Genomic DNA, 56308 nt, shown 5'->3' with positions numbered 1-56308 from the left:
TTTTTTTATTTGTTTAGGTCCGAGAGGTTTGAACTATAACGAACATGGCTCAAGCAGTACAATATCTTTGTTTGCTGTTTTGTACAAGCATTCAATTTCAACAAACGGTCCCTATCAACAATGCTGATAAAAACCTACCCATAATGAAGCGACCAACAAGACCAGAGACATGACCCACAGCCAACATCAAATCAACCCTAGTGGTCCATCCTTGATCTAACAGCAATGAACGGTTATATCAACCCTTTGGTCTAAAGGGGATGGGCCTATCGTTTCATCATGTTTAACACCTGTGGAGCTGGTTTCCATGCACAGGACCTGACAACTATTCCAAAGTCGGCCTCACGGCATACACAAACCAAGTAACTCTCCCCGCCAAACAATTGTTCGAACATGTTTTCCCTCACATATACACACCCACATGTACGCATGCATGTACACACACACACGCGCATGCATATACACAGCCTCATACACACATTCACACCCATGCGCATACACACACCCAAGCTGTGACATCACTTCCTTTTAAGTGAAAACCAGAACACTAACTCCAGTATAAAAGTCAACAAAACCTGTCAACTTCCCTTTTTCGTCCAGACCAGCGTTCGACCTGTTGAGTCGACGAACCAACCGTGCGCCCGAACGTGACTTTCCCTGCTACTGTAATGTGAAATAAGCGCACGTACACTTTATACACTTTCTCTCTCCATGAACTGGATTGACTTTCTCATTCTATCTCCCCTTCGGCTTTGGTCCATCAACACAGACATGTGTGCGACTCTCTACTGAGCTTAACCCTCTCTTTCTACAGGCCGGCTTGCCACTTCGCGTTTCTCTATTGCATTCCTCTTTCCTTCCACGCGCGTGGTCGTCAACGGCTGAATGAACACGTGTACACCCAAGACTTTCATTTCTCAACAGAAAATAAACGACATGTTTATTTTATTCCAGCATTTGAATTCTTTGTTTCCTTCATTCAATTTGTTTCATTATTTTTTCTTGTAGCGAGTTAGGGTATTTTATATCCTGGTCCGCAACACAATAGTAGCATAATAGTACAACCCCAAATTTTAAGGAAGAACATAATTAAAAGCATGTATAACAATATTTATTGTCGAGTTGCTGTGATGCAAAGAACATTGAGACTACAAGATTGGTGCCGTGGGTATTGTAAAGATGTTGAGGAACACATAAAAAGATACCCTGAAACATTTAAACAAACCAAATTAGATACGTGCCCCTACCCCTCAAAAATAAGAATATAAAGTTACTTTATTGTTAGTAAACATTCATGATGTAACAAGTTTTTGGGTAAAGAAGTTGAGTGAATAGTAGTTACAAATCAAACAGTTCATTGTATGAATATGTGTGCATTTGAGTATTTGGCAGTGTGGCATTGTGTGTGTGTGTGTATGTGTGTGTGTGTGTGTGTGCATGACCTTTCTTCATGCAATGCATGTGTAGATGTACGCGAGTGATAAAAGGCTGGATACATGAGCCATTGAGTTCTTTTGCCTAACCATCCCGGGCCAAACATTGGGGGTGGGGATATTGAGTAGGCCTTCTTGATTTACTTTCATTCAGCCAGCTGTTTAAGGATGTCTCTAGTTTTGGCTGTTTGTCTTTTTGTGTTATAAAGGATTTTAACTTCACACTGGCTTATTATATTCACATATATGTGTTACTTTTTGAGGTTTAGAAAGATTTTCAATGATTAAAAATTCTTTGACATGTCAAAAGTTTTTCTAGCTTTAGGAAGTGATGTGTGTATCGAAATGAACCGGAGAAAGAAAACGGGTAAATAATTGTAAGCATTTGTGTTTTAGAATTCGTTCGAATCACATCTCAATGTCTAATCTGTTACAAATACTATAGCAGTCATGAATGAAATAAAGATTTATTTTCTTGCGTGAATCAATATCCATACTAAGCGATTTGGCCATGCACTGACCAATCAGCTTGCAGGGTGCATTGATTCCATACGCCCCGAAAGAACTCCATCAACCACTTGGAAATCATAGTCAGTCATCAAAAAGAACCTAAGAAGCATCAATCAAAGAAAGACATCCTTTCTCTCTCTCCCTCTCTCTCTCTCTCTCTCTCTCTCTCTCTTTCTCCTGTCCAGTCCACTGGATGCTCCGGCACAGACAATCTCGCTGAAGATAACTGCTGGTCGATTTTGGACCGCCCAAAGAACTTTCAGCTCTTCTTTTCCTTCACTCGGACACCGTCCAACTTTTTGCTACTGAAATAAACCTTTGTGTTGTATTTTTAAAAGAGGTTTTGTTTTTCTTTCTGTGCTGCGAGAGTTGTTCCAAAAGTAATGTCTCATTTTTTAACTCAAAAAGTAAAAAAAAAAAAAAAAACTACGAAGACGGGAATGGTACAATTAAAACGAGCAACCTTTTGTGTTCCAGAATTTATATTTGAACATAGTCACCCTCATTCTATGTTAACTTTTGCTAGCGATGAACGATGGTTGTGCATACTTTGTCATACGAGGGCCGTCCTAAAAAGTAAAGCCTCATATTTTATTTTCAACTCAAAAAATTGAAAAACTACAAAGACTTGTGTGGTACTATTATTATTTATTTATAGTTTTTTTTACATAGGCATCACCACTTATCAAGGCCAAGAGACCACTCAAGGATAAGGGTTAAAGAGTGTACAGTAGTCAAAAGGACAATATAGTAATCGATAGTAATGGAAGTTTAGTAAATTTGTTAACTTAAGTGTAACGGCTCATCAGAAACTTGTTCACGTTGGACTTTTTTTTTTTTTTTTTACAAGGGGGTCACCACTTATCAAGACCCGGAAGCCACTCGGGGATAACAGTTATTGCATGTACAGTACGTTGTACGTTAGTGTTAAGATTTCATAAAGTGTTTACTTAAGGGGGCGGTTCATCAGGAATTTGTTTACGTTGTATTTGAAGACATCCAAGTTATAGTCAGGTGGGAAACAGGCAGACGGAACAGAGTTCCACTGGCGTGCTGTTCTAAGAAAGAAGTTGTGTTCATGGAATCTACGTTTTGATTTAGGCACAGATAGAGAGTGGGGAAAATCTTTGACAGTGGCTTCAGGTAGACGAGTGTTTTTCGTAAAAGATTGGCAAGGGGGGACCAGAGATTGGAGCTCAGACGAGCACTTGCCATGACTTGAAGACAACCATATTATAGACAGGTGGAAAGTAGGAAAACGGAAGACAATTATATTTTTACATAGTCACCACCAGTCTCAATGCACTTTTGCCAGGAATTCAATGATGCATCATTGCTTCTGACAGAGGTTGCTTTCTCACACCATCAATATATGCAACAGAGAGATGGATCTTTCAGATCATGAATACGTAACAATGCAGTTTGCAATCCTCTTTGATCCATCTGAGCCGAATAAAAATAGGAGACATTACTTTTGGAATGGCCCGTCTACTTGTGTGACTGTAGCTTACATAAAATGTATTTAGGTCATCTTATCATAAAGGTCATTGTTGTCATTTAAATGAGATAAAGAATCTGTGTATAGATGCAAATAATAGGGAAAATACTGAATATTTATTTGATAAAGTTATATCTAAAGTAGGTTAGAGTGATAAAGGCAGAAGGGTTTTTTAAAATCCTTCATTGCTTCCATCTGTTTATAGATAAAAAGAAAACACTGAAAAGAAAGTATGAGTTAAAGCAGAGGTCTCTCATATAGGGTAAAATTAAGCTTGTAGCATGGTTCCTGGCTTTTGTAGAGGTCATTTTGTAGTGTCTTTGGATATAGCCAAGAACCACATCAACATTTAATATGAATTGAAGTATAAAAGTTATTGTTTTAATGAAGGAAAAAAATGAATGGATATATATATATATATATATATATATATATATATATATATATATATATATATATATATATATCCATTCATTTATATATATATATATATATATATGCATATATATATGTATATAAACATATATAACTACTTAATTTGCACACATAAAATTAATATACGAAAATATAGATTTATGCGTAAACTAAGTATTTACTTCAAAAGTGCTCAATACGTAGGTAGAGCTAGTTAGTAATTTATAAAATATATATGGCGATTAAGCTACACTGTATATTCCACGTTTTATCCACTCTAGGACTCTTCAGGCTTATGCATATATATATGTATATATACACATATATATATACATATATATATGTATATACATATACATATATATATATGTATATATATCTTCTGATGAATTAAGGGTATAATAGATTCACTGATTGATATAATAATTAAGTGATTGATTTTGTGCTACGAAACAGATACTGTCAAGAATTGTAAATGTCAACTAAATTAAAGGAATAAATTATAAGATGATCAACATCATGAACTTTGGAATATAGTCTTTTGTCATTTATTCACTATATTGCTCTGTAATTACATTGAGCTTCTTAAATAAGGATTGGTATATATTATAAGAAAATATATTTCCACAGAAATATATATATATATATATATATATATATATATATATATATATATATATATATATATATATATATATATATATATGTTGCCCGTTCATAAAATATGCATAAATATAATATTTTAATTCATACAGAAATGGCGACATGTGCATGCAAGTATTATGTTTTTTTTCTAAACAGTTCACTTCTTGTAAGTAAAAAGAAAAATACTTGAGCTGAGATCGAAACCAAAACTTAAAAGCCAGTGAATCAAGTACGATAACCATTAGGCCAGCTTGACACAATCTTTAAAATGTTTTCAAACCTACTTATTTTTAATATAATGAATCTGTCATGTGAACCATTCATGCATGTGTATTCATGGAAGTTAGCAAACAGATAAAAATCCAACACCCCACGTACCAAATTTTCAATTTTGACCCCCCTTAGCAGCATTTTTTTTCTAGATGAAAACTGATAAAAATAGTTTTCTACATATCTGAATACTCTATATACCAAATTTCGAATCTGTAGATCAAAAGTTTTTTGAGTATATAGGTTGAGAATTGTCCTCACACACACACATACACACATACACACATTCTCATTTTTATAGATATATAGATAGATAAACAGGTATGTAGATACAAATGAAATTAAAAGTTCTATGGATGTATTCTGCATCAGAGTCAGTCTCTGGATGAATACGTTTTTTCAGGGCTAGTCCTTTATCTGTCAAGGATTCAGGTGTTGGCCCATCCGAAGTGTCTGACAGAGCCCCAACGGAGACAGCGTCATTAGACGACATATCAGGAGCAATTTCAGTGCCATGATCTTCTGGAGGGGTTTCAGTGTCAGGGGGTGGGGGAGTTAGTCTGTCTTCATGGTCCTTGTACATCTGCAGTTGCTAGGTCTCTGAGAGACACATTAGGCTCTCTACCATCTGCATACTAGAGCATACTGTGGTTTTGCCTCTATGAGCTCTACCCCGTCCACCAAGGGATCATTCTTGGTGTAACGTGCCTGTTGTCTCAGAAACACAGTACCAGGTCAAGAGAGCCAAGATGGAAGCATCGCTGAAAAGGTAAAAACCTTTCATGTGGAGTGACATTTGTGGCGGTACACAATAGAGATCAAATGGTGTATAATGTGACCGGAAGAAGATTTTCCCAATTATCAATCGAACATCCGTTATTTGATGCAGCCAATTGAACAGTCTTCCAAATAATGCCGTTATATCTTTCACATTGGCCATTACCCTTAGGGTTGTAGGGAGTTGTTTGGCTTATAGCTGCTCTTCGTTCCTGTAGAAATTGCCAAAGCTGCTCTGACATGAAAGAAGCCCCTCGGTCGGAATATATATAGGCAGGAACTCCAAAAACAGCGAATAGTGCAGTAGCCGATATGTTTGAGCAAGGGAAGGCGAAAGGAAACTGTAAATATTTGTCGATAACAGTTGATATATTTGCTTGGTAGCGGTCCTTTAAAATCAAGATTAAGTCTTTCAAATAGTTGTGATACTTTTATTAAAACGCCAGTTTTGGGTTTATAAAACAAAGGCTTTATTTCAGCACATGTTCGGCAGGACTTAGTAATTCTTTTTACCTCCTCCATTGAGAAAGGCCAATTTCTACACCTCACAGCATGAACCATTCAAGCAATGCCAGAGTGACAGAAATTGTTATGTAGCATTCAGAATTTATCCCTGCTTGATGTTGTACAACATATTCCTGACAATGTATCAGCTGCTAAGTTCTCCTTGCTGGGTCGGTAGTTGACGTCAACGGAGAAACAAGATAGTTCAATTCTCCACCTCATTATTTTCTCATTCATTATTTTGCTTGTAGTCTTAGAGTTGAACATAAAAACAACTGATTTTTGTGCAGTAATAAGTTTAAATTGGCATCCAATCAGGTAGTGCTGCTATTTTCTTAATGCCTCGACTATGGTGTAGGCTTCCTTTTCAATTGCGGGTGTCGTCATTCAGCCCGTGAGAGGTTACAAGATGATCAGTTTGTCTCAAAGAAGCAGCAATAACCAGAGGAATATTTTGGTTTATTGTTGTAATTGCTGATTTCGCAATATCCTTTTTCAGTCTCTTGAATGCCTGAACGGTTTGACGGGATAGAGGAAACGTCTCTATTTTTGTTAATGGATGTATCTTTTCTGAGAACGATGCAATCCATTGGAAGTAGTGAGCAAACATGCCCATATCACATTGAAGGGAAAGCCGATTGTGAGAGACAGGCATCTGGAGTAAAGGTTTCAATTGATCTGCAACCAGTGCTTATGGTATACCCCAGTAGGTTTATTTTGTCCAGTCCAAATGAGCATTTGTCATTGTATTTAGGGTAACGTTGTATTTGTCAACAGCAGACATGAACCATGTGACATTTTCCTCGTGTTCCTTTTTATTATGTCCACATACAGTGACATTATCAATGTATGCACATGTGCCTTCCAGTTTCTAATCCGTTATTATTTGGTTGAGTATCCTTTGGAAGCTGGCTACCTCATTTGTAACACCAAAAGGATTCCTGTAAAATTGATATGGTTGACCATTCACTTCGAAAGCTGTGTATAGATTGTCTCTAGGTCTAATGGCGATCTGATGGTACATGCTTTTCAAGTCCAGAGTGCTAAACATACGATATTTGGCTATTTCACCTATCATTTCATCTATCCTGGGTAGTAGGAAGGCGTCCAAAAGAGTACATCTATTTATGGTTTGAGAGTAATCTATAACCATTCTCTTTTTATGGTTTTCAGAAATCGTTATAACTACCTGAGCCCTCCAAGGTGATTTGTTAGGCTCAACTATACCCTCTTTGAGTAGTCTATTTATCTTAGAGTCACTGAATTTTTTATTATTATAAAAAAAAACGCCTGTTTCTCACTGCTATGGGTTTGCAGTTTTTAGTTAGGTTTTCGAAAAGTGATGGGTACTGGATTTTTGCTGGTGCCAATCTATAAATTTCCAATGTGAGTATTGAACAGCCAAATGGAATTTCAATCTGTGAGTGTTGCAAAAAATCGTGTCTCAGTATTATTTCGTAATAAAGGCTTTTCATTATGAATAATTTAGTGGGTTTATAGGAGAGGTCATTAAATAGTGTGTCAACCAAACAATAACCATTTACTTGTGCAGACAATGACACGTTTGCCATTGTTACTCTGCTGGAGGAGGGGACAAAATACAATTTGTTGGTTTTTACCAAGCTTTCTTTGATACAATTTTCTGAGCTCCCGGTATCAAGCAGAGCATTCGTAGATCTGTTAATTTTCATTTTTTTTCAATAGTTTTTGAAAGGCAGTTAGGAGAGGCAGCTAAAGTTGCAAATGTATTTTGCCGAGTGGCGTTGTATAGGGTTTTAGAAGACTTGCATGCCTTTGAAAAATGACCAAGTTTTCCACATTTATGACAACAAGTATCTCTGACAGGGCATGAAACTCGTAGGTGTTTAAATAAGCCACAAAAATAGCAGGTGTCCCTTTTTAAAGCACCAGTGACCGATTGTTCTTGAAGCTTCGTCGGACTATCATCAGGAGGGGGGAGTAGTAGGAACAGGTGGGTTTAGTGCGGCACCCACGATGTCTGGCTGTAAATAAGAACTAGATTGCTGTGTAGCACATTCGAAGGTATAGGCTTGCTTGCAAGCTATTTTAAGTGTAAGGCTTTTATTCTCAAGATGACGTCTTAACTGAGCATTACGTAAGTAGTTAATGAAGGCGTTCAAAATGTGTTGCTCTTGGGCCTCTAATGCCGTCATTGGGCAGAAGCTGCAATTTCTGCCCAGTGTCCGAAGGCTCTTAAGGAAATGGTCCAATGTTTCACCTGATTCTTGTCGGCGAGTCACAAGTAGGTGTCTAGAAAATATCTCAATTTTGGGCTTCATGTTTGTAGTGTTCAGTACATCGATTGCTTTTTCATAAGTAACACAATCCGAGATAATTTTGTTGACTGTTTGAGACAGATAGTTGGTTAGGAGTGCACGCTTATTGATGGGATGTCCCAGTCTTTCTGAATGTAGAACCTTGATGAAATTTGTAAATGTCTCCCACCAATGTTTCCAGCACTTGTCACCTGAATCGTTTTCTGAATCTTTGGTAAATCGCTTCGGTCGCATAAAATGTTCCATTCTTAATTGAATAAATTGTAATGAAAACAGGACAAGAGAATCCGTCTAGTAATCTTTTCTTCAATTAAGAATATTACTACTCGTCTACTTGACAAGCAGAAATGTACAGCTTTTTTTTATAGCTTGGATTATTAAAGAGGAGATAACCCGTATTCACAACAATATCATCAAAAAATGAATTTATTTAAGTTCAAAACCCTTCAGTGACTTTCTGGACACCCTGTATAAAAGTGAGAATGTGTGTGTGTGTGTGTGTGTGTGTGTGTGTGTGTGTGAGGAATTTTTAATCAACATGCTTTGCTCGGGCCCTATCTACTGTTCATAACTTTATGTGCATATGTATATATTAAAAAGTTTGACTCATGTTCAGGTAACCTACATCTAAAAATTTCAAGTGTTTAGACCTGAAATTGGCGGAGGAGTTTGGTAGAGTCTGAAAGGTCAACTCTTTCAACTTTGACCTCTTGGTGGCCAAATTTTCGCCCAAAAACTGATTAAAAAGCTTGCTGCATGTCTGAATACCATTTATGTAAAATTTTAAATGTTTGACTCAAAATTGGCTGAATAGTTTGCTAGAGATCGCAAAGGTCAAATCTTATGAACTTTGACCCTTTGGCTGCTAAATTTTCGGCCCAAAACCGATTAAAAAGCTTGCCCTATGTCTGAATACACTTTATGTAAAATTTCAAATGTTTAGACCAAAAAATGTGCTGAGTAATTTGGTAGAGACTGCAGGGGTCAAATTTTGTTTTTAACTTTGACCCCAGTTTTGACCCCTTAACATTCATTGTTTTGGGCTCAAATCAAACTAAAATGTTTGATCCATGTCCAAGTAATCTACATCTAAAATTTCAAGTGTTAAGAGCCAAAATTTTTTAACTTTGACCCCTATTATGATCCGTTAACATTTATTGTTTTTGGCTCAAATCAAGTTATGAAGTTAGATTTATGTCCAAGGAACCTATATCAAATATTTCAAGTGTTTATACCCAAAATTGGTGGAGGAGTTTGGTAGAGTTCTCGAAGGTCAAAGCGTTGAGCTTCAACTTCTTAACAGTCAAATTTCTGGCCGAAAACGGATTACAAAGATTTTCCCAAATCTCAATACCCTGTATATCAAATTTCAAGTATGTAGACTGAAAATTGACAGAGTTATTGCGTAGGGAAATGTACACAGACAGACAGACAGACACTTTCACACACACACACACACACACACACACACGCACATAGATAGATAGATAGATAGATAGATAGATAGATATTAGTAGGAATTTATACTGGACTATTTGGGTCCTCAGATGTCACAACTGGTTTAGTATAAAGATTAAAAAAAGTAATTGTGAGAGTTAAATGAAACTTTACGTGTAGTTGGTCAAATATCCAAGGGAGATAATTAAGCAATCACGAGTTATCTCCCATGATTATCCACAGCAACGCTTGACAACCAAAACAACATGGATGCCTTAGACATAGGTGAAACTAAAGCTAGAGTAAGTTTTATTGTTTCTTTTGAAGACTTTTCTTGACTGAAAGAAGTTATAGATACATTTTATTTATTTACGCATATAAAATTGAATATTTATGCTAAATTTTTTACAGTTTTCAAACATTCCTCTTGGGCTTGCATTACTATACGCATAGATTCTAAAAAGTTGCCAAAAAACAAATATATAATAAATAAATTTTATCAAAGGCAAGATAAGTTCTTTTCGACCTAACTAGATAATTTGTTAGTGTTTTTATTTAATGTAGCATGTTATTCAGCTCGAAAAACATAGTGTTTACCGATGCATTTGAAAATTTGTACTTATTGATCCATCCGTGATGAAATAATAACGTTATTATGTAAAAAAGCCATTCTTAACATGGGGAGGGTGTTTTGTACCTATTCTATACTTTAACCTTACAATTGAATAAAAAACATAATAAAACTTTAATTAAACTTGGAAATACGATTTAAAAAATAGCGCGAATCGGGATCAGTAAGTGCACTTGGCACTAGCACCGAAAATTTTAAATTTAAAATGGCGCCGAACTCTCTGCTGAACACGGTAAGTTTGGGAAAGTGAGTTAAAAATAAAAAATATACACAATACTTTTAAAAACCCACCGAATATATGTCAACCTATATCACGGTAACATATATTGAGCGAGTTTCTAACAGTATTTTGTATATCTTTTATTTTTAACTTTTTTCCCAAACTTACTGTGTTTAGCAGAGAGTTCGGCGCCATTTTAAATTTTCAAATACATCGGTAAACACTACGTTTGTCGAGTTGAATAAACATGGTACATCAAATGAAAACACTAAAAAATTACCCCGTTAGGTAGAAAAGTAACTTATCTTGCCTTTGATAACATTTATTAGTTATATATTTGTTTTTGGTACTCACGTAGAGAGTGATCCGTGCTGAAATAATAAGGTTGTTATTATTTAAAAAGCCATTCTTATGGGGAGGGGAGGGTGTTTTGTACCTATTCTGTACTTTAACCTTACAATTGAATAAAAAAAAACATATCATAAAACTATGATCAAACTTGGAAATACAATTTATTAACACCTTGTTTTTCGACAACTTTTTCAAATCTATGTGTATAGTAATACAAACCCTATTTTTTTGTTTTTAAAATTCGTTTACAAGTTTTGTGTGTAAAAAGAATAAGCATTTGTGCATGTGCATGTTAGGTTTCGTAGATGTTTCTTTGCGTTTTTTTTTTTTTTTTTTTTGGTTAGATCGAGCTTTTGAAATATGTCACTTTAAACCAAAAACAACAGCACATCCTTAATTGACATGCCTAAAATAATAACATATCCAAAAATTACGAAAATTTATCGAGTAGAACATTATTTATAGTTTAAAAGTAAGGTAAATTTTTACGACGTGCCCCAGCGTATTATAAACACCCCAACCTCTCCATGTTAAGAACGGCCTTCGGAATAAACATCCCAAACATCGAAAGCCGTTCTTAACATGGGGCAGTTGGAGGGGTTTTTATTCTGAAAGCCGTTCTTAACATGGGGTGGTTGGGGGTATTTATTGTACTACGCTGGGGCAGGTCGTAAAAAAATACCAAAAGTAATTTTGGTAAATTTTTAGCTGGTTTCCACCTTAACCTTTTTGGTACTTATACGGTTTAATCAAGACATTAAAAAATGAAAATATCGAAAAAAAGTTATATTGTACGTATCTGTTATGGAACGAAGTCCCCCGCGAAAAAAAATTTCACTTAATTTCATCAAGTAGTTTCTTAGTTTTTTTGCTGTAAAAAAAAAAAAATTTGTTATGATACCGAGCAACAGGTTCGATTTTTAGGAAGAAAAGCTAGTATTTAGGATGGGGAGGGAGTGTCGGCGCTTTAACTGGAGTTATTTCCCTTTAACGTGTTCAAAAAATTCCAAGATGGCTGACTTCAACGCGCTCTCATAAAAATTTGTTTTTTCGCTAAAAAAAAAAAACAACTCGATCAAATTAAGTGAAATCTTTTTCCGGAGATCTTCAGTCCAAAACGGATACGTACAATATAACCTTTTTTTTCGATATTTTAATTTTTTAATATCTTGATTAAACTGTACAAGTACCACATTTTCCTTTAAAAAGACGACTTGAATAGGTTTTCGTTTATGCTGAAAACGAATATCACATTTAAATTTTCCGCAAGTAAGTAGTTTTCCAGATAATAAGCAATGTCATTTCTTATATTATTGCTGGTGGCCATTTTGGTACACGTGCGCATGCTCTTCCTTGTAAACGCAACCCCGAGAAACTACACCTATGCTTGTGCGGTACTAAAATGGCCACGAGCATTAATATAAGAATGGCATTGCTTAACATGTGGAAAACAGCTTATTTGTGGAAAATTTAAATGCGATATTCGTTTTCAGCATATCTGGCAACCTACAAAAGTCGTGTTTTTAAAAGGAAATGAGTAATGTTGCTAAATTGGGTTTACAGATGATATGAGAAAAAAAGCATTACAAAATTTCTGATCTAAAACATTGTTACATGAGAAGTCATTTCATATAAAAAGTTCATTCATTTTACCCATCAAAACTCGAGAAATGCAAAATTAAAAGTGTAAACATTTAATAAGCAAAAAATCAACATGGCTGTCACTTGCAATTTTCATAGACCAAAAAGCAGCCTTGACCTTGCGACCATGAAACAGTGGATAAAGACGTTGAATCTATACTGTTCCAGGTGAGAATTGTCTGAGAATAACAGTTTTAATCCTACCCAAAGTCGGCCAGAAGCTTACTTGACCAAAACGTAGTGAGACGACAACAACTATGGATGGCAGTAATTGCTGAGAATGCAGTTAGGAGATTTGGAGTTCCTCTCCCGTCACGGTTACCACCTGACAAAGGCCAGAGAAATAGTTGGCCGAAACGTTGTGAAACAACATCTAAGAAAGATGAGGATAATAGTCCGCAATAAATAAACTTTTAAACAATTTTTATTTAAAATTTTTTTTTCTATACATTAGAATGACAAATAATTTAAGCAATTTTCAAACAACTTTTAAATAAAATTTAGTTTTAATTCAAAATAAAAAAATAATTTATAGAGAATAAATGTATGGGAAGCAGCAAAAAATTTTGCTGAATTTATTTGTGCCATGCGTGGTCTCCACATAAATTCATAAGCATAGAAGCTAAACAGATTCACCGAAGCTCCATTGATTCGTTCCAATTTTGACTCTGTATTAGTTTTTCATTGCAAGGTCAAGCCTGCCTTTTTGGTCCAGGAAATTGCAACTGACAGCCATGTTGATTTTTTTACTCGTTCAATGTTTACACATTTTAATTGTGCATTTCTTGAGTTTCGATGGGTAAAATAAATTAACCTTTTACACAAAATGACTCCTCGTGTAATGATTTTTTAAGATAAGAAACATTTTTATGCCTACACAGATTAGTTTTTGATTGCAAGGTCAAGCCTGCCTTTTTGGTCCCGGAAATGGCAGTTGACAGCCATGTTGTTTTTTTTTTACTCGTTCAATGTTTACATATTTTAATCGTGCATTTATTGAGTTTCGATGGATCAAATAAATTAACCTTTTACACAAAATGACTCCTCGTGTAATAATGTTAAAGATAAGAAACATTTTTAATGCCTTATTTTTCTCATCTCACCAACAAACCCTATTTAGCGACATTACCAGGAAATGTTAAGGTGGAAACCAGGTAAAAATTTGCCGTCATTTTTATGGAAAATTGATGAGAAATTTCATTTTTTCCCAGATGTAAACACCTTGAAGATTGCGGACACAAGGGGCATACTTATCTCTCTTTTTGACACTATAATGGCAGACTTTTTTTAAAACCATAGCAATGGACTTTTTTTTTATTATTAAAAACACAATAGCAGTTGTTCTATTCAATCAATTTTCGTAATTTTTGGATATATTACTATTTTCGACATGACAATGAAGTAAGTACTTGTCTTTTGCTTAAAACGGCATATTTAAAAAATCGATCTGTCAACTCTATCTTAATAAACACCTTTTTTTAAATTTTTTTTTCAATTTTGAAGAACTCAAAGAGGAAAACAATTAAAGAGTTGTTAAAGTTTCGCATAACTTATTGGTAAAAGTAAAACTAACACATTAAATTAACAAACACACACACACACACACACACATTACTGAGGTGCCACAGGACTTATGAAGAAGAACCTGAAGTCCTACCTAACTAATATTCCTGGTGAACCAAGTGCAAAAGAGATTCAGACAATTGCACTTAAGGGAACAGCGAGGATACTAAAAAGAGCTCTCGGTTGGTTTCAATAAAAAAGCGGGGCAATGTTGGCAGCTGGTTTGGCTGCCCCATACCCAGCATTACAATCTTCAAAGGAAGAAAAAGAAACAAAAAAAACAAAAAAACCATTTAATGAAGAATCCAACGCCAATACTCGCCAATCTTTCACGAGAAACACCCGTCTGGCTGAAACTACTATCAATAATTTTCCCCACTCTTTGTCTGTGCCTTAATCCAAACGTAGATTCCATGAGCAAAGCTTCTTTCTTAGAACTGCACGCCAGTAGAACTCTCTGCCGCTTGCCTGTTTCCCACCTGACTACAACTTGGACGTCTTCAAGTCCAACATAAACAAACTCCTGACAAACTGCCCCCTTAAGTAAGACACTCTATCAAAACCCCCAATACTAATGATTACTACAATACTATCTCATTGATTACTGTACACGCAATAACCCTTATCCCTGAGTGGCCTTCGGGCCTTGATAAGTGGTGACCCCCATGTGAAAAAAAAAAAGAATTAAAATAAAATTTTGGCAATTGTGCTAAGGGAAGTAATTCTATTTTACTAAAGTACTTGATAAATCATTTTTTCTTACAATTATTTGAATGTTTTGTTTCAGAAAATTTTTTTTTTTTTTATACATAGACGTCACCACTTATCAAGGCCGATAGGCCACTCAAGGATAAGGGTTAAAGAGTGTAGAGTAGTCAAAAGGAAAATATAGTAATCGAAGTACAGTAAATTTGTTAACTTAAGTGGAACGGCTCATCAGAAACTTGTTCACGTTGGACTTGAAGACAACCATGTTATAGAAAGCTGGAAAGCAGGCAAACGGAAGACAATTCCACAGGCGTGCAGTTCTAAGAAAGAAGCTTTGATCATGGAATCTATGTTTAGGTACAGATAAAGAGTGGGGAAAACTATTGATAATGTTTTCAGCTAGTCTAGTGTTTCTTGTGAAAGTTTGGCGAGGGGGGACCATAGATTGAAGCTCAGTTGAACACTTTCCATGAAAATAATGATAAAGCAGAGACAAACTTGCAACATCTCTTCTGTGAGACAGAGGTTGCAGCGAAGAGAAAAGGACATCTCCCACCAGGCCACAAAGTCTATTTTGAACCCTATCAAGGCAGGACAAGTCTTTTCTAGCAGCTCCTGCCCATATGTGGCAACAGTACTCCATCCTTGGACGTATCTGGCTCTTATATAGATAGAGAATTGCATCAGCAGTGAGATATCTACTGGATCGATAGAAGGATCCGACCATTTTTCCAGCGGCCTTGGCAACAGATTTGATGTACGTATTCCATTTAAGATCAGGAGTAAAGGTCAAGCCCAGAAGCCTGTCAAAACTATAAAATTATAATATCGTCGCGTTTTACATTAAGTAGTTGAGAAAAATTAATTTGTTTTCTTACAATTCTTAATAAAATAGAGTTACTTCCTTTAGAACAATCAGGTAAGATCCCGAATTGCCACATTAATTATCCAAACGTTAATAAAATAAATGGAAATTGTCATTATATGAAATTCGGGATGCTTGTTCAAAGAGGCAACAAATCTATATTTTAATATGTCGTTTTAAGCAAAAACAATATTACTTACTGAATTGTCATGTCGAAAATAGTAATATATCCAAAAATAAGAAAATTCATTGACTAGAAAGTTGAAAGTAATTTTTTTGGAAAATTGAGGAAAATTGCATTTTTCGTAGATGTTTTGAAGTAGACTGAAGATTGCAGAAACAAAGGGCATAATTCAGAAAGCATATTGTAGAGTACATGATAATGGCATCCAAGATGTGTAACCGATATCAACTTTTTTTTTTTTACTAAAAACACAATAGCAGTTATTCTACTTGCTGAATTTTCATAATTTTTGGATATATTAATATTTTCAACACCACAATTAAGTAAATAATATTGTTTTTCGTACTTATATACTTATGTTACTGTGCTGACATAATAATATTATTTTTTTAGAGAGCCATTACCATGGGGAGGGTAGGGTGTTTTGTAATTACTCTCTACTTTCACCTAACAATTTAATAAAATAAAAAAGATATTGTAAAACTTGAATTTAACTTAAATACTATTAAAAATATAGCACGGTAACATAAGTGCATAAATACCTTGTTTTTGCTTAAAAGGACATATAAAAAAAAATTGATCTGCTGCCTCTCTTTGAATAAGCGCAAAATTATTTTTTGTTTTGTTTTGTAAAACAAAAAATTCCATTTCTAAATTTTGACTTTATAACAAAAATTTATGTTTTGTAAAAAAAATTTTTTCTCAAAAAAAAGAAAACTGAATTCCATATGAAAACTTTCATTCATTTTGTTTTAATGTTCAGATAATTGTTTGTTTTTGTATTGTTCCTATGTACTTGTCTTCCTACGAGGACAAAGTTAGACACAAAGTCGGTTTTTAATGTGGGGAGAATCCAGCTCCCCCAAAAGAGGTACTCTTGATAGAAACAAAAATAAAAATTGTCTCAGTCAGGAAGGATTTCTCCTCGACTGATTGAAGACAGAAAAGGTGAAGCGTACTATCAGAACTGATAGTACACTTTGTTTCTAGACAAATTTACAAATTTACATTGTTGTTGACATTTTCTGTTTGAAAATTGAATTGTTTCCCCTTGTTTGGAAATTTTCAAAAGGTTCAAAATGAAGACCAAAAAATTGTCCCCCAGAATTGCAATGCACAAATGCCAAAAAAAGTTATTTTAAACCTTTTTTTTTAATTATCTCTTATTGGAACTTTTTATTGTTCGGTTGTAACAAAATGGTGTTGCGAAAGAGGAGCAAGGCGGCTGTAAAATTTTCAGTACTTCTATATTATAATAGCGAAAAAATATCGAATTTCAAGTAAAACAAATGGTACCTACATAATTGTTATGTCGCAAATGTTAACATATCCAAAATTTACAAAAAAATGATGAAGTAGAAAAATAATTAATAATGAATAACTGTTTTCGACAAAGTTTATATAGGGAATAACTTTTATCCGACATTTTGAATTATGTTTGTCATGTGACATAAGCCACAAAACTTAATTATCTCCCCTGTCAACTTATCTCTTCTTTTTTTTTTTTTTTTAGTAAACATAATATAGTGATTTTGCTTCCTTTCACAAATTTCTTTTTTCATTAATAATTATTTTTCTACCTTATCGTTTTTCGTAATTTTTGGATATGTTACTACTTGAGACCTGACAATTACGTTTCACTTGAAATTAGATATTTTTTTCATTATGATATAGAAGCGCCGAATCTTCTGATTTCGCCTTTGGAGAGAGGTACAACTCCATCAATAAAACCACCTGCTGGCAATGGGTTTTGACATGTGATGCTAAAGGACTGGATCATGTTGGCCTAGGAATCAATGTTCCTGCTTGTGTAAATGCTCATGAAACTTTCAACATTCAAATTTAGCCTTTATTTGTGCATTTATTAGATAGGAGACCGTAGATGCACAATCTGATCAATTAAATATTCTTATCAAGCACTAATACCAGCACATTCCACAAACAACAGCACAAAACAAAGAAAATAGAAAACTGGCAGGAAGCCATGACGCTACCCGGGATTGAATGATGATCAACATATGTTTCACACGTCCAAATTTTTATTGTTATCGAACTTAGTGAAATCAACTATTTTTCAATCAAATCGATTGATTGCCTACTCTAGTTGGAGACACATCGTGGTGCATCGGGAGGAAGCTTCACATGCTTCCCTGCAATGACTTAGTCCACAATACATTGCATTCTACATTACACTGTAGAGAATCTACTATTGATTTTATAAAATTATTTTTATGTATAATGGCTTGAATTAAAGTTTAAAATACAAAAGTCAAGTATCATACTTCAATTGTGCTGTAAACAGAAATATTTATTCTGAACACACCCCTGTCATATCAAAGAAACTACTGTTGATTTTATATGCCTGACTTTACTGCTTGTGCAGTGATAATGGCTTGAATTTAAGTTTAAAATGAAAAGATCATGTGTCATGGTGAGATTGTGCTTTAAACAGAAACATTAATTTTGAATGCACCCCTGTCATATCAAAAAATCTGTTGATTCCATATGCCGGGCCTTTCAGCTTATGTGATGATAAAACTTCTCAAATGCACTTGTGATGTTAGGCTGTGTAAAATGTTAACTTTGATCAAAATCGCATGTTCCTTCTTTTACTGAATTATTTTGATAATTGATACTTCTCTTAGACATTCCAATATAAAATTTATCTAAGTACACTGGCAGGCACATAAAGTACCTTTATGTGAAATTTCATAAAAATTGGCGCAGCCATTTTTGAATTCATAGGGAACGAATTCACAGACACACACAAAAAGTTCGTTTTATATAATAGTAGATAGATAGATAGATTATCTCCCTTTGGTTGAGATTTTAATTATAACTTAAGAGGAGTGTAGTAGTAATTCTTCTCACACTCACCTCTAAAAGACAGAAGGTCTGCTCTGGATACATGGAGACTGGGAGAGGAAGAAGAAGTGGTAGGCGTGGTTGATTTTATTGGTAAAAAGGTGAGACTAACCGTGAGAATTCCTGAGACTTCAGAGGGATAAAAGACCAAACTCGGATGGATAGGCAGCTGTGCTTTTGCTCAAAACAGAAAACCGGTGATAGAAGAGAAAAGTTTCTTTCAAAAGAAAGCTCTGAGGTGTGAGGCTGAAGGATCCAGCAGTTTTCAGGGAGATAAAGGCACGAATTTTAAAAAGAAGTACTAGAGGGAGATCCACATTGAACACACAGAGAAACAGATAATACTTGCAATTACAGTGTCTCGCTATCTCCATGGAAAGGCTGCCCTGTACAAATTAAATTGCAGGGATTTTTACAATATCTATGTATAAAAATGTAATTGCATATTTTTATTGTAGAGAGAGGAATAGAGGGCATAGAAACTGATAAAAATATATATGGATCTCTTGAATTTGCTAGCCAGCCGACTCTGTTCAATATAACTGGACTAACAATTTTGATCATTCATACGTCCACAACTGTAACGCTCATCTCGGGATTTCGTCTATGCACTTAATGTAGCCACACTGTATGGGATGTAGCTTCCATCCATTTTATTGTTTATTTAGTGATGTCTATTTTCCAAATTTTTCGGTCGCTGTAATCTCTGACCTTCTTCTGCCGTATCTTGTCGAACTCTGGAATATTTCTGTCAAACTGAGGAATCTGCATGGAATTTCGAACAGAACCTTTTATTTAATCCACAAGGATAGCATGCTCTCAGACTGTTTAGTGATCACTGAATAGAAGTCTTGAGTAATTTGCAATTTTATTTTGAGTTTCACTCGCACTGAGGATTGAACCTTCAACCTTTAGAAGAGTGTAACTTACAGGTGAATTTTATCAAGTGCTTACCAAAAAATTTCAGAAATATGAAACGTAATCATTAGTGGTGGGACGATTAATCGGAATCGTTAATCGCAAGAATCGTGTATTTTGGGAGGTATCGGAATCGGAATCGCATCGTTAAAAAATACCTTAATTTTCCGATTCCTTCATTACGATTCTTTTAGTCTGATGCTGAAAAAAAGAAAAAAAATTCCTGATATTTCTAACCGCCAGAGAGAAATAAAAAGAAACCAAAGAAATTCATTATTAACAGGGCAATGCTTAGTGCCCCTCCCTTACAAGGTTCATTCATTCAGATCTATTGTAATCAAAACTACAAAAGAGTTAACTTGAAAAGAAGTATGCAGGGCTCTATATTGCGAGTAAAAATAAAAAAAACGCTTATCTTTTTGGCGATTGTTTTTTTTTACTGACAAATCTAATACTGAATGAAAATGCTTTTTCAACTTATATTTTCTTAAAATAAAACGAGCAAAGTCAAATTATTTAAACAGTAAAAGGTTTAATAGAACAATATACTTTTTTTTTTCTTTTTTTAAAAGAAGGCTTTTGAAAGAAATATCTCTAAAATGAAATTGATCACGTTGTATTATTTCGCAAAGTTTTGACAGTAGTCGGTTTCTTTTGAAGTTTCAAAAAAATCGACCCCATACCTATCTCTACCAAACCTAAAGTTATTAAATAACCCCTTCGTTAATTTAAGGGTAATTAATTCAATTCAGTCAAGTTTTTTTTTTTAATTTCATTGAAATAAAATCCATTATTTTTTTTTTTTCTCCAGAAAGATAAAACCCTGAATTTGATTATATTAAAAGCAGAATAATATAATCTTTTTTCTAGAATGTTAAATTGAAAATTAAAAGTGTTTTGCGCAGTTCTTTGCCGAACGAAAAAGAAATTAATATATATATTTTTAAAAGGTTTTGTAATCAGTTAATTTTTATGTCTAAATAATATTTACGATTAATTAAATAATTACATTTTAAAAAGTATTTATAAATAGAATTTTACTAAGGACTTATAGTTGGCTTTGTATTACTGTACACATAGATTCGAAAAAGTTGTCAAAAAACAAATATATAACAAATAAATGTTATCAAAGGCAAGATAAGTTATTTTTCTACCTAACTGGATATATTTTTCGGGTTTTTATTCAATGTAACATGTTTATTCAGCTCGAAAAGCATACAGTGTTTACCGATGTATTAGAAAATTCAAAATGGCGCCCGACACTCTCTTTAACACGGTAAGTTTGGGAAAAGATGTTATAAATAATAAACTATACAAAATACTGCTAGAAACTCGCTCAATATATGTTACCGTGACATATTATGATATATATTCGGTGTTTTTTAAAATAGTATTTTGTCTAGTTTATTATTTATAACACCTTTTCCCGAACTTACCATGTTAAAGAGAGTGTCGGGCGCCATTTTGAATTTTCCATTACATCGGTAAACACAGCATGTTTTTGAGCTGAATAAACATGTTACATTGAATAAAAACAAAAAAAATGTATCCAGTTTGGTAGAAAAGTAACTTATCTTGCCTTTGATAATATTTGTTTGTTATATATTTGTTTTTTGACAACTTTTTCGAATCTATGTGTACAGTAATACAAACCCGGTTATTTTGTATCTACGGCGCCATGTCACGTGGTATATTGTTTTTTTTTTCATTACGCACATTCATTTATAAATTATTAAATTAAATATTTATCTTTTTTATATTTAATTAGTATATATTTTCTTTCTCTTCCGCTATATTTTTTTTATTTAATTCATTAAATCTGTTAATTATGAGGACCAAAATAATGAATCGTGTGTATTTATTCTCTAATTTTCTTGTTTTTGTGCTGTTATAGAAATTCTATTTTATTTGTTTTTTCTCTGAAGGATAAATTCTATTTTCTTTGAGTTTTTTTTTTTCTGTATTCCAATTAAGTAAAATAAATTTTCTCTAGAATAAATTTTGCTAATTTTTCCGTTTAGTTTCCTATATAATAATTTTATTTAATCCAAAACACGACGGTGTAGACATAAAATATCTCTTCCAAAGTTAGGGAACATATTTGGGAACTACCGACCATAAGTATAAAACTACCTGGTATATTTCAAAACAATAAATTCCCTAGGAATCGGAATCGTACTTGGTATCGGAATCGTTAATCAATATTTTCCTGGAATCGGAATCGGAATCGTATAAAAATTAGGAATCGTCTCAACACTAGTAATCATACAGCTACTACTAAAACATTTACTATGTAAAATCCATGTTTCACAGATGTATAGAAATCCCATTTATATATGAGTACCATTGTCCCTAGCTACCTATATTGACTATGTCTAATATATACAAGGGCCATTTGAAAAGTAAAGCCTCCTATTTTTTAACGTAAAAAGTTGAAGAGCTATGAAGACGGGAGTAGACAAGTGATCTTTTGTGTTCCATAAATTATTTTTTCTTACATAGTCACCACTATTGTCAATGCACTTTTGCCAGTGATAAACAATGACTGTGCATCGGCTCAGGAATGGGCTGTGTCGTATGAGGATCGTTCCAAAAGTAAAGCCTCCTATTTTTTTCTTTTACTCAAAAAGTTGAAGAGCTATGAAAATGAGAATGGTGCCATTAAAACGAGTGATCTTTTGTGTCCCAGAATTTATTTTCTTACATAGTTACCACCAGTCTCAGTGCAATTTTGCCAGGAATTCAATGACTCATCTCCACTTCCGATGCTCATCCATGGCAGAGGTTGCTTTTTCGTACGATCAATATCTGTAACAGAGAGATTAAACTTTTAGGTTATGAATGCATAAGTTCAGTCAGCAATTTACAATCTTCTCTGATCCATTCAGATGGAATAAAAAAGAGAAGGCATTATTTTTGGCACACTCCTCGTATATATATATATATATATATATATATATATATATATATATATATATATTGTTTTAACCTATTTTTAACGGCTTTTGAAAACTCTCTGTGCCTGTTATTTTATATATAATTTTAAAATATTTTCTATTTCAGATTGCAAAGAAAGGTAGAAGAGCAGCCAAAGCTGGTCTTCCGATATCAGAAACGGATCTCCCTCAGGAAAATTTGGAGCCTACCATAAAGGTAATATAAGAATTCAAGGTTTGAACAATAAAATAAATTATTTTTGGTTTTTGAAAATATTCTTTGAAAATTGCTAATTTCAGTGATTGTTTCGAGAGAATTAACTGGATTTATTCTTCATTGAGCAGTCAAGTTAAAAGTATTTGTGGGACTCAATCCATCTAAGGTTCTTTCCCTTTTTTTTTTATTACAACAATACTACAAAGAAAAAAAATTCTATTCCTCTTTACAGACGTAAAATCCATGACAAAGTCTGTCTGTACGAAAAGTGCTTTGGGTTTTTGCTTCTTTTTGCATTTTCGTGATTTTTTTTTTTCTCTCTTCTCTTAATCGACTTTTTTATTTTATTAAATTCCGAACTCAGTTCAGTTTTTTTTTTCCTCTGGTTATATTACATTTCATGATTTTTTAATCAACTGATGTATTATTTGTTTATATTTTTTTTCACATTCGATTATGGTTCATTTATTTCTCATTATTTTAAAATTTTGCCATTCGAATATATATATATATATATATATATATATATATATATATATATATTAAGTAATGTGATTTACAATTTAAAAATTAAAAAAAAAATTTTTAAATTTAAAAATCAAATTTTAATTAAATTAAAAATCAGTTTCATAAGAAGGAACAACAACAAAGTCAATTATCTGTACGATCGTTTCGGAAATCCATGCTTTTTATTTGTGGTATACATGAAGTTATGTAGAACAATTATATATAGTTTTTTTGGTAAGCACGGTCTCCTCATCAGCAAATTTAGGAGGATTTTTATTGAATTTAAAAGACACCATAAATAAACCTAGCATTAAAAGTAAGGCAGATGAATCTTTTAGTTTTTCTTTTTTTGAAATCAGGAACTGTGTTTAAAGTAGTCATTTAGATGTTTGCTATAGCTTTTTATTTTATTATATATATATATAGACTTATATGTAATTATACTGCTAGACATAATGCTTGAAATTGTCGAACCGAACATGGAAACAATTGTAATGTAAATTGAAATACACTTTTTGTTACCACCAACACCTTGTTTTGAAGTCTTGTTTTTGCTTACACAGTATATATATATATATATATATATATATATATATATATATTTTGTAAAACTGGTAATTAGTAAAAACCTGAAGAGAGTGCTCAATACTATTGCAGAGAAAATATATGTTTTATTTTTTTATTACCGTTTTATCTGTTTGGTTACATATGTTTTGGATGTTGGACTGGGTTTACAATCTAACAGCCTTATCAGACCTTACAGAAATGGTTGGTTAGTATTAGGAAGAATTCTTTTTAGGAGGAATACGGGGGAAAAAATATATATATATGTATATGAACCTAATAATTTTTAAACCTTTATACCCCATTTACCCCCCCCCCCCCTCCCTTTTTTTTTTCTAGAAACTATAAAATAATCCCCATCCAATAAGCAAAGCAAATCAATACAGACCCCTAAAAATGAAATCAACAACATGCATTTCGAACATAACTTCAACATGTCCACCTAACCTTGCATTATCTACACCCGCTTATTTATCCTTTATCTATTCATTCATTTATCTACCCTAACTTTACTTACTCAGCATAAATATACACATCTCTGTGTATATATGTATATATATGTCTGTATGTGTATGTATGTTTATATTTTTATGAATATGTATACTTGTATATGCTTATATATATTATATAACCCCCGCAGTATTAACTAAAATAACTTAACTAAATTAAACCATGTCCTCGGTTATTTATTTATTTATTATTATTATTTATCCTAACTTTACTTTATTTACTTGGCATAGATGTATGCATGCTGATATGCGTATGTATATATGTGTATGTATGGATATGCATATATTTGTGCCTACATAGGTCTGTATATTTATATTTTATAAATATATATTTTTATGTAATTGTGTATACGTGTGCATGAGCTTGCGCGCGTGTGTGTGTGTGTGTGTGTGTACTTGTATGTATGTGTATGTATGCATCTACTTCTTACTGGAGATCTGTATATCCACGTATATGTACTTGGATGGGTGTGTGTGTATGTGTATGTATGTGTGAGCATGTTTTTATATCTGTATATATATGTGTACGAGAGTTGCGTGTATGTGTGTATATATGTCTGCATGTAGATCCATGTATGTCTGCATGGGCATTGTTTTTATATGTGTGTGCCTATGTCTACATATTGGTCTGTAATATGTATGTATATGTATTATACGCTTTTATGCGTGCATCAACGTCTGTATTAACTCTTAACTGTTTAAAAACAACCCACTATGAAATGAACAACGACCACGAAACCTGTAAATATAATTCTCTAACTGCCAAAAATGACAGACACACTAACCCCCCCTTCCCTCCCATCTAGCTCTCTCCCTCTCATCTAATTAATATACCTTATCGAACAAGGGGAGAAAAAGTAGTAAAACTTTTAAAACCCCAAAATTGAAACTCCTATTTCCCCCTCCTCTCATTACCCCCTCTCTTTACCATCCTCTCTCCACTCCCCCTATCCAAATATCTCCATCCAAGCCTACCTGAATCTGCTACCCCCACACACACAATACAACCTAATATATTTTAACCTTCAAAACTGAAATATTGTCATCACCTGCCTTCCCCCTCTATTATCTCCTACAAAAAAAAAACCTCCTGTCTTCTCCCCCCCCCCTGTATTCCTCCTAAAAACAATTCTTCCTAATACTAACCAACCATTTCTGTAAGGTCTGACGAGGCTGTTATGTAACCAAACAGATAAAACGGTAATAAAAAAATAAAACAACATATATATATATACACACATACATATGTTACATATTAGCCTCCCGGAAAATGCTTTGCTAATAGTTGATTGCAAGATCGACTATTATTATTAAGAGTTAAATGTTTATTTGATAAATAATTATTATGAAAAAACATTATTATTATTATTGATATGAAAATTAAATTGTTTTACAAGGACAAATGATATAAGTTTTGGAATGCAGTGGAGATCTCAGAAACAAATATCAAATATCAAATACATAAACAATAAATGTGGCCAGAAAAAGCATGGCTGGGAGGTCACCTGTTAGCTTTTATGTAGTTGAATGATGTCAGCACAAAAAATTGATTTTAATATATACAGGCAAGTTAGAGTTTAAAAGAGGGAGTTGACGAGGAGATATCAGATAGTCCAAACGGGACTTAGAAGTCTGGAGAAGAATCTCTTTTAATGCTAGGAACCAGCATATTCCACAGGAAGATGTGGAAAAAGGCTGGAAGGTGGCGGGGAATTAAAGAAAGAGCATTCTGATCTATTAAAAATTGTCTGGGCAACCTCATCAGCATTCTGCAGTCGAGGTGCCTCAGGCAGTTAGCAATAAACTAACTTCTCCTCAACGAGAAGAGGCAAGCTCTGGGAGAATGGACCTCCTATGACTACCCATAACTAATACCTCAGCCTGACAGATAAAAGGCCACCGAAATGGCCCAGTTTCTGCCAGACAGCTTGCTGTGAACAGATCCTCAACAAGTATCTTCTAGTCAAACATCTTTGAGCCACAGATGCTGCTCCATGCCTGCTGACTGAATGACTTTTTTCTGTCTCAAAAGACAATGGATACCCTCTGAAACGATGCCTGCATGATGAGAAGTTTAAAGTGAAGCAAGGGTTGAACAATCTCTAACTACGCTTATTTTGATCCAACATTATTCAAGTCTAGTAGCAAGAAGAAATCTAAAATGGCTGAAAGTATACCATTGTATAGGGTTCCGTTCTCCATGGTTATCGGAATAATGAAATGATAAGCAAAATTCAAGGAACTTATGAAACAACACACAGTAAGTAATGCTGATTGTTGAGTTTATAGCTATTCTATATTGCCCATACATAATAATTGAAAACTTAAATCTGAGGATGATGATCCAGATTGGTTTTTGTCACAACAAAAGACAAAAAATGAACATCTACCAGCTTCAAAGTGTATTAGATGTTTAGATGTTTTGCATGTAGGACGGCTATTTTCCAGGGTAAATAGAACTTGTGCTTATACAGGATGGCCCGATAAAATTGTTGCCCTAGAAAAGACGCCATGATTCCATTTCCATTTTATGAAAACTGGTTTTCTTTTTTTGTTGCAGACCATCTACTAGTTATCCAATTGTGTACAAATCCCAAGAGCGATATGGGCCTTCTATCATGTCCGAAAGTTACACAATATTCAATGAGCTTGATCGGAGATGCACCACTGTACAACTCATGCTCCTACCGATCCAAGTTATGACAACAGGACCATTGCCAGCACCCTCAAAATGTAAATCTGGACAGTTTAACGCTTGAGGGCACAACTCAATAAAGTTTCAAGCCACGGTTATGGTCTTTGGTGTGGTTTCAAGTGAGGGCCACATCATGCCACCTCACATCTTTGAAGTCAGATTGAAAGTCAACACCAAAGTGTACCTGAATGTGCTGAAGAGTGTGGTGATTCCTAGGGTGTAATCAGGTGTCTGCTGGCAGACCCTGGGTGTGGCAGCAGGACTCGTTGCCGGCCCACAAATCCAAAGACACCCAGGCTTGGCTTGGCTTCAGAAGGAGTACTACGACTTTGTACCCTTCTCTTACTGGCTTCCCCCTCCTCCTCCGACTTGAGCCCACTGGACTACTTCGTTTGATCATGTGTCGAGAACATCACCAATATGATCTCCTACAACACGAAAGTCAGCCTGATCGCCGCCATTCCCTAAGTATTTGCCAAGCTCCTGCCGATGTTTGTGGAAAAGACATACTCCCAGTTTCAGACCTATATTGAGGCAGTGATTGAGGCTGAAGGCGGTTACATTGAACAGATGTCAGCTCTACTACATAATCAAGTTACCTGAATTGATTTTTTTCAATAAAAGTTTTAAAATAAAGCTATAGTGTTTTTTTTTTTTTTTTTTAATATGGCAACAACTTTATCGTTCCACCCTGTAATTTATATGTGTACAAGACCGATTGATTTAAAAAAAGACTGATTAAAAACAGACAAGAACGGAATTGTGGACAGCTGAGAGAAAACGTTGGAAAATTGTGAATCTTTGTTTTTTGAAGAGGATTTTCTTAAGTTTGAACCATTTAGTGTATCCTCATTATGTCAATGGTATGTTTACATCTTTTTTTTTTTTTTTTGTACAGGTTCAAATAAAGCCAGAGACATTCATAAACAAATATCCAACGTTGTTTAGCAAAAACATGTATTTAATATATTTGTTATGTTTGTTTTTTGTTTAAAGGACAGCAATTTCAAGTCGAGAAATTCTATTTCTGGATGGGGTGATGAGGGATCACAAAAAAACAGGTGAATGCCTTTTTTCTATTTGTTTTTTATTTTATAATTTCGGTAAAGATTACATTACTTATCTAAAAAAGTCTGAATAAAACATGTGCCTTAAATATCAAACATAAAATCTAACATCTAAAATTATTCTGTGGATTTTTCAAAATCAGACCCCAATAGTAACCCATCTGACAAATTGATATTCAATTCAAACGCGTCTACTTTTTGTATCTCTGGCAAAGTCACTAAATCATGGTGTGAGTATTTTGTTTTGAGAAATACACACTTTAAATATGTAAACATTAGCTGAAGTTATCGAATATGGCCCCAAAGAGACGCCCATTTTGAATAATCTATTATTAATGTTTACATATTTAAAGTCTGTATTTCTCAATACAAAATGTGTATTTCTCAATAGATTTTAACCCCAAAAGATTTCTCATATAAGAATATTTAACAAAAAAAAATTTTTTTAATGCCTACACAGATTTTTTTATTGCAATAAACTCATGTTGACACACTGGTTCTTGCCAGATCACTGAAGTTAAGCAACGATGAGTCTGGCCAATACCACATGGGGGACCATTTGGGAAGGCTAGGTGCTCTATGTACCACGCCTAGTCATAGAAATTTCTGGCTTGATATCTGGGAGCGTGTTTAACTCACGGGGGAAGATACCCCCTCCCTCTGAATCAAGATAGAAAACAATGGGAAACTGCCACCTTTACTTGTCTTCCTGAGATTACCATGGCTCTACAATTTAGAGCTGTAGTCACTGACGCTGTTAAAAACAGCAGGGCCATTACATACATGCAAATTCATGCTGTGATTTTGAGACTTTGCTGTGTCTACCTTCTATTATATTATTGGCAGAAATATATTTTATTTTGCATCTGTTTTTTTTTTTAAATACTTACTCTGGATAGGAAACATTTAAAGTGGATACTTTTTTGCTTCAATGAAAGGAAGCAACAAAGGCCTCTTCTCCAAAGAGTAGCTTTCCTTTGGCAGCATTTACAATTCTTAGACAAATAATTTTTTATTAAAACTAATAAATCAAGAAATTAAACTGCAAAGGAAGAATTAAGAGTTAATCACTGCATATCCTTTCATTTGCATTTTTCTTTGGCATTTCATACACTTTTTGAACTGACTTCTATATATATATTTATGATTAGTTTTCATATAATGCAGTTTCTATTTATGCCAGTACAAATTCATAGCTTAGCTATAATAATTATTTGCTAAAATCTTTCCTCTGATGAAAAGAATGCATTCTTTGAAACTCTGTGGATTAAGGAATTTTTTAATATTTCTTTTTGAGTAACCTGTGGAACAATAAATTTTTGTAAATTATAATTCACAGTCTTTAATTGTGTTCTTTTATATATATACTAGACTACTCATGCCCCGTTGGGTTAGTATATGTAATAGATAGCTATGGAATAATGAGTATACAGAATTAATGTATAAACGCAATACTTGTGATAGAAAGAAAATATTTTTAACAATTGTGTAAATGGATCAAGAATATATATATTTTTTTGTTACATGACAGAAACATTTGTGTAAAAGTATAACAAAGTGAAAAAAATATAGATAGTTAGATTTCTCTGACTCGTTTCAACATTAAACCTAATTATACCGCCATCATATATGTGTGAGTGTGATTAGCTTCGCTCGATTTTATATGTATACATGATTAAAAATTATTAATTGACAAATGTTTTATAGTTTTTTTTGTTATGATAAGGTGCAGCGAACTAAGTATTATGGTATCTGTTCGATACACAGTTAGGAATTAATACAGATTAGTCACCACAATGCCACATTACTCTATAAGTATGGCAGCTTTCAATAAGAGTCACACCTCTGTTTACAAAACCATTCAGTAGAAGTGATGTCAGAAAAATTTTAAGGTACTGATGACCAACACTATATATAATGTAGCTTTTTTTTTTTTTTTTAAACAAATAAAAGATAGAAGTTTTATTCAAGCAACCTTTATTTGAACTTTTATAATAACAAAATTATAACCTTTATAATAAAAATATATTGTCACACATGCCTCTGCACATTGAGGATATGGCGGGCATGCGTAGGACAAAGGTAAAAAAAAAAAAATGTAAAAACTGTAAGTTCCCTCTTTACATATCTCTCTTTCGTATATTGAATTGGCGAGTTCTGCATTTTGCCATTGTTTTTTGTTATTATCTATGGATATATATTTTTGTCGACATTTCTAGATATTAGAATAAAATACCCCTTCTACATCCTCGTAATTTGTTTTTTTTTATTTATTTTATTTAATCTCATATCCCCCCCCCTTATTATAGTTATTTTTGTAATAAAATTAATTTAAAATCTCACCGCTTGTGTTCGTGTTTTCGTTGCTTTCACGCGTTGTTCGTTTGTCAATCTTACATTTTTTTGGTTTCGAAAGAGTCTCCCCATTCTGTCTTGTTCAGCAAGATATATCGAACCCAGGGCATATCATTTCATTTGTATTTCATTGTTTGTTCTTTTGTAAATTTTTATATATATATTTTTTTGTTCGCATTTTTAATAATATTTATGCACTGTTTTGTTTCTAATCAAACATCAAGTGTTGGTAAATTTCTTTTTTTCATATCGAACATAAAAATAGAACTATTATAAAAAAAACAAACATTTATGAACTGTTTTTTTTAATCAAACAAAAAAAAACAGTTCATACCAGTAAATATATTAAAAAGAAAAAGTTCTTAAATATTTTTTATAATAGTTTATATTTTTAAGTTTGATGTAAAAAAAAAAAAAAAACCAACACCTCTGATGTTTGAAAATGCAAAAAATTGCTCATAAAACGAATATCATATTTAATTTTTCCACAAATAAGTAGTTGCCAGATATTAAACAATGTAATTTTTTATGTTAAAAGTGATGGCCATTGTTGTATGTGCAAGCACGTGCCAAAAATATGCAAATTGCTTTGCAAACAAAACCAGTACGGTATAAAACACTTATCATAAATCAATGTCTATAACTTTTGCCAGTTTTTAATAGGCTAAAAAGTCTATAGTTTAAATAGTAAAAAAAACTAAAACAAATACGTAGAAAAGTTACTGCTATTGCCTTTGGTAACAGTTACTTATTGTACGATTTTTTGTTATGTTCCATTTATGAAAAAGTTAGATGCGATTATGTGTCGATAGTGTAATAGTTCTTTTCATGAACACAGTTTCAACAACTCGGCAAGCTGATCAGTTTTTTATATATATATATGAGTAATTTTAATATCTTTAAACTGTCAATTACAGAATATATAAAAGGCTTTAAAATAATTTACATTGTAAACATATTTGTTTTGTTTTTGTTTGAAGACGACTCCAACTTGCAATAAAAAATACAAACAAAATAATATAAAAAAAAAGCAAAAGGCATTTACAGTTTTGTTTTTATTTGCATATTTTAAACGCAAAAATAAAACAAAAAAAAAAAACTTAAGACAAATCTTAATTGCACAATCTTTGCCTTTGCAGGAATGCAAGTAAATATGAAAAAGAAGTAAAACACTTAAGCGGAACAATTTTTTGTATTTGTAACGCAAACTAATTTTTAAAAAATTATTTTCAGTTTTATTCATTTATTTATTTTCGTTTGTTTATGTTAGGAATGTAGATAAATAAAATGTTCAAAATTTAAAAATAAATAAGTATAAGAAAGATAATCCATAAATTGTCGATTAAAAAAAAAAGAAGGTTTTATCATTTTGTTTTTATTTATTTAAAGTGGAACTGGATGTATGGTTTCAGTGCCCAAGCAAGACGATTTGAGTTTTATGTTATAATAGATATATGAATTAACAAAATATTATAATAGATATACAAATTAACAAAATATTATAATAAATATATAAATTAACAAAATATTATAGGTATATAAATTAACAAAATATTATAGGTATATAAATTAACAAAATATTATAATCGATGTATAAATTAACAAAATATTATAATAGATATATAAATTAACAAAATCTTATAATATATATATAATTTAACAAAATATTATAATATATATATAATTTAACAAAATATTATAATATATATATAATTTAACAAAATATTATAATAGATATATAATTTAACAAAATCTTATAATAGATATATAAATTAACAAAATCTTATAATAGATATATAAATTAACAAAATCTTATAATAGATATATAAATTAACAAAATCTTATAATAGATATATAAATTAACAAAATCTTATAATAGATATATAAATTAACAAAATCTTATAATAGATATATAAATTAACAAAATCTTATAATAGATATATAAATTAACAAAATCTTATAATAGATATATAAATTAAACAAATTCTAAAATTGTAACAACTTAGATGCATGCAAATTGAAATATATTGTTTGTATTTTTCAGAAAATCATCAAAGAACACATCAGATCCTTTAGAAGAGTAAGTATTTACTATTTTAGAATATTCTAAGGAAATCTCAAAGAGGCAAATTTTAGAACATCTTGGCCGAAACATTATGCAAAAGAAGGAAAAATAATGTGTACTAACTACTTTACACAGATAAAATCAGTGTGTGAAATAAAAATAAAAAATAAATCATCCTCTCTTCTTTTTACAAAAAAGGTATCATCCATTTAAATCCATCTTTATAATATGCAAAGATAATTTTGTTACAATATTTTTGATCTATAATGGGGGTATGATCCTTGAAAGTTGGGAGATTGTGTTTATAAACGCTGCTGATAGGAACTGACAAATCAAATTAAGTCACATTCTGCTAGCCACCAATCAGAAATCTGAATTGCTCCATCAAAAAATATTGATTCTTTGAGCATTTTCAACAAAATGTTTTCATGTCAACATGAGAATGATCTTTTGTTCTTTGCCTGCAAAATTATAAAGTCTAGGACTTGTACAGAACAGCTACCCACAGAAAATTCTTCATCTCCACGACTTATACAGAATAGCTACCCATCGAAAACTCTTCTGAAATTAAACATAGCTTTCAATTCATGAGGTTATGGGTTCGGCATAAGACTTTACTTTGATGGATCAGAATCGAGATTTGAATTGTGGCAAGTGAAATTTTTAGGATATTTACGAATCCAAAAGTTACACAAGGTAATTCAGACAACCTGAAAATAGAAACGACCCTGAGTTTATTGAAAAGAATGCAACTGTCTTATTAATACAGTGCTTAGATAACAGAAGTCTATCTCTGGTAATGCGAGGAGCCTTGGATGATGACTGCAAAGCATTGAACATATTAAGAGAGCATTATTTAGCGAAATGAAAAAAAATGATAAATATATATGAAAATATATGTGTATAATAGATGTAGTAATAAAAAGTATGAAAATATGTGTATATAATATATGTAGTAATAAATAGTATAAAAATATATGTGTATAACATATGTAGTAATAAATAGTATAAAAATATGTGTATAATATATGTAGTAATAAATAGTATAAAAATATGTGTATAATATATGTAGTAATAAATAGTATAAAAATATGTGTGTATAATATATGTAGTAATAAATACTATAAAAATATGTGTATAATATATGTAGTAATAAATAGTATAAAAATATGTGTGTATAATAGATGTAGTAATAAATACTATAAAAATATGTGTATAATATATGTAGTAATAAATAGTATAAAAATATATGTGTATAATATATGTAGTAATAAATAGTATAAAAATATATGTGTATAATATATGTAGTAATAAATACTATAAAAATATGTGTATAATATATGTAGTAATAAATAGTATAAAAATATGTGTATAATATATGTAGTAATAAATAGTATAAAAATATGTGTGTATAATAGATGTAGTAATAAATAGTATAAAAATATATGTGTATAATAGATGTAGTAATAAATAGTATAAAAATATATGTGTATAATAGATGTAGTAATAAATAGTATAAAAATATGTGTGTATAATAGATGTAGTAATAAATAGTATAAAAATATATGTGTATAATACATGTAGTAATAAATAGTATAAAAATATATGTGTATAATACATGTAGTAATAGTATAAAAATATGTGTATATAATAGATGTAGTAATAAATAGTATAAAAATATATGTGTATAATATATGTAGTAATAAATAGTATAAAAATATATGTGTATAATAGATGTAGTAATAAATAGTATAAAAATATATGTGTATAATAGATGTAGTAATAAATAGTATAAAAATATGTGTGTATAATATATGTAGTAATAAATAGTATAAAAATATATGTGTATAATACATGTAGTAATAAATAGTATAAAAATATATGTGTATAATACATGTAGTAATAAATACTATAAAAATATGTGTGTATAATATATGTAGTAATAAATACTATAAAAATATGTGTATAATATATGTAGCAATAAATAGTATAAAAATATATGTGTATAATACATGTAGTAATAAATAGTATAAAAATATGTGTGTATAATATATGTAGTAATAAATAGTATAAAAATATGTGTGTATAATATATGTAGTAATAAATAGTATAAAAATATGTGTGTATAATACATGTTGTAATAAATAGTATAAAAATATGTGTGTATAATATATGTAGTAATAAATAGTATAAAAATATATGTGTATAATATATGTAGTAATAAATAGTATAAAAATATGTGTATAATACATGTAGTAATAAATAGTATAAAAATATATGTGTATAATATATGTAGTAATAAATAGTATAAAAATATGTGTGTATAATATATGTAGTAATAGTATAAAAATATGTGTGTATAATATATGTAGTACTAAATAGTATAAAAATATGTGTGTATAATACATGTTGTAATAAATAGTATAAAAATATGTGTGTATAATATATGTAGTAATAAATAGTATAAAAATATGTGTGTATAATATATGTAGTAATAAATAGTATAAAAATATGTGTATAATATATGTAGTAATAAATAGTATAAAAATATGTGTGTATAATACATGTAGTAATAAATTGTATAAAAATATGTGTATAATATATGTAGTAATAAATAGTATAAAAATATGTGTGCATAATATATGTAGTAATAAATAGTATAAAAATATGTGTGCATAATATATGTAGTAATAAATAGTATAAAAATATGTGTGTATAATATATGTAGTAATAAATAGTATAAAAATATGTGTATAATACATGTAGTAATAAATAGTGTAAAAATATGTGTGTATAATATATGTTGTAATAAATAGTATAAAAATATGTGTGTATAATATATGTAGTAATAAATAGTATAAAAATATATGTGTATAATATATGTAGTAATAAATAGTATAAAAATATGTGTATAATAGATGTAGTAATAAATAGTATAAAATATGTGTATAATATATGTAGTAATAAATAGTATAAAATATGTGTATAATATATGTAGTAATAAATACTATAAAAATATGTGTGTATAATATATGTAGTAATAAATATTAAAAAAATATGTGTGTATAATACATGTTGTAATAAATAGTATAAAAATATGTGTGTATAATAGATGTAGTAATAAATAGTATAAAAATATGTGTATAATATATGTAGTAATAAATAGTATAAAAATATGTGTATAATATATGTAGTAATAAATAGTATAAAAATATGTGTATAATATATGTAGTAATAAATAGTATAAAAATATGTGTATATAATATATGTAGTAATAAATAGTATAAAAATATGTGTATAATATATGTAGTAATAAATAGTATAAAATATGTGTATAATATATGTAGTAATAAATACTATAAAAATATGTGTGTATAATATATGTAGTAATAAATATTAAAAAAATATGTGTGTATAATACATGTTGTAATAAATAGTATAAAAATATGTGTGTATAATAGATGTAGTAATAAATAGTATAAAAATATGTGTATAATATATGTAGTAATAAATAGTATAAAAATATGTGTATAATATATGTAGTAATAAATACTATAAAAATATGTGTGTATAATATATGTAGTAATAAATATTAAAAAAATATGTGTGTATAATACATGTTGTAATAAATAGTATAAAAATATGTGTGTATAATAGATGTAGTAATAAATAGTATAAAAATATGTGTATAATATATGTAGTAATAAATACTATAAAAATATGTGTATAATATATGTAGTAATAAATAGTATAAAAATATGTGTATAATATATGTAGTAATAAATAGTATAAAAATATGTGTATAATATATGTAGTAATAAATACTATAAAAATATGTGTGTATAATATATGTAGTAATAAATATTAAAAAAATATGTGTGTATAATATATCTAGTAATAAATTTTATAAAAATCTGTGTATAATGTTTTTGGCCAATTTTTCGATATTTGTTGGGCGAAGGTTGGAACTTTAAAATGATACCAATCTCGTGAAAATCTGTCATCTGTGTCGAAAGTTTTTGCGAGATATACAAACACACATACATACATACATACATACACACATTTTCGCTTTTATATATATAGACTAGCGAGGAGGTGGTACCCGGCGTTGCCCGAGTGTTTGTAGGTGTGTGTGGTTGTTAATGAAAACCTAAGAATAAGCGAAGTAAAAAAAGAAAACATAAAAATGAAGCGGGGGGTAGGGACCCGGGGGGGAGGGGGGGGTAATCAAAACATCGAAAAAAACCCCCAAAAAAACTAACGTAAGGCAAACGAACGATGTTAAATGTAAAAATCGAAAAAACAAAATAGGAAACAGAAAAACGAACGTTAAAACTAAAACCAAAAAAAAAAAAACATGTGAAAAATGTCTTAAATAAGCCTGTTTCGATATTAAAATTTAAAAACTCGGTGGGTACCCGGGTGTTTTTGGTATGTGGGGGTGTTCATGAAAACCTAAGAATAAGCGAAGTAAAAAAATACAGAAAAACGAAAGTTACGTGAAAAATGGCTTAAATAACCCTGCTTCAATATTTAAATTTAAAAAATCGAAAAAAAAAAAGACATCTCACACCACGATTTGAACCCAAAACGAGCTAACACGACATACATGAAATTTAGTCAGTTCTTCAACTATTTAAACTAAATCAGGTCATGACGTCATCTGCCGCATGCGTAGAACCGATCTCGTCATGAGAGGACAGTTTTTGTTGACAACTTCCCCCCCCCCCCCGATCCCGTAGAAAACTGTTGATTTCAGGATGAAAAAATTAACGTTCTTGGCCAATTTTTCGATATTTTTCGGGCGAAGGATGGAGCTTCGATATGATACCAAGTTTGTTAATTTTTGTTCAGTCTGTAGAAAGTTTTTAGCGAACACACATACATACATACAAACATACATTTTCGCTTTTATATATATCCTAGCGAGGGGTACCCAGTGTTGCCCAGGTGTTTTTAGGTGTGTGTGAAAAAACCCCGAAATGTGAAAAAAAACAGGTGCCCGTGAAAAAAAAACGAAGCCTTGACGCGCAGTTGGAAAATAGTAAAGTGTGAAAAAAAAACAGGTGCGTGTTTTTGATTAACGTGACGGCGATAAGTATTCAGCAGTTAGCATTTTGTGCGGGACAGTTTTTAATGAGGTCAATAAATCGGTTTGTTTGCTTTTAAAAACCCGCTCCCTGTTTATTAGGGGGAGCGTCTCGTCTCGAAATGAAAGCTACCGTCTGATATGATGAAATTGACATTGACCAAACGTTACTTAGCTCTCTAGAGACCACTGGCTTTCGGCCAGTGATTAGAGTTGAGTTTCGCTTTTTGTTTATACCGAAAACCGAATGTAACGCGTGCCGATGCGGGAAATGTTGAATAATTAACGTTTGAAAGCCAATAAAATTAAATAGACAGGCGAGCTCCATGGTTAAGTGTGAGATATTACAATTTATAGATGATATAAAAAGTTTTAAGAAGTTGTGAAGTGAGCGAGCGCTTCTCTGAAAGAAGCCTTTTGTGGACATCGAGGAAAAGCGTACGTACATACATACATACATACATTTTTGCTTTTATATATATAGATAGACTAGCGAGGGGTACCCAGCGTTGCCTGGGTGTTTGGAGGTGTGTGTGGAAACTCTGGGGGTGGGGTTAAAAAAAAAGTAAGTATGAGGATCGAACCCGAACCGTTGAGGCAAAGTTGTAAATTAAAGTGTGAAAAAAAAAAACGTGCGACGTTAACGATTGCCCCACCACGAGATGCTAACGTTTGAATTTATTTAATTACTTGGATTTGGCAGGTGCCCGTTTTAATGAGTTAATGAGGTCAAGTTTGACTGCGGGATAGTATTCTATTTACTGCGGAACGCTTTTTTTAAATTTTATTTTCCCAAGATGTTATAGGAAAAAGACTAACCCACATGTGGCGAGCGACAAATGTTGAATATTTATCTTCCCGAAATCGAGCAAATTAAATAGACAGGCGAGCTTCGTTGTTAATTGTGAGATATTACGATTTATATGTGATATAAAAAGTTTTAAAAAGTTGTGAACCGACCGACCGCTTCTCTGAAAAAAGCCTTTTGTAGACATACAGAAAAAGCGAACACACATAATACATACATACATACATACATTTTCGCTTTTATATATATAGATGATTGTTGTGTGTATTCGATCCAGAATCCATGTTATATACATTCATGCTAAAAATCGCATGGTTTAAAAAATATATCAGGTTGGCTCAAACAAAAATTTATTGATCAGATTAAGCATCATCAGAATCAACCTGCTTTTGCTAATGCAAAACAAGTGCATTTATGCCAGTAACGTAAAAATCTTGTGTTTTGGTGGTGATGAAATCACTAAAGGTGTTTTTGATATCGCTTAGATTTTTTAAGCGCTTCTCATGCAAAAGTTGTTGTGATGCTTGCGAAAAGTAGGTGAAAGGTCTATAGAGTATGGCGCATGAAGCAGTTTTGTAGCCTAATTTGTTCAACTTCTGCAGTGTCAGTTTAGCAACGTGCAGTCAGGCATTGTCATGAAGGAGAATTAAGCTTTTCTATTAACTAATGCTTGGTGTTATCACAGTTTCTGATGCATTTCATCTATTTGTTGACAGTACTTCTCTACTGTAATGGTTTTGCTTGCATTCAAAAAACTAATGGATGTTACCGGTCGCAGACCACCAAAAATTCAGCATGACTTTTTTTTGGTGCAACTCTGGCTTTGGAAAGTGTCGTGGAGCTTTGTCGATGTCTAGCCACTGAGCTGAGCATCGCTGGTTGTCATAAAGAACCCACTTTTCATTGAAAGTCACAAACTGGTTGAGAAATGGGTCGTTCTTGTTACATGAAAGAAGGGAAGATGACACTTCATAACGGCATTTCTTTTGGTTGTCGTTCAATTCATGAGGCACCCATTTATCAAGTTTTTTTGGCTTTCCAATTTCTCTAAAGTGGTTGGAAATCATTGTATAAGTTACGTCTAATTCAGAAGCAAGTTCTCAAACAGTTGTGCATGGATTGGCTTCAACTAAGGCTCTTAATTGATCATTGTCAACATCCGATTGCTGACTCATCATCTTCAAAACATCCGATTGCTGACTCATCATCTTCAAAACTCTTGTCACTGCCACAAAATTTCTTAAACCACCATTGTGCTGTGCTTTTAGTAGTGGTTCCTGAGCTAAATACTTCATTGATATCATGAGCTGTTTCAGCAGCTTTTTAGCTTAACTTGAATTGAAATAAAATTGTGTGAATTTGCTTTTTTTCATTTCGTATTCAACATTCTGAAAAGAAGACATAATTATTTTAAAACGATTGTAATTTAAACAATTAGATAGAGCGAAAAACGCTCTTTAAAATGATATATGAAGTAAAGGTATTATAGCGAAAACTTATTGTAAAATACATCATTTGAAATCAAAATCAAAACTTCCGCAAGAACTTTCTTGTAAACCTTATATAAGGAGCTTTTTGTTTTTTCATTTCATTATTATGATTTTAAAGTGACACCGATCTTTATTTCTTTTGTATTTCCATGTTTTTGTAATGAAATTGTCTCCCTTTATTTGTAGTGAGCGTCTCCGCCCTAAAACGATTTTGGATGAGGAACATGAAGACACGTCTGATTCAGGTTAATTTCTTTTTCTAATTGACAAAACTAATTAGCGAAGAGAATCTCATATTTGATTGCATTTTATTAATATACAGGTGCTTGTGTAGGTTGGTGCTCTTTTAACCCAACACATTTCAGGTGAAAACATTATGTATCATGTTGAAATTAGTATAAATTCCAAAAATTAGGAAAAATGATCCAGTAGATATGGTGGGTCAACCACAATTACGTTCTGACATATGGTGTTTAAAAATGCCAAGCCCTTAATTTAAGTCAAGGGAGATAAGTCAGTTTGTAATACTGAATTGGTTGCATAACTTTTCCATTTTTAAATACGTGATAAAACTTGATAATTCAATAAATTCTATTTTTTTACTTGTAATTATTTTTCTGCTGGATCATCTTTTGAAATTTATACTAATTTTGACAACACATAATTACGTGATAATATTTCCACAAGCACCAATATACGTTTTATTAACAATAAAACATATATACCTGCTGTCATACGAGGTCATTCCAAAAGTAATGCATCCTATTTTTTAACTAAAAAAAAAAAACGTTGAAGAGCTATGAAGATGGGGCTGTGCCATTAAAAAGGGTGACATTTTGTGCTCAAGAATTTATTTTTTTTCATGAATTCAGTAGTTATATAGTCAGTCTATTAAGTTTGTTATTTTATTGCCGTGTGTGTAGACTGTATGTATAATTCACTTAGCGTGTTTTTGTGCTTGCAAACTATATACTTGCTTGTTGAAATATGCTGTGGTTCAAATAGCATTATGCCAATTAATCAAAACAACTGTGTATGTTTAAACTTCAGTATTGTCACTTATGGCAGCAAAGAGACGGAATGAGAGTGGGTATGTGGGGGTGTTTGTGTGGCAGTGACGGCTGCTAAGAAAATATGTCACACATGTCTAGCTGTGTTGTTTGTATGTCTCCTGTCTTTTGTTGTTGTGTGTATTTTATTGACCGAAATTCCCACTATCTCTCTGTTTGGGCATTGATGTAAGACGTCAAAATTTGGGTTGGTTTCTTTGTTTACATGTGAAATCAACAAATTTTGTTTCATTCGGTTTACGTTATTTCAGCAGCAAATGGATAAGTCAAATTCTGGGTGGTCAACCCCAAAATCAAAGATATTTCTCGTATCTTGAATGATGTCTCTTTTCGTAGCTAAATATTTCACACTTGCACCAAACCTGCTTTTGTATGCATTGCAAACATGCAACCGGCTAAACATGAATCCTAGTGCATGTTTATGTAAACTCTTCAAAACATTGCCAACTCCTTCCTATCTTTACTAATAAAATAACATTTGCTTTATTAAACAGATACTCCAGTTATCCCTGAACTTGAACAAACAGAAGAAGAGGATATTACTACAAAAGTGGCCGAAGCTCCAGTGTAAGTATGCTTCTTGTATGTATAGCTGTGTGTGTGTCCATGTACATGTAACTTTGCACATTGTCTACTAGACACTCTCCACGAGTGTCTAAGATTGCTCTGTACAGTGCTTTGCCATGACAACTTGGCATGAAGTATTTTTCCCTACAAGTAAATCCTGATTAGATATTCAAATTCATATAGTATTTGCTGCCCAAATAAGATTTCTTTGGTATGGTTAATCCACACTGGTGTTTTTTTATGGAAAACGCTCCGGACAAGGCATGAAGCTATTTGATGTAAAGAGCATAAAAATTTTTAAAAATACTACTTCAAGGTCAAAAACTTACCAATGATAAATGTTAGATGGAATAAATTATGACCCAGAAAACAGCAATTCTTCCCTCTTTGTCAGAAACATTGCTCCTGAAATCTGAGGACTAAAGGACAAAATAATGAAAGTGAGACTTACACAGCTGCTGAAAGTAAACTCAGAAGCCACTTTGGTGGACCTTCTTCAACTGATGTTACCTTAAAAGTAAGTGTGGCACAATGGAGAGCGCCCCTTTTGGGGGAGCTGGAGCTTCTACATTAATAAACCTTGTGCCTAACTTGTCTGTACTTGTGAGGTGCAGATGTGTTAAGCAGGTGCTTGTGATTTTGAAAATGTTCTGGTACGACTTAAGCCAAGAATGACGGTTTGTTTATAATATTGAACCAAGGCAAAACGATATAAGACCTTAGAGTTTTAAACGTCAAACCCGAAAGAACTCATGGATAAAAAACAAAACAATGTTTAAATGTTATGTATGAATGCCCCCCCCCCCCCTCTCTCTCTCTCTCTCTCTCTCTCTCATATATATATATATATAAATTTTTCTCTTTCACTCCCCTTATCTCTCTTTCAATGAAGAAAGAGAGAATTAAATATAATTTGATTGTTTTAAAATTGTTTTGCATTCTGGGGCCGGCGGACGCGACATAGCATGCATTTGGTTTCAACTGATGGTTATAAAAATATGCTCCTCATTGTTAATTTTTAAATAAATTATATTTTTATAAAAATGCATTTGTTCGCTATTTTTGTAAAAGCATTAAATTCCAGCATGCCATTAATGCTAACAATGGAAAGTGCCTATAACAACGCAATGGAGACACAAGAAGCGACCCATGCCAGCCATTTATAGCCAACGACATATCGACCCATTGTATTGCTGTTTCTATGTGCCTATAGTTTAATATCGTGTTTAACACCTGGAGAGCTGGTTGCATTCCCAGGACGTTCCTCAACCAGGTAACTCTCCCCTGGCAAACGATAGTGTCATAGTATCGCATTTATTTGATGTTTCCAGGTGCCTGTTGTTTGATATCGTTTATTCCCCCGGGAAGCTGGTTGCATTCCCAGGACGTTTCTCAACCAGGTAACTCTCCCCGGGAAATAATAGTACCATACAGAACAAAACTTGATATTCCACCAGACTAGATGAATTATTGTCCTGGAATCTACTAAAACCAAAAGACTACAAGAAAGATATACTATCACGAATTTAAATGATCAACTGGGATAGAAATAAGGTTCTCAGCTTCTTTACTAACTCAGTATTTGAGAGGTAAATGATACCTTTAATGGAATATTCAAATATATATGTATCTCATATAGAGATCAAGTGTTAGTTCCAGGTAAAATGGCCGCTTGATTTCCGAGAACTTTGACTGAAGTCAAATGAAGCAAGGTATCACCACAAGTAGAATGTAATTGACCCTTCTTTTTCTCTCCCCACTTCCTTCCACGCCAGTAGATTTCTAGACATGCACAGCACACCTAACCCTTCCACTCTTTGAACTCCTGACCTCTACCTCTTTACAATCACTTTTAGTCAAGAATCTACCACCATGTTCACCCCCCTAATCATTCGTCTTAGATTTGCAGAACCTTGTTCAATCATCACCAGCAGGGTGGTAGTGGTGTCTAAGTGGTTAACAACATAGACTGACAACCTTGTTGTGCCAAGTTCGAATCCAGTTTGTTCCACAGAAACACTTTCACTTAGGGATGTTGGTAACCTTCACATGATCCCTTCCATTAGTACGCAAGGTGCTTCTAGAAAGAATTCTGACTAGAAAGATGTGGCTTCATGAGGGAAGAGAAGGGAAAAGTAAAAGTTGTTATGTCTGTGACAATCGTCATGTCCATCAAAACGACGTGACACGATTTCGAACAATTCTATTGAAACGACCCAATACGATTCTGAACAACTCCGTCAAAACAACATGATACCAGAGCTATCTCAGCAGTCACTGACGACTCTGGTGTCAACTTTTTATAGCCCTTGGATGAACTCCTTTTTGCCGTAAGTAACCCCCAACTAAGACATTGACACACAATTCTTGAGCGTTTCTACGCATGCTTGCTACAAAAGATACCAATAAAATGAATGCCAACAATAATCGTCTAATTCATTTGAAATGAATGATGCTCAACAATAACAATCATTAGCAGTGAATATGTTTCGCAAAAAATTTGATTAAGATTTTTAATTCAGAAAGTGCAGAAAATATGCACTTTCACACCATTTAAAAAAAATTTACCTTGTAATATTGCCGCAATGTGCTGGGAAAGCCTAACAAATATTTTACACAGCCGTCCTGAAAATCTTCTACCTGACACACCATGCAACAAATTCGCACTTTTCTGTTTACTGCTAATCTTGTACACATTGTCGACCAAGTTTCTTCTGATACTAAGTTATCATTTTTTTTTTTCAAGGTTTGCATGAAACTGTTTCATACCAGTGCCTATTTCTCCAAATTCATTGTCTGCTGTTAATAAAACTTAATTCATTTTTGTATGGATTGAATTTATCATTGTTTTTGAAATTGCCTTCCCTCTACCAATTTTTAAATTAAATTTTATTTTTTAAATTTAAATTTTTGTATGGATTGAATTTATCATTCTTTTTGAAATTGCCTTCCCTCTACCAATTTTTAAATTACCAAATAATTTAGCTTTTATTCTGCCCTTTACTTATATTCTATGTTTTAATGTTTCTTTCCTGGGTTATAAGTTGGGTACAAGGCAGTCAAACCAGCTGCCAACATTCACCCGCTTTTTATTGACCCCAGCAAAGAATCCTTTTAAGGATCCTCATTGTCCCTTTAAGTGAAATTGTCTGGATCTCTCTTGCACTTGGTTCACCAGGAATACTAGTAAGATAGGTCTTAAAGTTCTTCTTCATAAGCCCTGTTGCACCTATATTCAGTGGCCATCTTTCAAACACTTTTTACAGGCAACATGAATCGGAGCAAATACATTGAGGAAATTGCCAAAACTTGCAAGAAAGTGGGCTCACTCTACCGTGCTAGAAAAATACATCAGAGAGCAAAGCCACAATTCGCCTATGCATGGTGTATTATTACCACATCTGGGTTGATGCATCTACCACTAGTCTTACACTCTTAGACAGGGTTCAAAAAAGAATCTCAAATCTAATAGGTCCCACACTGCCAGCCAAGCTCCAACCTCTGTTCCATCACTGCAGTGCCGCATCCCTGTGACTGTTTTACAAATACTTTAATGAAATGTGCTCATGAACTTGCCCGGGAATTTTCTATGTTCCAGTGTGATACATACAGCTAATAATCCCAAATGGTCACCCATCAGGTACTGACCAATCTCATTATTGCTTAACTTTTAGGAACCAATGTGTCAATATGATTATGCAATATATTATATATATATATATATATATATATATATAAGAAAGCAAGAAAACTTTCATCTCACATTTCTTTATGCAGAGCTGAGACATGTCTAGATATTTCACAAATGAAACACGACGTACATCAAATGTGACCCAGCAAGGTATCTTAATGTGGCAGTACCCGTCAATCAATTTGGTTTCGCAATCGGGTTGATATGTCACTGCTTCATCCATCTGTCGTGCTAGAAGGAAAGCAATTTCATACACACAAAAGAAAAAAAAACAACTCCGTTCTCTATTCTACTGATTAAATTCAAGATAAGATATACATATATAGTTATATACAATTGTCCGTAGTTTAATGTTGATTTTGACAAACTCTGCTAAGTCAAAATAGGTTAATTTCTCCTGGTATCACGGTGGAATGGTGTGGGAAGAGAGGGGTGTGACGACTCGTCAACTGTGCTCGACTCTGCTCCAAACTTCAGCTCAACTCTGCCAGTTTCGACTCTGGGACCTGTTCATATACTCAGGGAAAGGTGAGAGAGGGGCAGTTTCCTAGGCCATTCGTATTCAGTTATGTCACCCGTAGGGGAGGTTCGTTCTTCCCCATGTGCACATGTGGTTCTGCAAGCACTCTTATGCCCCGAAAAGGTCACTCCCACAACCTCTGGTTTGCAGGCATTTGTACTCAAACTATAAATATCTTTATAACTTATAATTATGTTCTGCAAAGCCAAAAACAAAAACAGCAATCCACCTTTCCTTTTTCTCTTTTCTCTTTCTCCCTCCCCCACTTCCTGACTGGTTTCCTAACTTAAAATGTACCAAACATTAATACTGTAACCTTTTTCCCTCATCAATTGCAAAACTCATTCATATTCTGCAGAGTAGGGAACAAAAACAACAAAGTCCACTACAAAACGACCAAACCAAACCAAACCAAACCAAATACTACAAACTAGTGATTGAAGATACAAAGAGGTTGAAGAATAAAAAAAACTTCTACAAAATAACTGGATACGACATGAATAACCCAAAGGGGTTGATGTACAAAATGACCAATTCATTACAGAAATGCTGAATTCACAACAGTTATTCACACTTTGTTTGCCAATTGGTTTTCTTTCGCACGCACTTGCCATGATCATCCCAGATGCAGAAATTAAATTGTTTTCTACCTTAAAAAAATCTACAACAAAAACAAAAAAACAGCTATACTCTAGACAGATCTGATGGAAGTGAGTGAACCATTTATTCAACGGGATTTTAGTTCCAGACTGTAGACCAGTAAGGTGAAGTGGGAGGAGACAGAGAGGAAGAAGAGCTTGTCATGCTTGGATCTGTTGAAAATTGATATCACTAATTAGTTTTATCTTGTCAGCCCATTTTGTTATGAATCTGGTGCCTGTTTACTATCACCCCCCTCTTTTTGATCTGTCTAATTTGATATATGTTTTTAATATATTTCCTACAGCATAACTAATTCTCATCCTAAGTAAAAAGCTTTGACCTCTGCTGACTTTTCATCTGCCACATTTCCTGTTATTCTCATTTTACTAAAATCTACACTAGTTGATCTACCTGTTGAATATGTCACACTGATACAACTGCAATACAACTTATAAATACGATAAATTCTGACAAAAAATAATACAGATTTTGTTATTTTTAGAAACATTGAAAATATGGAAGCATAAAAGACATTACGTATTATTTGGATTCTTCGGACTACTGTTCTCATCTTCAGTTTCATTTTAAAGATGTTTTGGTTGATGTATCCTCTGATCTTCTCCAAGTGTATTTTTCAGGAATCTTTCTGTTAGAATTTCAAATGAAACCCTTTATTTAATCCAGAGGGGTAGCATGCTCTCATTCTGTCAGCCATGAATGTGTAGATGTTCTAAGTAATTTACAATTGTATTTTGAGTGTTGCCCATACTGAGGATTGAACCTTTAACCTTCAGGAGAGTGTAATTTTATAACTGAATTTTTTAAATTTTAATAAAATTTTCCGGAAGTAAATCTCATCTTTGCAAACTTTGTTCTGCAAACTCTTTTTTTTTTTTTTGTGATGCTATGGTTTTAGGTTGCAAGATCTTGGTGGTTAGTGCTGATTAATGAAAAAAACATTTGTGAAAGGAAGCAAAATCACCATATTATGCTTACTTAAAAAGAGATAAGTTGACAGGGGAGATAATTAAGTTCTGTTGCTTACGTTACGTAATGACTAATTCAAAATGTGGGAGAAAATTTATTCTCCAGATAAATTTTACCGAAAACAGGTTTTCATTAATAATTATTTTTCTACCATATCATTTTCCATAATTTTTGGATATGTTACTAGTTGCACCATAATAATTACATGGGTACTATTTGTTTTACTTGAAATTCGATATTTTTTCGTTTGTATAATATAGAAGCACCCAAAATTTTTCTTACTTTGCATCATAACGGATTCAATACTTTCTATATAACTGTTGTTCGTTGTTTCTTTTTTACAGTGTGCAGCTGAGCAAGATCGTGTCATATCGTGAACTGGATAATGATTTGAAGCAAGCAACATTCTTAACTTTGGTAAGATTTCTTTTTTGGAATTAAAAAAAAAATAAATTAATATATGAGGAAAATATTATTTCAATTATTCGGACTTCTCATCTTTAATTCATACAAAATTTTGCCCGACATAATTCAGGTGTATTCTGTGGAACTCATGAATCTTTCTGTTAAACTCTGAAATCAGCATGGAATTTCAAACGGAACTTTTTATTTAATTCATGAGGGCAGTATGTTCTTGTTCCATCAACCATGACGGGGTAGAAATCTTAAGTAATTGGCAGCTCTATTCTTTCTGCACGGAGTATTCAACCTTCAGAAGAGTATCACTTACAACTGAGTTTTACCTAGTACTTCAACCGTTATGCAACAGGTCTTTGTGTTGTGAAATGGGCAACATTCTTAACTTTGGTAATATTTCATTTTTGGAATTAAAAAAATAACTATATCACCAGCTTGTGTGTGCTTGATTAGCTAATGTTAATGATGGAATGTAACAGTCTCACATTGCAACTCTTAACTTTTTATATTGATATTTTTAAATTGGATGATTTTATTTGGTGAATGATGGTTGTGATATTCTGATGGCACGGTATGACAGCTGCCGCAGATTATATAATCATACATACCAGTCCATCAACCAACTGCAATTACAACATTGTATAGCTTCATAGTGTCTCTTCAGGATCAACACTAAGTATTTTTTTTTTTTTTCAGTCTTGTTAACTTTTTCCCTTTTGGACTTTTACACTTTAATGGAATGGGCTCTGATGAACTCGTACTTGTGTCCTCTCAAAGTACATATCCCCAACAAACCTGCTTAGCAACAAAATCATACCCCTTCTCTGTTGAGGTCCCTAAATGCCAGAAAACTATCTACTCTAATAGTTTCTTCCCTCGAACAGCTAGACTTTGAACTTCCCTATCTGCTTCACTGACTGTACTGATATGCAGAAGTTTAAATGTAATGTAAATCAACATCTTGTTAATCTTTCCTAGGCATGGTCCCAGATAGTAACCTCTTACGTCCAGATGGCAATATGCTTTGTTAGGGATGAATATGAGTAAAAAAAAAAAAAAAGTTTGAACTGTTTTTTTTTTTTTTTTTTTTTTTTTTTTTTTACAATAGTAATACTTTGGAAAAATCTTTAATTATATTTGTGTTTTTTGTTTTATTAAAAACAGATTATGGGTCAAACTTAACAACAAACAAACAAAATGTTCCATTAAATCTGAAGAAATAAAAAAAACGTTTACTTTTTGGTTTGTCAATTTAGGTTATTTGTGTTAACTCACACACACATAAAAAAAAAATATTGTTATGCCAATTTAAAAAGCAAACATAATTTTATAATAATTCTTAATAGAAAGTCAATTGTTGATTAAAAGTTGAATTTTATGCACGTTAAAATGTTTTAGCAAAGATTTGCGTCATTAGCATCTTATTCTAAAAAAATCCCTTTCAACTGTCAAGTTTAAAAAGCCTTTGTGTTTATATATTCCAATTACCAAGAAGTTTGATTAAATGTTCTGCTGGCTTGGCAGGCCAATGGCAAACTTAAAGTATTCCCTTGAATAATGGTGATATCAGATTTGTGTCAAAAGTAAAACCTTTTATTTATTTATTTTTTTAATTCAAGCAAGCTATGAAAATGGGAGTAGTACCATTAAAACAAGTGACCTTTTGTGCCCCAGAATTGACTTTTTCTGCATAATCACCACCATTCTCAATACGCTTTTGCCGGCGAAGAACAATAGCTGTGCATGGGCATCTAGAACACGCTTTGTCATATGAGGATTCAATGACACATCTCTACTTCTGACGCATGTCCATGGGACAGGGGTTGTTTTCTTAGAGACTCATAATGTCACTATCTTCAACAGAAAGATGAAACTTTCAGGTCATAATGCATAAGTCCAGTCATCATAACAATGCAATTGTCAATCTTCTCTGATCCATTCAGGCAGAATAAAAAAATAGGAGGCATTACTTTTTGAATGCTCCTCGTAGAATGGAGCTCGGAGATCCAACTTTATTTTTTTTTTTAAAGTTTGAGTTACAATGTTACTAATATAAAATTTGTTTTGATGGATTGTTGTTGGAGAATAAGAATTATATTTTTTAGTAAAAATTAGCCCCACCCTCAGGGAGTGGGATATAATAACCTTAAGCTATAGCTTATTTAGCTTGTATTCCAATAGAGATATTTTAATCAAGTCTTTACATTATGAAAGAGAAATATTAAGCGGAATCTGGTCCCCCTGTTAATCTCGTCCTTTTTTTAAATTTTTTTTTTATCTTTTTTCCCTTTTGATTTTTAACAGGATAATGAAGTGGATTTGTCAGTCTTAACTCGATGCCTTCTACCTGAAGCTGATTTAATAGAGGTTGGTTGATTTTTTTTTTTTTTTTCATTTTCTTTTGAAGATGGGGCATCCTACTGGATGCCAGATAATTCACCTACATTCCAACTGAGAGATTGTTTTAAAATTCTAACCGTTCCTTTAAGTGCAATTGTTTGTATCTCTCTTACACTTGGTTCACCGGGTGTATTTCTAAGGAAATTTTATGAAATTCTTTGTCATGAGTCCGATTGCTCTTATAATTACTGGAAGGATGGAAATCTAAAAATTTCAGTTACTTTTCATGCCTTACATAAGACCTTGGTATATTGCTATCTTTTCCCTCTCAGCTTTGGTTAACCCAGCATCATTGGAGACACTAACTTATACTAAGGTTGCTGCTTTCTCTTTCTTGATGTCCCATATCTCTATGTCAGGTTTTATAGCTCAGTTTTCTAGGCATATAACTGTAGGAATTGTTTAGTCATAGTGGATGATGGCGTATGACTTATTTCCAACTGTTTTTTTCTGGTAAACATGTTCGCAGGACTTGCTGCTGCATTTGATATACAACATTTTACAGATGGTCCAGTGGAGATATTTACACACTATTGTGTCAGGTTGTATAGTAGCCATTCCCTAGTAGAACCTTCCAACTAGATGTCATATGTTTGTGGATAAAACTGTCTAAGTACTTACATTTTTTACAAATTTTTTTGGAAATTGCCCCATACATAGCATGAAGCCACTTGATGTAAGGAGCTAACAAGAACGAAAGATGATTATCACGAAGACAACATATGCCTATTGATCTGTTTTGAAAAGACCAAGGCTTTAGGTAGGAGGAAAACTATAAGCAGGAAAGGATTTCCACAAAACTGGTGATCTTTGAAAGAAGCTGTATTACAATGATGCATTAAAACAGAGGGTTGATGGAGACTGGCAGATTACTAGAGTCAAATGAGCAGAAACAAAACCGACCAACATATGCCATTAAAGTATTCATAAAAAAGACTGACAAGCAGTATCATGTTATTGAAAGAGAATGTGCAGAGAAGAAAGGGGGGGGGCAATCAAATTAGAGATACGTTTCTGCAATTCATCAAGACCCCTCAAATGAGACACAGATTCACCAGCCCAAATATATCAATAATACTCCATATTGGTTTGGTAGTAGATTTGTAGAGATAGAGAATATGCTCAGATTTGAGAAAATGTTCAGAGTGATAGAAAGAAAAGACTTTACGAGTAGCAGAAAAAGCAATGGATCTCGAATGTGAACTCTAAGATTTGATGATAAAGAAAGATCAAGAAGTTTCAGAATAGATTTATTTTTTAGAGCATCAATGAGAATCTCAAGGAAAAAAGGAACATGCTTGTGATTGAAAGACACAAGTTGAGTCTTAACAGGATTTAATGAAACGATTCTCTCTCCTCTGATCTTGAGCATGTGGTACAATGGGGGAAAAAGAGGCTGGTTACTTTTAATGCATCTAAAACCAAACTTCTTTACATCATCAACGTTCTGATCCCCATCCGGCATCAATTGAAATGAAAGGCTCTCGCCTTGGGGAGGCTCCATGTTTTGACAAGCTTCTGGACTTGACCTTTACTCCTGATCCGAAATGTACATCAAATCTGTTGCCAAGGTCGCTGGAAAAATGATGAGATCCTTCTATTGATCCAGTAGATATCTACGTGCTGATGCAATTCCCTAGGTACATCCAAGGATGGAGTATTGTTGCCACATCTGGGCAGGAGCTGCTAGAAAGATCTTATCCTGCCTTGAGAGTTCAAAATAGACATTGTAGCCTAGTGGAAGATGACCCTTTTCTCTTTCCTGCAACCTCTTTCTCACCGAAGAGATGTTGCAAGTCCGATGCTCCCTAGTGTGAGTGATTTTCTAGCACAGATGAAGGAAATCACTATCTTTGCAGCAGCTTTAGTAATGTCCTCAATGTATTCATAACAATTCATGTCGTGTGTGAATGCTTAAGCTGAGGAGTTTGAAATGTGAGCTCTAAAGGTGGGGTGTTATTTGTCATGCCAATCATTGGCTGAGAAGGTTTATTTTTGTAGTTATTACAGGAAAGAAGTTTAATTTTAGTAGTGTTAAATGTTGCCACCTTTTTATGACCCTATTCTACTACAGACTGAAGGTAGTTTTCTAGGGTTTTTCCCGTTACCTTAGATATGTGTACATTTTTTTTTCCTTTCATGTCTATTATAAAGTGTGGTGTCATCAGCAAATATACTCATCTCAGACACAATTTTATCATAGAGGTTGTTCATCAGGAATAGGAATAATAAAGGTTCAATGATCTACCCCTAAGGCATATCCACATTAAGATCAAGTTGTTTAGGGCTAGGAAGGGCATCTAATCATATTCAAACTATCCCCCCTTTTTTTTTTAGTATTTCTCAGTACTAGGACTTATACTTGAGTCTTTGAGGCACAAAATCAAGGCATCATCAAACCTCTGTATGCCATTACTGCTTTCCCATGCAGTTTGACATTCTTCATGTATACGAGACATAACACAGATGAAGAAACATGAAATTGTTGATATCTTTGAAAATTAATCTAACGGGATAAATAATTAAAAAAAATTTTTTTTTATTTCAGGAAGACAAACCTTGGGATTTGGATAATCTTTATACTCAGATTTCTTCTGAATTAGAAAATCTGAACGACGAAGAAGACATCGAGGGATTACCAGCAAAATAAGAAATAAAAATATATAAAAACTGAAAATTGTCTGAAAATCACTGTATCCTAAGAATTGAAACTAACATCCTCCCCATCATGGTGGTATGGATTGAATTTTCAACCTAATTACTGGATCCTGACATTAAGACCAATCAAAATTAAATAAGATGATTCTTATTTTGAACTAAAAAAATTAATAAGCAGATAAATTTTAAAAAATAAGTAAAAAAAAATAATGATATTGAAAGTAAAACGAGCAATAAAAGCCTATTAATATTTAACTAAAAAACGAATACATACACTGCAATATGTTTACTGAGGAGCTAATTCCAATGGCTACGAACTACATTTTTTTTTACTCTCATTCACCCCCCCCCCCCAAAACAATGTGCAGTGCCACTTAGATGTAAAAGCTACTATTTGGGGCCATATCTACAAGGACACTATGAAGGGAGTTGAGCAGTGAGATGTCTATTCACATTACACTTGAACTTCTGCATGTCAGTACAGACAGAGTTGCAGGAGACTGGGAGGGAATTCCAAAGTCTAGCAGTTTGAGGAAAGAAACTATTACAGTAAAAGTTTTTCTAAGGATCTCTACAATGAAGAGGTAGGATTTTGTTGCTTATCAGCTTAATTGAGGACATTTATGTTGAGGGGAAGGGCACAAGTCCTAGGAGTACATCAGAACAGTCTATTAAAGTGCTTGTAAAACGGGCACAGAGATGCAACGTTGTAGTGATGGGACAGAGGTTGGGGTTTCGTTGATAGTGCTGGAAGGTTTGATTTTTTTTTTTTTTTTTTTTTTTTTTTTGACCCTGTCTAAGAGGGAGAGACTAGTTGTAGATGCACCAGACTAGATGTGGCAGCGATAATCCATGCACGGGCGAATGGTGTCTTTGTTGCGATACAAGATATTGTCGGGTGTAAGTAGTTTTCTAACATGTTTTAAGTTAAACATTAGTTATCCGAAGAACGGACTTTTCTTCAAATATCATGTTACTAGTAGGCCAACTGGAGTTGCCCAATTGAAAAGTATGCTTAAATATACTTTAATTCATGCCGATTTTGTATTTTTTTTATTTTATTTTTTTTTTTATTATTATATTTTCACCCCAAACAAGGCACATTGCCACTTTGGTGTAGGGGGCTACTATCAGGGGAAACATCTACTGGGGCACTATGTAGGGATTAGGGCAGCGAGATGTTGGTTCACGTTGCACTTGAACTTATGCATGTCAGTACAGTTGGGGAAGCAGTGACCTGGAATGGAATTCCAAAGTCTAGCAGTTCTGGGGAAGAAACTACTGGAGTAGAACGATCTTTTACATCTAGGGATCTCTACAGTGTGGGGGTGGGATTTTGCAGCTTTGCAGTATTTATTATAATAGATCAAATTCTCTATTGATTATTACATTGTACCTACTATGTATAGTAATAGCTTCAAAAGGAAAAAAGACTTCAGTGCCATAAGTTGGAATCGAAACCAAAACATTCGGCACTCTTAATCATTATTTAGCACTTTAGCTTTCATCATTTCCTTCCGAGTTATTGCCAGATGGATAAAAAGGCTAAAAATGAAGTGATTTCAAGCTAAAAATATATATGTAAGCATGCTCAGAAATTAGTCAATTTACCCCTGCCAGAGTTAATTGTTTTTTTGTTTTTCAACTTTCACCCATTAGCAGCTATTTCTACAAGCTAAAAACCAAATTGAAAGTGTTTCCTCTATATCAAGTTTCAACTCTGTAGACCAAATAGTCAGAAAGGAGTTTGGTAGAGAAAATTTGCACACACATTGACAAGGTCACTTTATATGTGTATACATATATAAAATGTCTGTGTGATAGAACGTTTTCATCCTAAATTCTATGCAATTATGCACAATGTAAAGACTATGGATGAATAGAATTAAGTATAATAGTTAAAAGAAACCACTCATCATAAAAATGAATAATTAATGAACGCTCGTTTTTCAAAGGAATATGCACATTAGTTGACCTTCAAGAAGTCTCTCGCATATCCGTGACTAAGTATATTACAAAGTTCATTTTAATAATTTTTTTTTAATGGAAAAATAATCTTTTAATATTAATATCAGAGCGAGAAAAAAAAAAAACTCAACTTTAGGTATATGGATACATACTCCATCAATAAGTGACAATGAAGGCAAATAAAATCTGTAATTTAAATGTACGAAAATCAAAGAAAATAATAATGAGGTGGATGGAAGGATAGGAGGGAGAGCGCTAACCAGGCCTCCACTGCACGAGTGGGAAGAGTACTGGAACCTTGGGGAGGTTTATTGCCATCCAAATTCCAGTGAAGACCAATGCAGGATTCATACATACTTGAAAAGCCGTTGAATTTTGATATTTGCCTCAAAAGGCCTTATTTCTATTATTACCTTGAAAATTGTATTCTTTATGTTCAGTAAAAATTTGTGTTGTAATATTAAAAACAAAATTGAAATCAATGCCATTCAAATATTTTTTTAAGGTATTGAAAATAAAACCGAAATACATTGTTCTGAAACTGCATAGTATTATTGTGGATACAAGAGTTATGCCCCTTTATCACAAAACTACCTTGGGTAGTTGTGATAAAAATTATCTATCGTTCTCATAATTTAATTTTTTTTTTTTTTGGCTGGGGGCACAAAGCGGGTGGAGTAGTGGCAGCTGCCATAAATAAAAGTACCCCCCCTCTAAAAAATACTTTCTTTGTGTGGACAGGACTCTCCAATGGCAAATTCTGAGAACTCCTAGCGAGTACAAATAATAAAGAAAAACTCATTTTCAATTTTGCATGCTTTTAGTCCTACTTCTATCACCTTACGTCATTGTAATCATACTCTATAAATTACTAGCAAGCCGCCCGGTGTTGCCCAATTGAAAAATAGGCATAAATATTTTAATTTATGCAGATATTTACCATTTATTACAGAGCCAATCCTCTATTGATTATATTGTACCTAATATATAGTGATAATTTCAAATGCGGAAAAAAAAAACTTTAGGGTCATCAACTAGAATTATAATAAAATCATTAAGCACTGTAGCCTAAGCCATCATCATTTAAGCTATTGACAATTCAAAAGTTGAAATATTGGAATTTCAAGTGAAACCAATGATATCTACTGAATTGTCATGTCACAGTAATGAAAATATCAAAAACTGATAAGGTAGAAAATTAATTATTAATGAAAACAATTTTTGAAGGCAATCAGCAAAAATTAAGTTTTGCTAAATTGGCCAAAGATTTTTAGTTTTCAGAAAATATTTATTTCCCTTTTGTTACAATTAGAACTCTCCAGTTTTTTTTTTTACAAAACAATTTAAGTTCT

General features: G+C 32.6%; 1 protein-coding gene across 1 annotated transcript; it reads left to right on the top strand.

Annotated features, from left to right (window-relative positions):
- The first annotated feature begins 9967 nt into the window (after positions 1 to 9967).
- LOC145256241 (intraflagellar transport protein 43 homolog) lies at positions 9968 to 53007 on the top strand. Its single transcript, XM_080114890.1, has 9 exons — positions 9968 to 10087; positions 22795 to 22884; positions 28156 to 28220; positions 32626 to 32661; positions 40223 to 40281; positions 41601 to 41673; positions 47858 to 47930; positions 50235 to 50297; positions 52879 to 53007. Exons 1-9 carry the CDS (start codon positions 10052 to 10054, stop codon positions 52978 to 52980), a joined length of 597 nt encoding a protein of 198 aa, XP_079971016.1. The 5' UTR covers positions 9968 to 10051; the 3' UTR covers positions 52981 to 53007.
- The last annotated feature ends 3301 nt before the right edge of the window (positions 53008 to 56308 follow it).

The sequence above is a fragment of the Euprymna scolopes genome, chromosome 32 (assembly GCF_053919585.1).
Source record: "Euprymna scolopes isolate OS-2025 chromosome 32, ASM5391958v1, whole genome shotgun sequence".
Lineage (NCBI taxonomy): Eukaryota > Metazoa > Mollusca > Cephalopoda > Sepiida > Sepiolidae > Euprymna > Euprymna scolopes.
This window is presented reverse-complemented; position numbering and strand designations above follow the sequence as displayed.

Coding starts and splice junctions, on each gene's coding strand:
- LOC145256241 (XM_080114890.1), top strand. CDS start 10,052: ATGGATGCCTTAGACATAGGTGAAACTAAAGCTAGA. Junction 10,088..22,794: donor TAGGTGAAACTAAAGCTAGA/GTAAGTTTTATT, acceptor TTTCTATTTCAG/ATTGCAAAGAAAGGTAGAAG. Junction 47,931..50,234: donor AAGCAACATTCTTAACTTTG/GTAAGATTTCTT, acceptor GATTTTTAACAG/GATAATGAAGTGGATTTGTC.